This window comes from Podarcis bocagei (assembly GCF_964188305.1).
Source record: "Podarcis bocagei genome assembly, chromosome: 12".
Classification (NCBI taxonomy): Eukaryota; Metazoa; Chordata; class Lepidosauria; order Squamata; family Lacertidae; genus Podarcis; species Podarcis bocagei.
The window spans coordinates 10,813,164-10,885,252 of record NC_138137.1 but is presented as its reverse complement, the minus strand read 5'-3'; the positions used below and the strand labels follow the sequence as shown (position 1 = coordinate 10,885,252).

The window sequence follows — 72,089 nt, the reverse complement described above, 5'->3', positions numbered from 1 at the left end:
AGCTGCATCGCAGTTGGGATGCCTGATGCCACCTACAGAAGTAGTTTGGCAGCTGGTTAAACATTAGAGTAGACAAATAGAGATCTCCTAAGTGACTGGCATTCTCTTACCCGAGCCATCTAAGCAAATAGAAATAGTATGTAGATTACCAAACAGAAGGTCATCACAATGATTAGCAAAAATCCATTTGGCCAACATACAGATTTTAATATTAGAGAAAAAGGGGGGGGGGAGAGGGAACCAAATCCATATGATGTTGTTCACCTGATATCCTTTGCTGTCCACACTGCCAACACTCATCTTGGAATTCGTAGCTCTTATTTGAACGGATCTGTTACATGGTTTTTTTTAAAAAAACATGTTGTATCAGGAACGGCAAACAAATTGTTCTCTTTATCAGATTAAATTCTGTTTCTTTGATCTGTCTAAGCTTGAGCATTGACCATCTTTCTTCTGCTTTTAGTACTTACATGTGGATTTGTCACGCCCCTCCAATGATGCCCTCTTTGGTTACTTCTGTTCATCCCACACATATTGACATATTAACGTACTTTTTCTAAATAGGTGGAAATAGTCAATAGTAAAATTGTGATGATGACGACGGAATAGGACACCCCTATTTTCATCAGAGAAATGTTGGAGGGTTTTCTTCATTTATTCTTAATAGCTTGATATCCCTTTTTGGTCCTAGATAATTTTCATGTCTATATGAAACAATGGCAACATTTATTTTATTGTGATGGACAATTCCATGTGCTTTCGCAAATGAGTATTGATGATTTCTAGGCAACAGAAATACCGTATTGGCCTGAATATAAACCTCCCTCCCCCCAAAAAAAATTCCGACCGTGAAAAGGTAAAGTGTGGCCTAAATCCGTGACCTTACAAAAATTGGCTTTTGTAATATCGCTGCTGAAATGGTGAAACAGCTGAAACAGCTGAAATGGTAAAATGGAACGGGTGTGAGTGCCTGCGGAATTTTAAGGGAGCGGCTTATTTTTGGGTATTGTCTCTCTCCCCCCCCCCCGAATTTTAAAGGTGCGGCTTATATTTGGGCTAATACGGTACATACACCCCAACATTTCTCTGATTAAAATAGGGACTCCTATTCCAAAACATTAATAATAATAATTTTATTATTTATACCCCATCCATCTGACTGGGTTTCCTCAGCCACTCTGGGCGGCTTCCAACATATATAAAACATAATAAAACATTAAAAATTAAAAAAATTCCTTATACAGGGCTGCCTTCAAATGTCTTCTAAAGGTTGCATAGTTACTTATCTCCTTGGCTTGGGGTGTGTGCGTGCATCGCATAACTCCATACCCGCCAACATTTCTCAGATAAAAATAGGGACATCCTAAGGAAAATTGGGACATTCCGGGATCAAATAAGAAACCAGGATGGCTTCTGTAAATTCGGGACTCTCCCTGGAAAATAGGGACACTTGGAAGGTCTGCAAATAATGAATTAAATGCTGCCTATACTCCCCCCCCTTCATCCATTCTGTCTTGCTGCACAAAGGGAATTTTATTTCATTTAACACCAACCTGTCCATCCATCCATCTGTCTCCCCTCTCTCCAATTTTAAAATACCATTTGCTTCTTACCTTTCCAGTAGCAGTGCTCTTCTATAGTTACTGATGGTTTTGGCCTGGTTTTATTCATCTTCATCTAGCACCCGCACAATCTTTTAGTATTCCTTCCCCATTTCTCTTCTCTTCGTCTTTATTACATTTCAGGCCTTTAGGTAGGGATCACAGTGAGTTTTTGTCCATTGCGCAGTGCTTTGTACATGTTAAATGCTCTGGAAATAATAAATGAAGATGATGAAATAATATAAGAAAAGCACTAGTGTTTTATTTCATTTTTTTGCAACCTCGAAACTGCCCTCCCTAAGAAAGAAAAGGCAAAGTTACTTCCAACTTGACAGAACTGCATTGCACTTGATAAACTTCAATTATCCCCAAAGAAACATTAAACCATTGACATTATCCACTGATAGCAGATGTTCAGGACCATATACTCAGCAGATACACTTGTGCTGAATTTTTAAAAAGAAAAGGCAGGAAAAAAAATCTTGACTCTTAGACGTCACTGCTTTTAGCACTACATTCTAGCACCCAAGCATCTGCAGAAAACTATTCGCCGACAAGTGTTTCAGACAATATATCCTAATTGGTGAACATTCCCATTTACTTATTGCACTGTTTGACAGAATATCTGGCCCAGAGATAACATCGGAAGTGCTACTTCAACTACAAGTCCAGCTTGCATTCTGCAAGGATAAAGTTTATCTCTTCATTTAAAAAATATGTACACATTGCCTGTGACATTTGCAAACGAAATTACTTTTGAGTGTGGGAGATACTTTCTTTTCAATAAAGATTAGGGCAAAACTTGTCCTTTATAGCTGTGAAGTATTATTTCATTTTTTGTTTTATTTTAAAGCTGGGAAATCACTTGTTGTCATGTGGTAGACCACAATTCTAACATACCTTGGCAGGACGCGGAGGACCTATGGAGCATAATGGTTCTGGAAGTTGAAGGTAGCGGAGTTGTTAGGTAGCGGAGACAGAATTCTGTGGGTGAAAAACCCCATCTTAAAAAAAGCAGAACCCACCCTGCAAGGATAAAACCAGTATCATCTTTTGGGAAAAGACTGAGGAAGGTTCATCAAGCCTTGATCGTACCTGGAGCTTTTGTTCCATGCACGCAGCTTTCTCCCCCCACCCCTGATGTGGCGTTTGCCCGTTCTTTTGAAAATGTCTGTACAGGGGGAGAGAAAGAGTTAATAGGTAGGCTCCGCCTCTGGCTTTTCTGTTGGTCTACCTGTTTTTAAAAGGGCTAAGCTCTAGGGTTGGTTGGTTAGTTAGTTAGTTAGTTAGTTAGTTAGTTGGTTGGTTGGGAGAAGGCAGTTGGGAAAACAGTTGGCAGACAGTTGGAAACAGAGAGACAGTTAGTGCAGTTGGTTCTTGTATGAGGGGAGGTAGAAGAGTTAGAGACAGGATAAAATAAGACTAAGAGGGTAAAGGGTAACAGTGTTTCAAATGCATTTAAAGTTTATTTGTGTTTGCAATATACTACAATCTCCATTGTTAACTTAAGAACCTGGCTAAGACTAAGTGATTTGCCGGGGAGAACCTGGTTGGTGGCAGCGGATTAGTGGTGTATGGGTCAATAGTCCATGAGACGACCGGGGGCTCCGTACGGATGCCATACCCCCCTCAAATGAGAGAGGGAGAAAGAGACTTGGAACCAGTTGCCATGCAGAGAAGACCTGAGCAGGAGTTTCCCTTTCTTATCATCTGTTAGTTTTTCCCTTTGAAAAGCACTTTGCACAATGTTCTGCATTAACCAATCAGCATGAAGGATCACATCTCTGTAACCAACTGCATGGAAATGGTACGTTAGAGAGTAAAAAGTTAGTTTGATGGCCTCCTTCAAATGTGTGGCAAGAAGGACCCTAGAATCATAGAATAGAATCATAGAATCATAGAGTTGGAAGAGACCACAAGAGCCATCGAGTCCAACCCCCTGCCAAGCAGGAAACTTTATCTGTAAGATGACTGACTTAAAATAAATTACAGATAGGTAGCCGTGTTGGTCTGCCATAGTCAAAATAAAAAAATTCCTTCCAGTAGCACCTTAAAGACCAACTAAGTTAGTTCTTGGTATTCTTGATACACTGTGTATCTGAAGAAGTGTGCATGCACACGAAAGCTCATACCAAGAACTAACTTAGTTGGTCTTTAAGGTGCTACTGGAAGGAATTTTTTTATTTTTAAAATAAATTATGATTTCTAGTTATATACATTTCAATAGTTTTACAATCATCCTAACATTTAAAAACTTGACTTCCTCCCTCCTCTCTCTGCAGTTCCTTAAATTTATTTTTTACATTTCCGGCATATTCTGACTTAACTTATTATTTTATTCACTTACTATATATATGTTTTTATGAAACTGCAGGTTACTACAGTAATCCTGCCAATGTCCTTATCTGTTTACAGTTTGTAAATATTCAACAAACCATTTCCATTCTTTTATAAAAAGTTTGTTATCTTGATTTCTTATTTGTCTGGTAAGTTTCACCATTTCTGCATATTCCATATTTTTTTTAATCCATTCTTCTTTTGTCGGGATTTCTTTCCATTTTGGGGCAATAACATTCTTGCCGCTGTAGTCACATACATGAATAAATTTGAAGATGTCTGACTGACGGAGACTCTGAGCCTCAGCTGCTTCTTTGTACCAAAATAAACAGTTTAAAGTTCTTTCATAAGAAGCGGCGACTGTTCTTGGTGCAAGCCAGAGAACACCTCTTCACCTATTACAACAGTATATTTCTCTATGCTTGCTTTAACGAGGCCAGCCTATACATATCTACTCAGAAGTAAGCCCCACTGAAATTCAACGGGACTTGCTCCCATGTAAATGTGTTGGGATTGCAGCCCCAGTTAGGGCTTATCTGCTTTCCCCCAGGAATAAGCAGTGCAAATGTCAACTGGGCTTTCTCAGGATCGATGTTTGCTCCGATTTAGCACTGAAGAGTGGGTTTTCTGGGAGAAAGCGGTGGGCCAAAGCGAAACCACTCAGCCCCATGCTTTCTATATAGTTACGATATAGAAGCAATGAGGCCGCGAGCTGGTAGCTTGAAAGCTTGAAAGCAAAACATAATGGGAATGTTGGGACTGTTCCGTGGGAAACAGAGGGACAGTCTATTCACAGTGCGAAGCACCGGAATTAGCTCAGAGTGTAATATGAGCTGTACAGGAAGTACAGGAGGAGTTTGTCTCTCGGCTGTTGGAGTTTGAAGAGAGCAGTCGTGTTTGAAGAGAGCAGTCGTGTTTTCTGTAACGCTGCAAAGACATGATAAAGGCATGTAAATACGTTTCTGTCTATCTCTTTCCCCTGCCCGGGGGGCAGGAAAGAGGGGGTGTGTTCTTCTCACGCTGAGGAGGATCGCCTATCGCGACCTCAGCCTGTATCCTGCCGGGGAATGCAGACAGGGAGGTCAACCGGAGATCAAGCCAGGTGCCTGGAGAGTGGCCAGTTTCTCCTGATAAAGGCTTGATTCCCAACAGCCGCAGGACAAAGGGAAGTGTAAACAAGCCCTTAATATTTCAGTTGGACAAGAACAGATAACAATGAATCTGCATTTCATTCATTCATTCACTGAATTTATATACCGCCCTATACTTGGAGGTCTCAGGGCAGTTCACAGAAAATATCACAATATCTAAAATCAAAATAAGAACAATGGGGAGAGCATTCCACAGATGGGGAGCCACTGCAGAGAAGGCCCTGTTCTCGTGTTGCCACCCTCTGGACCTCTCAAGGAGGAGGCACATGAAGAAGGGCCTCAGAAGATGATCTCGGGGTTCGGATGGGTTCATATGGAAAGAGGTGGTCCTTGAGGTATTGCGGTCCTGAGCCATTATCAGGACAACATTAAATGTTACCTATGCCCCCATCACACACACTGGCTGAGAGATGGGAGTTGTTTTCCGATAGTGCCATTCCATAGTGCCATTTTCCATAGTGGGGAGTGTGTGTTAACAACCACATGGGTGGGGCACATAAAATGAGCTTTTCCCACCTGATTTGCACACTGCCAGAAAGTAGAGACATTTAATTGCATCCTGCCAACATGGCCTCTTTCTCTTTCTCTGATGGAAAGAGAATCAAAGCTCTGATAATAGCAGGTCTGTTTCTTTCTTCCCTTCCTGCTTTAGCTCTTTCCCTAAGGACAGGAGTTTGATTCAGTTGACATTGTAATTCCTCTAACAGTTTTGAGTTTTCCTCCCTTCTGTGTCCTGAAAGCGGGACGCTCTGCTTCACAACAGCCAATAGTTTCACTCTGCCAGAGAGAGGAAAACCAAGATTATTATTATTATTATTTTTGTTGGAAGTCCTACAAAGTTCTTAAGAAAAATTCACAGAAAGGATGTTGTTTAGAGATCAGTGATGTGGAGATGGAATTTAAATATTAAGAGGCAAGAATTTGCCTTCTGGTGAAAGATGATATTTGCATAATAGCAAGAAGGGCTCCTTTGTTGGAAACAAAATTGCTGACTGGAATCTGCAATTCAGGTGCGTCGATGATCTTCAACCTCGTTTGGCAATGGGAAATATGCTAATTTGGGTGGCTGGTTGTCCATCATAGACTGAATACTCAATAGGAACAAAATTGAGAGAATGTACAAACAGTACAGCAAAAGTAGACACTGAGCAAAAATTCCTCTTCATACAGGTTCAATAACAATTGCTTTTAATGGAGCTCAACCAGTTTACACCATCTGAAGAGCTGACCCAGAACATGAGTAAACAAGCTTAGTCTGTCTGAATTTTTCAAAACTGCTTACCTCACAGAAAAATCCTACTGAGGTAAGGATGTGAAAATCCATTATAAAAATGCAGTGTTTTGCCCTATTTCTACCTTGGTAATAATTGTAAATTTAATGCTATCTGCTAATATGTTTTTGCCTTAGGATACTCTGTGGCACAGTCAGGCAAACCATTTGAGTTCGCAAAAGAAGAATGAATATGTTTTACACAAACGTTGTCCGGCTTGGTTCTGAAACTCACTGGGCAGCAACGGGTAAATCACTCTCTTCCAGCCAAACCTACCTCAGAGGGGTGTTTGGGGGCTAAAATACCAGTTCTTTTGAGGAAGGCCATAGAAGTTCATGAATCCTCAGGAGATAACGTGCTGCTTGGTAGTGACCTCAAGGCTTGGCCGCTACAAATAGGTCCTGTTTTTGTTCAGAAGTCACTTGTTTCTGAGAAATGAAACAATATCTGAATAATAATAATAATAATAATAATAATAATAATAATAATAATAAAATTTATTTATATCCCGCCCTCCCCAGCCGAAGCCGGGCTCAGGGCGGCTAACAACAATAAAACAGTATAAAAGTATAGCATAAACAACACTCTAAAATCATTCATCATAAAATTAATTAATTCAGGCCACTGGCAACCATTGGGCCAGAGTTCCGCGAAGATTGCCGAGGGAGGGAGTCAGGCTGTGCCCTGGCCAAAGGCCTGGTGGAACAGCTTTGTCTTGCAGGCCCTGCGGAAAGATGTCAAGTCCCGCAGGGCCCTGGTCTCTTGTGACAGAGCGTTCCACCAGATCGGAGCCACAGCCAAAAAAGCCCTGGCTCTAGTTGAGGCCAGCCTAACTTCTCTGTGGCCTGGGACCTTCAAGATGTTTTTATTTGAAGACCGTAAGTTTCTCTGTGGGACATACCAGGAGAGGCGGTCCCGTAGGTACGAGGGTCCTAGGCTGTATAGGGCTTTAAAGGTTAAAACCAGCACCTTAAACCTGATCCTGTACTCCACCGGGAGCCAGTGCAGCTGGTATAGCACCGGGTGAATGTGATCTCGCAGCGAGGACCCCGTAAGGAGTCTCGCTGCAGCATTCTGCACCCGCTGGAAGCTGTTGTGGGAAGAGCAGCAATGGACTGTTGGTATGAAGTTAAGCATTTCAATATCCCCCTTCCTATGTACATAAAAATGATCATGCCAGGGGAAAGAAATCTAGCCTATTATTTTCCCTAACATTGTAATTTTGTACAAGGGTATAGGGCTTGTATAGGGAGTCGATATTCATAAATGAAATCCCCGCTCCTACAGCTTGAAGATGTACAGTGCATTGACAGCTAAGAATGGAGGGCGAGACCTGTAGTATTAGACCAAAGGCCTATTTAATTCATTATCCTGTTTACACGAGCCATGGAAAACCAGAAGCAGGAGATGGGATGGTGGCATTCAGAAGCAAGCTGCCTTTGATCCTGTAGGTCACAAGGCAGCCAGAAAGGTCACCCCTGCTAGCCTGGGCTCCTGGCAACAGCATTGCTGCCAGGGGGGTGAGGGGGCAAGGCAGTGGGGATCTTGGTTAAACCCTACTGGGTTTGGACTGCATCCTTAGTTTAATAAATGATAGTTCATGGTATCATAACATTGTAGAGTTAGAAGGGAGCCCAAGCACCACCAAGTTCAACTGCCTGCAATGCAGGAATCTCAACTGAAGCATCCATAGAATCATAGAATCATAGAATCATAGAGTTGGAAGAGACCACAAGGGCCATCGAGTCCAACCCCCTGCCAAGCAGGAAACACCATCAGAGCACTCCTGACATATGGTTGTCAAGCCTCTGCTTAAAGACCTCCAAAGAAGGAGACTCCACCACACTCCTTGGCAGCAAATTCCACTGTCAAACAGCTCTTACTGTCAGGAAGTTCTTCCTAATGTTTAGGTGGAATCTTCTTTCTTGTAGTTTGGATCCATTGCTCCATGTCCGCTCCTCTGGAGCAGCAGAAAACAACCTTTCTCCCTCCTCTATGTGACATCCTTTTATATATTTGAACATGGCTATCATATCACCCCTTAGCCATGACAGAGGATCATCCAGCCTCGGCTTACAAACCTCCAAGGAAGGAGTGTGGGATGTAAACACAGGAGCAGTCAATGACAACATTCCTAGAGTGTACGGGTTAGAACATGTGGAGGGATGTCTGTCCAGCAAGCAGGTAAACTTCCTGGGGACGGACTTCCTCCGCATGTGACCAGAGGTGGGTGTGGCCTCACCCGTGCAGGTAATGACAAAAGCACAGGGCAGGCAGCCATCTCTCTCTCTCTGCCATTTTCCTTCGATGAGGAAGCATCTAAAGATCCCCTCTTGGCTCTCAGCCAAGAGAGGAGATAAGGTCTATCTTGCAACAAGATAGATTCTAAATATATGTAACCTTTTTAAGCCTGTCTACCTTCTGGGATCATGTTGTGAACAGAACGTGAGTAAACTCTTTTATACTTTTATAAAGACTGTGTTGTGTCTTGTATTTTAAGAGGGAACAAAGGGGAAATTACCAGGGTAATTATTATAGAGGCTCTAGCGAACCTGTGCACACGTTACCGTTGCGAACTTAAAGGGGAATGTCTATAAACTCTGCTGATATTTTGGGAACTTGTTAGCACAAGTTGGATAAGGATATAATTAGTCAATATATCCTCTCCTGCACCCCAGAACATTCCCACAAGGAGTCCACCACCTCCAAAGGGAAACCGTTCCACTGTCAGACAGAAAGTGCTTCCTGAGGTTTAGTCAGAATCTCCTTTCTTGCAACTTGAATCCATAAGGTTTGGGTCCTACTCTCTGGAGCAGGAGAAAACAAGCTTGCTCCATCTTCCATGTGGCAGCCCTTTAGATATTTGAAGATGCCTGTCATATCTCCTCTCAGTTTCCTCTTTTCCAGCCAAAACATAACCAGCTCCTTCAAGTGCTCCTCATAAGGCTTGGTTTCCAGACCCTTTGTCATCTTGGTTGCTGCACGAATTCTGTTCGCTCAGAAATGGAGGTCTCAAGTAGCATTTAATATCAATGAACAGATGGATAAGTTTGGGGATATATTTATTTTTTGCTTTAATATTGAATTCAGTATGTTTTCTGAGATCCAAAGAAATGGGACAAAGACAAACTAACTTTAATGCAAACCGGACCCTGTTTTTTTTTTTAATACAGTGGTACCTCAGGTTACAGACGCTTCAGGTTACATACACTTCAGGTTACAGACTCTGCTAACCCAGAAATAGTACCTCGGGTTAAGAACTTTGCTTCAGGATGAGAACAGAAATTGTGCAGCGGCGGCGTGGCAGCAGCAGGAGGCCCCATTAGCTAAAGTGGTGCTTCAGGTTAAGAACAGTTTCAGGTTAAGAACAGACCTCCAGAACGAATTAAGTACATAACCAGAGGGACTACTGTACTGTCAAAAGGATGTTTGCCTCCCTAAGATAAAGTACAATTATTGAGGGATTTTAAAAGGTCTTGAATTTGCATGTTTCTTTCTTTCCTGCTTCTACAACCCTATGTCAAAATTAGGGATTTATGAGGAGATGGTAGCAATAATGTTTCTGGCTTTGTGCTCACCCCTCCCACAAACAACTTGGAAACAATCTCTGCTGTGGGCAGGAGGAAAAGGTGATGACATTGACCATGTATCTGAAATAGATTTTCCTCTCCTAAAAAACTATTGGGAACAATCAGGAGAAATGTGGTGGTGATGATTATAAAACCTCTGCAATGCCAACAGCAACAAATAATAGCCTCCCAAACCATCAACCCTCGTGAGCCACTGATTCTTGGTTCCACCAGCTGCAGTTGCACAGTGTCACTTGTTAAGTGTGGAAAAAAAGAAAACCAGAAGAAACTCAGTTGACTGCTGTTTCATCGGCGTAAGTTCGTCACAGTCGGGATCACACTCCAAATGTGATATTTGCGCACACACGATTTACCACTGCCTGTTTGTTAAAGTTTATTCTGGGCTTCAGATCTGTTTGTAAGTGATTTCCTGTGACCTTCCTTCAGTTGTTCATGGATCGTCCCTGGGCTTTACTGATGGTGGCGTAAAAAAAGCAAGTGGGGAAAAAAGCAGTGTGAACAGGAAAGGAAATTTGATTCACAATGCTAATTGTGCCAATATGTGAAGCCCCTTTTTCCTCCTGTCTTGTTCAAAGTCAGAGGGTTCCTTTTTCAGGGAGGAAGTGGTTCAAAGTGCTGGCTTCCTGTTATGTTGTGTTAAAGGGCTTTTAGCAGAGGAACGGTATCGTTTGTGATGGGAAGATGTTCGGCTTTGATCAGGAGCTTTTGTGCTCTCTGAACACCCTTGTTCTGTTCAGTATGCTGCATGCGCGCCTGTGGGTTGCTTGATCTATGTGCAGCGTATTTTGTTCACTGTCGTTCTTGTCACAGTATTATGCAAAGCTTATTAAAATGCAGAAACTTTCCTCCCCTTACAATTATTTCTCCTATGCAATTCTTATGACCTCTGGCTAAGGCACCTACTGTATATCCCTTACAGAGTAATGAGCTCTTGTTTCTGCCGAGAAATGTTGGTTTAGCCTTCCTCTAGTCTATAAATCTACATGGGTTGCGCCAGTGTATCTATGCAGCAATGTTGACTCTCCTGCAGTTTCTTTCGTCCTCAGCTCCTGTTGTGTACATAAATAGAAACCAAACTGAGAGAAGATTAAGAGCAGATGCCCTATCCTGAATAACTGTCATAAGCAGGCTTCAAAATTGATGTATATCTGAATGGAAACCTACTGGTGCACTTAACTTTAACCCCATCCCTCCAAATTAGGAGCTCGGAAATGTATTGAGCCTTCAAGTGCCTATGAAGTGCTTTTGCATTGTTACATTACTCTGTCAATACTGCTCCCACTTCATCTCAGACAGAATAGTGCTGATTGTTAATGAAGATAAAATGGTTGCATTTTCTGACTTGTATAGAGCAGCATTGCTCAGCAGCTAACAGTGCGATGCTAGGCTTACTCACAAGTAAGTCCCGCTGTGTGCATAGGATTATGCTGTGAATGTCTTGGTTTTGGATGAAAGAGGTCTGGACTTACAGACTCTTTGGGTGGTTTTGAATGAACTGTTAACTCTTAGCTTCATTCCTCTCTCCCACATCTATGCAATGAGAATAGCTGGAACCTACTTCACAGGACTGTTGTGAAGAAAAAATAGGAAGGTTGTAAAGCATTTTAACTAGTGTTCTATGAATAAAACTAGTTATTCATAATCATAACCAATAAGTTTCTGGGAATTGGGAGCTAGGGAAAACTGAGAACATCATGTTCAAAACCTATCTTTGCAAAAAGCAAAAGAAAACACCTGGTTGAATCTATAAAGAGCAGAACTGCTAACTGCTGGAGGCCTCTATTTTAGAGCTTTTAGATCAAATTTTATTTTTATCTTTCCACCACACAAATGGTGAATTGCCTTCTGTTCTCTTGTTGCAGAAGCTGAGATGGCATCTGTAGAGAGCCGTTATTCTGGATTAGCATGGCTATAGCTAAAAGCCAATTTTGTCTCCGTGCCTGTAAAAAGGGAGGGCATTGGTACTTTTGAAATTTGTCTGCATAGCAATAAAATGCTTTAATTTTTTTGTCTATCCCACAACAAACCCAGGAGGCAGATCTTTAGCACGTCCTTTTATAGGTTATAGGTTACTCCAGCTTATCAGCTTTGTAAGATCTCCCTGAGGTAGTGCAATGGGTCAGTTCATCTGTCAAGCCCACCCAGGGATGGCTATGGGCAAGATTCCTTCATTGTACATTGTTGGACTAGATGATCCTTGGAGTCCCTTCCAATTATACAATTCTTTGATTCTACAGTATGTGACGCTATCAAGGTCTCTGTTGAATCATCCTATACAGTGGTGCCTCGCAAGACAAAAAGAATCCGTTCTGTGATTCTCTTCGTCTAGCGGTTTTTTCGTCTTGTGAAGCAAGCCCATTGACGGATTAGCGGATTAGCGCTATTAGCGCTATTAGCGGCTATTGATCGGATCAGCTGATAAGCGGCTTAGTGTCTTAGAAAAAGGGGGGGGGGAGGGAAAAAAACCAGCAGGAACTCGCAAGACATTGTCGTCTTACGAAGCAAGCCCATAGGAAATTCGTTTTGCGAAGCACCTCCAAAATGGAAAACTCTTTCGTCTAGCGAGTTTTCCGTCTTGCGAGGCATTCGTCTTGCGGGGCACCACTGTACACTTATGGGGGTGGACTTACTCGTCTCCAGTGGCACTGACAACTGTCATTTATACAACCAGAGTTCTCCAGCATGGGATCATTATGGGGTATCTTGTGCTTGGGCATTCTGGGAGTAAAAATAGCAGCTGTCAATACCTGGGTCACTGCTAATTTCTTCTGCAGCAAACATATTGCTTGTACTGGTCAATTTCTTCTACAGCAAGCAAATTAAACATTCCCTTAGATTTGCTTTGTTCTGATCTCTTGGGTCCGGTAGCTTCTCCGTAATTATTATTGGATTGACCCACTCTGTACATTCTTCTGTTTTAACTACCACTTTCCCTCCTTCATACAATTAACTTCCTTTTGACCTTTATCTTTTCTTGGCACCGGAGCCCTCAAAGCCACATGAATTGCAGGTTGCAATTCATTTGTATGGATTATTCTCTGCTAAGCATCCTAGTCTGTTTGTAGTCTGTCTCAGTATATCTGTTCTGTCCTAGATCTGCTTGAGGCTCCTGCAGAAGCTGCATTGAAGCAGCAGCAATTCCCGGGAGAGCAGGGTCATGTCTAGTAGAACGGATTCACATCTGATATGGCAGAGTCAAGAAAGGCTAGGCGGAATCCCAGCAAGTAGGTATGCTCTATCAGGACCCTGGACAGATCACTGACTAGAATTCACTCAAGGAGAGCTGTTGTTTCAGTAGATGTCTTCTGTAGGCTGGTTGTTCTGGACCAGCTGAGAAGCTGTCTATACAGTGATACCTCGGGTTACATACGCTTCAGGTTACAGACTCCACTAACCCAAAAATAGTACCTCGGGTTAAGAACTTTGCTTCAGGATGAGAACAGAAATCGCGCGACGGCAGCGGGAGGCCCCATTAGCTAAAGTGGTGCTTCAGGTTAAGAACAGTTTCAGGTTAAGAAAGGACCTCCAGAACGAATTACCGCATTTTTCGCTCTATAACACGCTCCCAACCATAACACGCACGTAGTTTTTAGAGGAGGAAAACAAGAAAAAAACAATGCTCAAATCTATCCTGCCTGAAAACAAGCTGCTCTGTCCCAGCGGATCAGCTGAGACGCGGGGGATTTGCGAAGTTTCCCCCTCTCCCTCATCCCCAGCCTTTTTTTTTACTTCCTGGTTTTCACTGCGTGGCTCAGAGCTAGAGGTTGGTTTTATTTTGCTGCTGGTTGCTTAAATTTTATCTTTCCTGCTGTCCCTCTGCAGCCTCATTGCTCTGTTTAGAGAGCGCACAGACCTTTGCTAGCGTCTGTCCCTCCTCCGTGTCTGATTTGCTGCCATGGCTCTCCTTCCCTCCCTCCTCCCCAGCTCCAGGTCGCTTTAAAGCAAGCAAAGCGAGAGCCTCATAGAGCGTGTAAACGGCTCCCGCTTTGCTTGACTGACGGCAGCCATGGCTCCGATCCGTGCATTCGCTCTGTAACACGCACAAGCATTTTCCCCTACTTTCTAGGAGCAAAAAAGTGCGTGTTTTGGAGCGAAAATTATGGTAAGTACATAAGCAGAGGTACCACTCTATTACTTAAAATTTGGCAGCTTCTGGCTCCTCTGGTGTGGGGGCAGTGAGGACCATATTGCGGGGAGCTCTCCAAATCTGAACAGTTGGGTAAAGCCACATCTTCTGGACTGCAAAATTATAGAGTGAGGAACATTGGCTCTCTGGATGGTGCCTTCTCCCTCTGGAATGGGTTGGGGATTGAGGCCAGAGAATATGACACTAACATCTATCTTCTGGACCTGCTTTTATTAAATTTATTCCTTATAAGTTTTAATGAGATTAGTCATGGCCCTTAGACCCAGTGTAACTTGTGTATCAAACTCTGCCACCTTGAATTTCTGCCAGAGCTGCCTCATTTTCACACTTGCAGTTCTGATCACCTTTACCAAACACTTGCTGTATTTTCTCAGAGTATGATAGTATTGCAGTGTTTTTGATTTTTGAAGTGGCTCCATTTGCAATGCTTTGCAAGGTTTTTCTTTTCTTTTTAAAGACATTGCATTAGCTTGTGCTCCTATGTGTCAATTTTCATATTTACTGTTTATGAGAAGAACCATACACCACTCATCATCAAGAGCTGAAGAATTGAGTGAATTTCCATCTGTTTCTGCCACTATCAACTTGCCTTTGATTTAAGATTTAGTTCATCTTTACACATTTTGTCAAAATGTTTACATTTGCCACATCTCCCCCTAATTCTTTCTCATAAGCTATAGCTGATGCCATTTCTCCATACCTTATAGCAGGGTGGGATAGATGAACTGTCAATTTTGGTTTCTCTCAGTTTCTAATTTCCCCCAATTTTCACTTTGCCACATCTCTGCATCAGTTTGAAATTTATTTATTATTAAAGAAGTCCTTGTGGAAATTCTTCAGCATTCTAGTTTACATATCTCCCAACATGTGACTTTGTCTAATGTAACATTTTTGCAAGCAACTTCCCCTAATACAATCTATTTTTGTATGTTATTTTCACCAATCAATGCATTTTTGTGCACTTTTTTCTGTACACAATTTTTACATCACAAAATTCAGAGAAACTCACATTTCAAGGGATAGCTACATTTTGGTTGATGTGTTGTTACCATTGGGCAAAAGTCAGGTAATGAATCTCCAAAATAAAGAAATAATGGCCATTTTACATGTATAACAGAGACTGGATGGTAGGAAATGGATAGGCCTTGTGACATCCTAAACTCTGTTTCTCTTGCTGCGTGAGAAAAGTAGTGATGATTTGCAAGTTACCTGTAGACCAGTGGCGTTATAATGTGCTCATTATTTAAATCCAGCAAATAATCAGAGAAGGTCTGTCCCAATCATCACCTGATCTCAGACTTGTGTGTTGAAACATCTTGAGCAAAATGTCAAGATTTCAGCTCTGTCCTGTTGCCTGCATGCGAGGTGCCGCTGAGTTTGCCATCTGCCTGCATGCGCGCTCTGGTAATTATATCAGAGTCTTGCAAATGCTAGAACAAGAGGAATGTCAAATGTGCTTTTCTTCCCTTTTGAAAGTAATTTCCATTTTCTCAGTTCATTTGGAACTGCATGTCATTATCAGCTGAAAGTGTGAGAGGAATGCACTCATGTACGTGTGTGTGTGTGTGTGTGTGTGTGTGTGTGTGCATATACTCACACATTCAGATAAGGAGGGAGGGAGATCTAAAGTCTCAGATTGCCCAAACAGCTGGATGTCTAAAATTAGTACATGAAATCTAGCCCCACACCATCCTGTCAATTCTTTGACCTCCCTATGCCTTTGTTTCCTTGGCCCACAACCCCAGTTGTCTGTCTTAATTTCCCTGCCTTTCTCCTCCCCTCAAACCTCAATGCCACATACTCTCTTGTCTTTGTGTGCAATTTCTCTCTACCCTCTCTCTTTTGGAAGTACAACAGCAGATTCCATTCAACGTGTGACTTAAGGTTTAAGTCCACTATTAGTATGTCAACTGAACAAGAGGGTGGTAGCGGATGTATTGCTTAGCAACCAAGCAATGTCACAATCCTCATTGAGAGAACAGATTCTGTGACTGGCTGAGTAGTCCTGAAGGAGCTTTTCCCTGGCACATTTCACTGAAGGTCTCCCTGTTGTGTACAAGGCTTGAACTAAGAGAGATAAAACAATTCCTCCTTAAATTATACATGGTTTTGTTCAGTTTCGTCAGTAAAGCGTTATCAGGACTTTTCTCCCTGGACCCAACTGTGTTATTTAAGTGACTTTGCTAACACTGTTCCTCCTTTATGAACATAGGAAGCTGCCTTATAATGAGTAAGCCCATAGCACAGTACTGACTACACTGATGGGCAACAGCTATCCAGAGATCCACCTGGAGGTGGCTGGTATTGGACCTAGGAGCTTCTACATCAATATTTAGTAAAGAGGGAGATACCTCAGCTTCACCAAGGCCTGGGAAGTGGATCACAGCTTGCCTGCCTATTTGGCTAATGGCAGGTGGGCTGCGGTGCTGGCCCCAACCCCTGGGGCAGATCGAACTGAGCCGGGGGGGGGGGTGTTGAGTAATTTTCTCTCTCTCTGAAAAGAGAGCAGTAGGCCAAATAAATTTGGGGTCCTCTGTTCTACATGCAAAGTGAGGTGCTCCACCACTTCCTGTTGCCCCAACTGTTTCTCTCATGTAGTACCTTGAGCAGTCTGGAGCGGGTGGTGCTGTGGTCTAAAGTACTGAGCCTCTTAGGCTTGCTGATCAGAAGGTCAGTGGTTCAAATCCCTGTGATGAGGTGAGCTCTAATTGCTCTGTCACAGCTCCTGCCCACCTAGCAGTTCGAAAGCACATCAAAGTGCAAGTTGATAAATACCGTCTTTTTTGCTCTGTAAGACTCACTTTTTCCCTCCTAAAAAGTAAGGGGAAATGTGTGTGCGTCTTATGGAGCAAGTGCAGGCTGCACAGCTATCCCAGACGCCAGAACAGCAAGAGGGATTGCTGCTTTCACTGCGCAGCGATCCCTCTTGCTGTTCTGGCTTCTGAGATTCAGAATATTTTTTTTTCTTGTTTTCCTCCTCCAAAAACTAGGTGCGTCTTGTGCGTCTTATAGAGTGAAAAATATGGTAGGTACCGCTGCAGCGGGAAGGTAAACGGCATTTTTGTGCACTCTTGCTTCTGTCACGGTATCTATCCTGTTGCACCAGAAGCAGTTTAGTCATGCTGGCCACATGACCCAGAAAGCTGTCTGAGGACAAATGCTGGTTCCCTCAGCCTGAAAGTGAGATGAGCGCCGCAACCCCATAGTCTACTTAACCGTCCAGGGGTCCTTTACCTTTACCTTTTTACCTTTACCTTGAGCAGAACAGAAGGCAAGAGGCAGAAGGTAAGGGGAGGTGCCGAATTTTGGCCTTGCACAGGGCCAAATTCGAAAAACCAAAGTCTTCCCTGAACGTCTGGAGGCTACTTTGGCTACCCCATCCTAGGCTCTTTGCAATCCTCACCCCATCATATCAAGTCTCATCTTTCAGTACAGAATCTACAGCAATTGTCATTATCATATGATTGACCATTCTTACGAACAGTCCAAATGTTAATGATTATTCTTCGCCATCACAGCAGTTCTATCCCTTAGCAGAAAGGAGTTTGCTGACGACAATTGTATATGTTTTAAGCCATAACAAGACAGGTATCATCCAGTCCCTTTCAGGTCACTAGAAATTTTGCCGCCAACTCTACATTTTATGTTTGGGAAATTGCTGTGGGGAAGACAGTTATACAGCAGATTCTGGCTTAATTCACTTTAAACATGTGTGCTCAGCGTTCGGAGAAGAAATAGTTCCAAAACAATATAAATGAAAAACTAAAGATGATAAAGGATGGCTGGGTTTTATTCTATTATTAAATACTGCAAGGCGGGGAGGAATTTAAAAGCTTACGGAGCAATCTAAACCTGAAATCCACAGTGCTGCACAAGATTTGGAAGCAACTGAGATATCCCTATACTTGGCTTCACTTGTGGATGGGCCTCTACTCTGTGCCCTGCAAAAAATGTGGGTGTGCAGAAGATAATGCCTGCAAAAAAACCTGGAACGGCACGAAAAGCACACATTTGAAAAAGAGTGCACACAAAAATGTGTATGTGAGTGAAAATAACATACAAAAACAATGTAAATATAAAATGTACATATTTTAGGCAAAAGCTCATACATAAATGTGTATATTAGCAGAAAGTTGCTTGTACATACATATGAATTACCTCTTGGACTTTTTATAAGTATTTACAAACCAATGCAGAAATGGGGCAATTTGAACTTAGGTAAAGGTAATGGGACCCCTGACCGTTAGGTCCAGTCGTGACCGACTCTGGGGTTGCGGTGCTCATCTTGCTTTATTGGTCGAGGGAGCTGGCATTTGTCTGCAGACAGCTTCCGGGTCATGTGGCCAGCATGACCAAGCCACTTCTGGCAAACCAGAGCAGTGCACGGAAACGTCGTTCACCTTCCTGCTGGAGCGGTACCTATTTATCTACTTGCACTTTGACGTGCTTTCAAACTGCTAGGTTGGCAGGAGCAGGGACCGAGCAATGGGAGCTCACCCCGTCGTGGGGATTCGAACTGCCGACCTTCTGATCGGCAAGTCCTAGGCTCTGTGGTTTAACCCACAGCGCCACCCATGTCCCTAATTTGAATTTAAGAGTGGGAAAATGAGATCCCGAGAGAAGCCAGCATCTACAGATTTACCATTTACCAGAGTTGTTGTGAAGATAAAATAGGGGGATGGTGATGCATACCAACTTGAACTTCCTGCCTCAACCAGAGAGGAGGAAGAGTTGCACAAGGGTCAGTGGAAGCTGAAAGATGGTCGAAGCCTTGGCACTGCTGGGCACCGAGGTGGTATATTATTTTCACTCACATACATATTTTTGTGTGCACTCTTTTTCAAATGTGTGCTTTTTGTGCACAGCTTTGGTTAGAGAACTGCACCACAAAATTTTGAGAAGTGCAAATTTCCAAAGCTACTTGTTTTCCTATTTGCATATTAGTTTGGGAAATGAGGACAAGTTAGGTTCACATTATCCAAACGGGTTTCTCCTCCACTCCTATAATCCACCCATTTCACCACATTCCACATGTAACTCACAGGCTAAATGAACTCTTCCTGAAGTTACCACACGTAGGTGAGCTCAAAATTTGAGTTAATTGCTACAAGAAACCTAATTTTGCTTTGCTGATAAACTGAAAGAATCAAATGGTCTGCCTAGAAAACTCACCAAAAGACTATGAAGGTGACATTCATCAAAGTATTTACTGTTATCAGCTCAGCTCCATTTAGAGATGGATAGACAGAAAAGATTACCCAACAAAAAATACTTATTGGTAAATACAGCCAATATAATTATAGCCTCTTGCAAGATGATGGCTTTCATCTGCTAAATGGAACATATTTAATTGCATATTAGATCAACCCACTAGGCATTCGTGAGTGGTAGTAAAAGGTTATACTAGTATTTTCCCCTCATTTGGTTTAATAGCTTTAAAATGTTTTTCTTCCTGCTTGAAAGAGAACTCTAAACTGCTGCATACCTGGAGTGAGGTGTTAAACCATCAAGGCTAAAACTCTACACTAAATTCAAATGTACTGAGAAGCCAGAAAACCCAAGTTTTGTAATCTTTCTCCAGCTCTTTTTCTCCTCCTTTAGTTACTTATTTTAAAATAGTTGCCTTTTCCTTCTTTATCTGTCAAGGCCTTGGTTTCCTCCATTAGGGACCAGTCTTTAGTGATGTTCTTTGAGTGACGTTCTCAGTTCTAAGATGGGGCACGCACCAAGCCGTGGGATGAATCATTTCTCTGATAGATGCTGAGAGCTTGCCAAGTTTATTGCTTAGCAACCTCCACAACATTTCATTTTGTAATGGAAGATTTTATGGAAGGAAAGAGCATAGCCGACGGAATAAGGAGAAGTTGGGTGGGAAAGAGGAGACTGAGAGGAGCTATGATGGCCATCTCCAAATATCTAAGGGGCTGTCACATGGAAGATGAAGCAAGCTTGTTTCTCCTGCTCTGGAGGACAGGACCCGAACCAATGGCTTCAAGTTACAAGAAAGGAGATTCCAGCTAAACAACAGGAAAAACTTTCTGACAGCAAGAGCTTCTGAACAGTGGAACGGTCTCCCTTGGGAGACTCTCCTTCCTTGGAGGTTTTTCAGCAGAGGTTGGGTGGCCATCTGCCTGGAATGCTTTATTTGAAATTCCTATGTTGCAGGGGTTTGGACTAGATGACCCTAGGGACCCTTTCCATACAACTGTATGATTCCATGATTCTAAATATCCAAAGATTCCCTAGGATACAGAGAACCAATGTGCTTAGGATGAATTCTGCTTGGCTACAGCGCCACCCCTCCACAAACCCTTGAACTGCAGGGAGGATGTTTGCCACATGGATATATGTGAAATAAAGTCCTTTCGACATGATGGAAACTGGCCCCAAGTCATACACACTTACTGGCAACCCAGCAAAAAGGCTGAAAGGTTGCGGATAGATGTGAGTGGCTGAACTAAACTTTGCAGAGTGGGTGCACATTGCCACCCTGATCACCTTGTTATCAACTGGGTAAGAAGGTGATAAAAAAAAAGAACCCCGAGAACTGTAATTAAGGGCACTGGAAATTATAGCATTGGGAGGGGGGGGAATTACCGTTCCCATATTTGTTTTTTGGGGTGTGTGTGTGTATGCAGCCTAAACATAGACAGGAAGACTTGGGAGACTCCTCCCCTTCACTTTTAATGTGTTCTGTGAACCCCCGTAGACACAAGGTGTGCCGGGGGAGGGAGTCCCTATGAACTGCACTTCCCCTCAGTTTCCCTGTCCTAAGTTTTCAGGATTCCCAGTCATGATGAGACTTCTACATGTGTTCGGCTGGATGTGGTTAGAAGCTCCCTTCAACTCTTCCTGCTCAATGTTGGAAGTTTGGAAGCTGGAGCAGACATGATTGAAGTCTGCATGTAGGCACCCATTCCATTGTTGCTTGACGCCTATTGGCCAGCATTAAGTGGAGTTAGAGTCAATGGCGGGCCAAACCACCCCCTGATTGGTTGTAAGAAGGCAGGCAGGTGGGGGCTGGCTGAAGGCCGCTTGTCCTTAGCTGATAAGACAGTGATCCATCACCAAAATGGACTGGCCTCCACTGACCCAACATATTTTACATGCGGTATTTTAATAGAATGCATGAAGGTGGCTTAACTCTTCAAACAGATCAAATCTGTTTGAGAGATTTAGGACTTCTGAAGTTCACCATAGTTAGAAAGGAGATTGTCCCGTAAAACACATGGGACTTTTATTAGAGGGACGAACAGGCCATGGCTCTCTCTGAGCTCCTGAATGGATGAGTTGCCCTGGAAATGGAGGTGTAGGTCAACTTGCTTGTGGACCACATACTGTCTATGTATTTCAAGACGGCTTCAATTAGCTTTGGGGCAGGATGCCATTTTCGATTACAGCAGTTTGTGTCTTCTCTCTGTGTGAACAGATAAACAGCAAAAGTTCAGAAGTCAGTGCTTTGAGACTAAATTGCAAAACAGTCCCTCCCTGTTGCATCAGCAAACAAAAACCCACCTGTGCATTTTGGGAGCTTTTGCAACAAACTTAATTATTATATTTTGTAAGAATACCAGCAGTGCTATCAACCGAGGTCGAACAGTGATTGTATAAAAGATGTATACAAAGGAGTTTGTTTCTTGGCTTGCATGGTTAGTGCATGTAGAATCGAGCGAGTGTCAGCTGCGACCCAGGAGGGGACTGTCCCTCTGCCTTCCCAAATGGCATTCTTGGTGGGTGCTAGAAAACATATAGAGCTGGAACAATGTGGCGCTGCCAAGTGATTTATGGGAAACAGTAGGTGGGACAGGACTTGAGGACATACAGCCTGTTCGAAGGGCAACTTGAATCTTGAGAAGGTATTCAGCCCTGCTGAGTCCCTTTGCGTTACAGTTACAAAGAATAAAAGGAGAATGTTACACATTGATCCTAAGAAAGGACTGGCAGTATTAAACGCATGAAAAAAATGATTTAAAAACCGCACATCGCCCAAGGTGGACTAGTACCCTTGTTTTATGCACTCTCACAGCATCTTAGTGAATGAGTGCAATTTTATTTCTTTTCTTTTCTTTTGCATTGTACATTGTGTTTTATGTACTTCAGAAATTTGAGGATGTTTTATTCCTGTTTGGGTCAGTTACCTATTTTGAGAAATTGTCACCTACACAGAAGAATAGGTTGAAAATTATGCCAGTTTCCTGTTTACAGTCTTGTTTTAATAAAGCAAAATATCCAACCAAAATAAACATTTTATGCACGTGGCACCTGAATACACATAGGTGCTACTGTCCCAATAGTTTGCCTTATCCCTTGCCATAAATTCCCCCTTTCTCATTATTAGGTTTCATTTTTAAAATATTTTTTTGACTGATAGTCCAATTCATTTACCATCCTGCAAGGAAGAAGATTGCAGACACCTATCAGCCGTTCTAAACAGGCCAAACTAGTTACCATTGCCTCTGCCAATCATACTATAAATCACAGTCTATAGATGCATACATTATCAGTTATGCCTGAAAACTGATGATGGAGATGTACAAAGAGATTAATACCACTCACTGGTAAATGTCAAGTAATTTCAGAGTGATTGTGTATGTGCCAATTTTATTAAAGTTTCCATATGCAAAGGCAGCCTGTGTATATGCTGCACTAACAGAATCAGAATAGGTGTCAGTCAAGTCTTACATCAAGGAAAGCTGAATTCTGCAACCTTGTGCGCATTATGTAAATGAAGCACATTATTATATAAGCATATTTTGCATGATTTATTCTGCTTTTTTTGTTTTGCTCACCATAGAAAAAGGCAGAGATAAGCAGTGTCCAATGGAAAGCTTGCTCAACACCCACTTTGCTTCTGACCACTGTTTACATACTTTTCTAGCTCTTACAGCAGAAAAAAATCATCTTAAACCTCTTTTTAAAAAAAGAAAAGAAAGCTGTATTTCTTAAGGACTGCTTTGCTCAGCTTGCTCACAATCAGTCAGCCCTGCAGAACAAGCTGGATGGATGGGCAGAAGGTGAGTCCTATGTTATGTTCTATGGCAACCTCGAAACATTGTACGAGTCGGATTGGCGCATGACAAATGCAAATGTTCTGCGCCAGCTCTGAATGTCAAACGAAATTGCTTCAGGACTCATCTAAGCTTCCTTCTTAAGGTATTTCGGTACATAAATCCTCTGCTTTCGTTTGATTAGTTCCAAAGGCTGCAAAGATGCATCCTGACACCGAGAAAGCATGACTTTGCCGTTCGTTTCGCTCGCGCATTCCCCGGGTCCCAATTTAGTTTACTTCCACATCTTGTGAATGAAAGCCAGTCATGGAACTGAGGGGAGAAGGCAAAGAAAAGTGTTCTCATTCTCACTCAATCATAAATAAATAATTGCCTCCCCATAAATTCCCCCGAGATGTTGGTATCGTCCCTCGCTATATTGCGCAAACTGAATGTGATATCAAGTGCAAATAAGTCTTGTTAGCAGTGCATAATTAAGCATCCATTGTACGGGTTAAACCTTTTTTGTTCTGTTCCCCCTATTGGATTATTAAAGGAAAGAAAGAAAAATACTTCTTCCCTAGTAGACTCTTAATGAGCAATTCAGCATGCGGATTATTCATTGTGGCAATTCTGACACAAATGGCACAAGGTCTGAACTGTGACCTTTGGCATTTGGGTGTAGCTGGGAAGCGGCAAAATGGAGCTGCCCAGTGGTAGCTCTCCCTGTCAATCAGACCACCCTAAGCCAATCAAAGCCATGTGTTCTAACCATGGGTGTTCACAAGCCAATCAGAACAGTGCATTCTTCCTGCGGTGTCGTATGGCAGAGAGATTATAGTAAGAGCCTTGTCTGCATATATTTGCATGAGTGTAAGTGTGCCTTTCTATGCTTACTAGAATCCTTGATCTCTTCTTGCCTTTCCCCCCTGTTGTCCCACTCCTTTTTTTGGATCCTTCCAGCATCTTCACTCCCCTGTTTCTTAAACATTAATGCTAATAAGCAACCTCAAAACTCTTTCCGTGTTGCCCCATGTTTAAAAAGGTAAAGGGACCCCCGACCATTAGGTCCAGTCGTGACCGACTCTGGGGTTGCGGCGCTCATCTCACTTTATTGGCCGAGGGAGCCAGCATTTGTCCGCAGACAGTTTCCGGGTCATGTGGCCAGCATGAGTAAGTCGCTTCTGGCGAAGCAGAGCAGTGCACGGAAATGACGTTTTCCTTCCCGCCAGAGTGGTACCTATTTATCTACTTGCACTTTGACATGCTTTTGAACTGCTAGGTTGGCAGGAGCAGGGACCGAGCAACAGGAGCTCACCCCGTCATGGGAATTTGAACCGCTGACCTTCTGATCGGCAAGTCCTAGGCTCTGTGGTTTAACCCACAGTGCCACCCGCGTCCCGTTGCCCCATGTTTACATGTGTATTATATTTGCAGTGTTTGCATGCAAAAGCGTATTTTCTCAGAAGAATAGTAACCTCCCCTCTCTTTTCTTTTTGCAAGAGATGGCTTGCATTGCCAGAACGAGATTGGGCAATACTGCATTGGGTTCAAGTTCTTCCCTTGGACTCGACATCAAGAGACCCTGTACTCAGGGAGGGTGTTTGGCTGAAAAATGTATTTCTAAAAACCAACCTTAACTCTAGGGGCAGGGAACCGTGGTCTTCCTGATATTGGTGGAGCCCACCTCTCATCATCCCATTTTCAGGGATGATGGGAGTTGTAGTCTAGCAACATGTAGAAGACCACAGGTTCTCCATCTCAGCTTTGGAGCTATAAACCTACCTGTTGTTGTTGTTTTTTTATATAATTTTTATTGAAACTTCTGTTTTACAATTTAAAGTACTCGTTTTTACATCCTTAAGATATCTATGACTTCCCTTCTTCTCTTTCCATGGTTCATTTCACATATCACAAATCCCTGCATATTTTACAAAAACTATACCATTCAGTATTCCATTACAGTGGTACCTTGAGTTACATACGCTTCAGGTTACAGACTCCGCTAACCCAGAAATAGTACCTCGGGTTAAGAACTTTGCTTCAGGATGAGAATAGAAATCGTGCTCCGGCGGCGTGGCAGCAGCGGGAGGCCCCATTAGCTAAAGTGGTGCTTCAGGTTAAGAACAGTTTCAGGTTAAGAACGGGCCTCCAGAACGAATTAAGCACTTAACCCAAGGTACCACTGTATTGTATCCATCAAAACTTATTTACACTGTTGAATTTATCTTAATGCTGCCAGTGTTTTCAGCCGTACACAATTATTTCCCATATATTCAATAAACGTTTTCCAATCTTCTCCAAACGTATGTTCATCTTGTTCTCTTATATGTTAAGTCTGCAAGCTGCACATATTCCATCAAGTTAAGTTGCCATTCTTGCCATTAAGTTGCCTCGCTCATTTTCCATTTTTGGGCTAACTAAACCCAGGCTGCTGTACATAAACAACCTTTTTTGACACCTGGGAATTTCAGTCTGAATTATCCCCAACAGAAAGGACTCTGGGTCTTTGGAAAAGTACTTTTAAACATTTTTTTTCTAATTCATTATAGATCATTTCCCAAATACTCTTTTACCCCTTTACAAGTCCACCACATATGAAAGAATGTTCCCTCTACCTCTTTGCATCTCCAGCTCTTATCTTAAACTTACCTGTTCAACCTGCCCAGCCATGCCCAAAATTCCCTCCTAACTCAGGGTGGATTTTTCCAGATCACCCTTACCATGCTGGGCGGAGATGATAGTCAATCAAGACATGGAGGACACAACGTTGGTGTCAGGTGTTGATATGGGTGCTCGAGAGCAAACAGGCAAGACTCCAACCTGTCTTTTTTAGGCTTTATTATCTGTACAAACTATTTACAGTGCAGAGCGTCGCAAGTCCATGTCTGCTTAGTCGCTAGCAGAATCTGGGAGTGGGCGGTCCTTATACCTTCCCCAGCATAACAACCGTGTGACCCCCAATTTTCTCCTCCCCTCTCTGTGCCTAAGACTACTGCGCAGAACGGGCACTGGCACAGGGGGACTCACCTCCCCTCTGCTTTGCTCAGGCTTGGTGTTGAGGTTCCCCCTAGAATCTTCTGATCTTTGCACCCCCTCCCTACTGGAGGTGGGGCTTCCCCCCTCGGCAGAGGAAGAACTACTTTGCAAGATCTTCGGAGGCTCCCTGTAACACAACTGCCCTTCCACCTCTCGCCTCTGAGCTGATGGCAGTTCCCTGACAGTTGGATATCCCCGATTTGCACGTATTGTTATTGTAGGCCACCTTGGATTATTCAGGTAGAAAGGGTATAAATATTTAGAACAAACAGGTGAATACTTCTGAACTTAAAAAAAATAAAATTAAAAAAATTGTCCAGTAGCACCTTATAGACCAACTAAGTTTGTTCTCACACAAAAGCTTATACCAGAACAAACTGGGCAATTATTATTATTATTTATTTTTATTTTGACTGCGTCAGACCAACACGGCTACCTACCTGAATCTAGACTTCTGAACTTGGGAGCAATCATCACACGTACAATATTTATTACATTTTAAACCTGCCCTTCCCCCAAGGGACTCAGGGCAATGTACACGATTCCCTCTCCACATTTTATCCTCACAAAAGCCCTGTGAGGTTTCCAGGGCTGGATTTAGGTTTGATGAGGCCCTAAGCTACTGAAGGTAATGGGGCCCTTTATATGCCCAGCTGTCCTTTGTCAACAACAAATTGTTGCTGTTTTCTTTGTGTTGAATATATGCTATATGGTAATTTATGGACCTAATAGGTATCTAAAGCCATTTGCACATAACAAAATAAGTATTTTATCAAAGTAATTGTTGAACTTATCTTATATTTTGGAAATGTACATCCACTTTTCCCCCTTTAATTTTTTTGGAGGCCTCCAAGAAAGTGGGGCCCTAAGCTGTAGCTTGTTTAGCTTATACGTAAACTTGGCACTGGAGGTTGCTTAGATGGGCTTAAGGTCACCCAGAAAAAACTGTGGCAGAGAGAAGACCAATGTTCTAACTACTGCTTCCCAGCACACTCAATGTAATACAGAGGAATCAAGGAAGGTGCATGTGAATATGAACCACCCCTTGGAAAACACGTTGCACTATAGTTCTTACACTACAATTATAGGAATCTTCAGGGATGGACATACCTTGCGAGAATGTCGACATTAAAAAAACAAAAAACAGTCATGCAAGATCAGGCTAGGAAGCCTGCTGTGATGGAGTCTGCTGCATCTTGTGCATTGAGTAATACAAGAGGGGCAACAGGACGAGAGCCACAACTTGTCGCTAGAGAGTTCCGGTTCATAGCTGTCAACTTACAGGTTTGAAAATAAGGTACCAGCAGCCTTGGAAATAAGGGATCAGCAGTCAAAATAAGGGATTTTCAGAGCACAGGTATGTTCGACTTCTGAGCCCTTCCGAGTCAAAGGCAGAAAGCCCAGCAAGCAGCCAAACGAAGCCTCAAGCGGTGGTTCCCACAGCGCAGCAACCCGGCAAAGGGGATGCAGCAAGGAAAACCACCGTCACCTCTCCGCTGGGAAGCGCTGAGCAAAGGCGAGTCCCCAGGCAACGCAGCCGATTTGATCGGCACAAGGCATGCAAGCTCCACCCCCCAGTCATTCTTAGACTCCTTATTGGGTGAGCAACGCAGCCAAGCAACGCAGCTGGAGCCTCCCTTCTCCCTGGCTGGCAGGGAGGGAGGGAGGGAGGGAGAGGAGCTGCTTCCTTTGAAACCCGGGAAATTTAAGGGACATCATCAATAAGGGACAGCAGCGGGACACGGCACTGGGATAAGGGACTTTCCCGCCAAATAAGGGACGGTTGACAGCTATGTTCCGGTTACAGACCGGAAGGGTTTAGCACAGCCTGCTTGAGCAATGGTGGTGGGTTGGGGAAAGGAACCAGGCAAATCTGCTCAGGCATATGCTCCTGCTTCCCCCCCTTCAATTCCCTTGCCTCTTACCTGTGCTCATGAGCATATGCAGAAGCCACCACCTAAAGAAAAACAGAAAGAAAGAAGCACTATCTAATCCTCCCACTGTGTTTTGTGTACGTGTTATAATTAAGGTAACAGATTATACCTCCAATTTTAGAAAAATGTTCTGTTTAAATTTGCATGCGCGCACACGCCTCTACAGTATCTGACATCTGCTCAAGCATGCAAATAATTGTTTTGACACTGACGGTCGTAGAGAATGTTGTTATTTATTTTTTAATTTCGAAACATGCCAGTGTGATAATTAGAGTTTAATTCTCATTTGCCAGTGACATACCTTTCGGAGGGAGCACTTTCCAAGCTGCCGTCTCTAGCCCACATCGAGCATCCATAGCTCCCAAAATATTTTGCTCACACGTCCCATGATTCAGTAGCCTGCTTTCTGCTTGTATATGATTCAGACTCAAGCTTTCCTTTTTATGTGTGTGTGCAACATGCATGCACACTCACATACGATAGGAATAGGGACCTATAACAATAGAGGTCCATCAAATCACGGTAGATGCTTGCTGTTCCTCTGTTAAGTAATTGGTTTAATTTGCATATTTCAATACTTTTAACTTATTTTTTTAAAGGAAGCATTATTTATTTTCATTGTAAAGCAGACAATGCTCTTTAAGAACTGTAAATTTAAATGAGTCAATGTTAATGAATGTGCCAGGAGTCTATTCTCCCAAATAACTGGTGTTTGCCACCCATGTTTTTAAACATACCAACTTGTTAATACTGGAAGAACCTCAATAACTGCAATAACAGAATGTGGCTGGGATAACCAGAGTTTGGTCCTGCAACCAGGAATAAAGCTATGAGATGAGGTTAAGCAAATGGAATAAACTAAGGCCACAGCTTTCTGAAATTACTGATCTGTAGCTAAGCCTCTGTGAGATTTTGTCTACACCAGTTGTTTCTTAAACTAGCACATGGCTTGTCTGGATTTAGTTGGAATAATTACTGGCCACTAGTCTGAAATTTACTATTCATGGGCAAGGTAATCAAAATGGTTCTGCAGCTTCAGGAACCTCTTGAAAGGATTTTCTAGATCCTTGCCAATCTGGTTTCAAGGTGTTTTGAAAACTGCTTTGTTTATTTTGGTGAATTATATTTGCCAGGAGATGGAGAAAGGTTTATAACCCTATTGATTCTCTCGGGCTGTAAGCTTAGGCTGTAAACTGGACTAGATTAACCTTGTGGTCCCTTCCAACTCTACAATTTTGTGATTCTAAGCCACTTTTGGGGACGCGGGTGGCGCTGTGGGTTAAACCACAGAGCCTAGGACTTGCTGATCAGAAGGTTGGCAGTTCGAATCCCCGCGACGGGGTGAGCTCCCGTTGCTCAGTCCCTGCTCCTGCCATCCTAGCATTCGAAAGCACATCAAAGTGCAAGTAGATATAGGTACCACTCCAGCGGGAAGGTAAACGGCGTTTCCGTGCACTGCTCTGGTTCACCAGAAGCAGCTTAGTCATGCTGGCCACATGACCCGGAAGCTCTACGCTGGCTCCCTTGGCTAATAAAGCGAGATGAGCGCCGCAACCCCAGAGTCAGTCATGACTGGACCTAATGGTCAGGGGTCCCTTTACCTTTACTTTAAACTGCTTTTGATGTCATCGGCCATGGTGCCCTTCTGTGCTGCCTGGAGGCACTGATTTGTGATGCTCCCAGACAGGACCCAGAAGATGGCATTGGGGAACCGCTGCTCCACCACATGGTCTTTGTCCTGTTGGTTTTCCACAAGGTTCCATCTTGCCTCCTATGAACTTTAACATGGAAAACCTTGGGAGAAGCTATCTATAGACAGATAGGGCAAGCTGTCTTCAGTATGTTGATGGTAACCAAGCTGTTTTCCCTTTTCATCTGAACCTGGTTAGGCATCTCAGGGGAATGGATGAGAATGGTTAAACGGAAGCTCTATCCAGACAAGACAAAGGTTACCCTCCAAACACTGGCATCACTGCTGCTTCCCTGGGTGGGCCTGGGGCAAGGTGGGGCAGTGGTGAAATCAGGGCCATACGGTTGTACTACTGCCATTGCAGTGTACCCATACGGTCTTGACCTTGCTTTCATACAGCCCCATCCACACCCAGCTAAGCAGCATCAATACTGCTTACCTCTTCTCACCAGAGGTGTCCTGGCTCTTGAAGACCCAGGTGGCATCTGTGGCCAGGAGAACCTTATATGCTAGCTGCAGCTGCTTCTGATGTCGGACGATCCATCCATTATCCCACCTGCCTTGGTACCTTCTAGTTTGAGCTACTATAACACTGCCTTTAAAGAAATTAAAAATCTGGAAATTAGCAACGATGTTCAATTGCTGCTGGAGGTGTAGGGCAGCTAGGGCTACTTGTGCAAATATACAGCAGGATTGTTCTACTACTAAAAATTACACCTTATCAAGAATCATAGTTCCACTGTCCTCTGTCGACTGTGCTGCTGCTACTAGAATCCTATCCTTGAATGATTGTCTCATTCCATAGAGAGTTGGTTCCACCCCACCTCACAAGCCATTTCTGCAAAAGAGGCAAGACATCCTTTGTAGAATCTTTGTCTTTTAGGAAGTCATTTAGGATATTGTTCCAGCGAGCATTTGAGAAAAGGTGAATGTGCAAGAACGATTTACATCATTTCCCCCCTCCCTTTATTGCACTGCATTGATTAAACTTTTAATTGTCGTTGGGCCCTCTAAGGCTTTTCAAAGCATGTAGCAGGATATTACAATCAGTCAATCAAAGCAACTGTGCCTGATATTGCAGTGCCCATCTGCATGTGGAATAAGCCTTTAAACCTCTGGCGCTTCAAGAGCTTCACTAACGATTGATGAAGACATGACTAAGCATTACTCTTAGTAATGAATTCAGGTGGTGAACGCTGACAAGTTTGTAGCCAAAATGAAGCCACCGACAAACAAGAATACTCATGGGAATGCTAAAGTTTGCAGATATATATTCCCGAGAAATAAAATCTAAGGAGACCAAAATGTAACAAAAATTCTAAAGTATAGCTTAGAAACACAAGTAATTTCAGGGTCCAGGCACTTGTTCTCACAATGGATGACCTATGCGAAGCCCACACACAGGAAAGGAGTGCAAAAACTCTCTCTCTATTTGTGATTCCATACAACTGGCATTTAGAGGCTTACTGCCTCCAACTCTGGAGGTAGGCATAGAGCCTCTAATAGCCTAATCCACCATGAATAGAACAATCATTGCAGCAGTCTCTACTCACTAGGCTAAGGAAGGAGTTGATTCACTGAGGCATCAGCAGTAAAAGGGTTGCCTGTTAAGCAAATGGTACTCTTGGATTTTTATTTTAAAGCTGTGTGTTTCTGCCTTGCTGTTGGGCAGCAGGGGAGGGAAGACTGAATCATATTTCCCCCTTGCTGGGAAAATGCAGATCCCCAATTCACCCAATTAACATCATGAGGTTGACATTTTTGATGAGCTACAAGCCAAAGTTTCTTGCTCCTGGATGGTTCAGATTCCATTAACGTACCGTATTTTTCGTCCCATAGGACGCTCCGTCCCATAGGATGCACCTAGTTTTTTGGGGGGGAAATAAAGAAAAAAAATTTCCCCTTTATTTCCCCCCCAAAAGCAGGTCGGGGAAACAGAACCAGGTCGAGGAACAGCGGGATGGCGGCGCTGCGCCTCCCTGCTGTCCCCTGAGCTTGTGGGGCTGGCCGATGTCTGCTCAGCGCGAGGGGCGCTCTGCTTCAGGGCGCCCCTTGCGCTGGGCAGCAGGCTGCTATCTGCAGCGTGGGGAGCCTTGCGGGGAACTCCTGCAGGGCTCCAACACGCTGCAGATGTCTGCCGGGCGCGGGGGGCGCTCTGCTTCAGGGCGCCCCTCGCGCTGGGCGGCAGGCTGCTATCCGCAGCCTAGACATCCCTGCGGGACCTCCCGCAGGGTTGCCTAGGCTGCGGATGTCTTCCTGAAGCCTGGAGAGCGAGAGGGGTCGGTACGCACCGACCCCTCTCGCTCTCCAAGCTTCAGCAAAAGCCTGCATTTGCCCCATAGGACGCACCCAGATTTCCCCTTCATTTTTGGAGGGGGAAAAGTGCGTCCTATAGGGTGAAAAATACGGTATATGTGAGTTTTTAAAATATCATCAGCAAATTGGGCTCCCGCACTGCTCGCTCCTAACTTTAACTGCTCAACCCTAGATCAGGGATGGGGAAACTTTGCCCTCCAGGTTCTGACAAACTGATCGGTGATTATTGGAGTTGTAGTTCAACAGCACTGTGAGGGCCACAGGTCCATCAGCCCTTTTCTAGATCATTTAATGGAACTCAAGGCAGCATGCGTAGGTTTCCCAGGTGGTCTTCCATCAACATATTTAACCAGCAAACTTGCTTAGCTTCAGCAAGGGGGCTGCTTCATATGTCTTCGGACAATGCCATCGGATCCAGCAATTAAGCCTGTGATTGAGGGCAGTTGACCCATGAAACACGGTCCAAGTGGGAGGAAAAGAGAATGGAGGGGGAGAAAGAGAATTCACTTGCTTGAGCCCCTAACACCTCACAGAATCCTGAAGCTAAACATTATAGTCAGTGGCAGAGTATACATCTCCTTCTCATGCTACACACCCACCCAATAAAACAATCAAATTCAGATTTTAATCTGGAACCTTTAAGCATTACATAGCACTGGACTGAGGGTACAAGGAGAAGGGGACGACAGAGGACGAGGTGGTTGGACAGTGTTCTCAAAGCTACCAACATGAGTTTGACCAAAGTGTGGGAGGCAGTTGAAGACAAGAGTGCCTGGAGTGCTCTGGTCCATGGGGTCACAAAGAGTTGGACATGGCTACACGACTAAACAACAACAGCATTGGAGGAAGAGGAGGGGAGGTGCCGGGGCCCCAGAGAGTGCTGCCAGACCCCTGTTAAGGAGCTGGGGATCCCCTGCAACATTTCGTTGCTGCCCCTCCAGCACCGCTTGTCACTTCCGGCTGCTGGCTCCAGTTTGTCCACCAACAAGCCTTAGATTGAAAATTTCAGCTTCCATTTCCCGGTGACATTTCGTGCACTACAGGTTTAACATACTCCTTCTGGTGAAGTCAGAAATATTAGTCGATTGAATAACAGCCCCCCAGCTCTCTCGTGTTCCAAGTGTGCCACAATTACGGAAATTCAGGCACTAAGTTTATATGGGTCCGCTGGGAACATTTTTAGAATGCTTAACAGCCCTTAAAATTTCTCATTTCCAACCTGTCACAGGGAAGCTGAGTGTCTGCACTTTGTGCTGCACTGCAAAGCATGAACGGAACAGGGATATTGGTACAAGACTCCATTAAGGCTTTTTTCTTCCCCTTTCCTCTAATAATAATAAGAAAGACACTGGGCGTTGCATCCATGCCTCTGTGTTTTTCTCCTCCCGATTACTGCGAGAACATGGAAACCCTATGCAGGGGTTAAAAAGGCTTCTGATCTAATTAGAGGAGCTTTAAAAAATCCATGTAGGGAGATTACGAGGAAAGTTCGCCGAAGGAACCGCAACATCAGAGACTCTCAGAAGTAGAAACAACCGAGGTATGGAATGTGCTAATAATATTTTGTCTCTTGGCTCCAGATACACCCATTTTAGACAGTAATTACAACAGTCTCCGTATGGAGCCCTCAAGACTCTGTGCTCAGAGAAGCCTTGTAAGAATGACACAGCTACGTTGGGCAGGCGACCAACGACGCTTACAGCCTGCAGCTCTCCAGCTTCACCGTCAGTTTTCAGACTCGGTGTTGCGTGTCTGGTTCCTTGTGGGTTGAAATGTGGCTCTGCTGAAGCAACGGGAGGTCTAAGTCCTCAAAGGTGGGCCAAGGCATTTTGCTGCTTGAGGCAGAGTCTCAAAAGGTGCCTCACCCCCTGAGTCAAGGCGAATCAAGTTACTTTAGCACCATAAAACCCCGCAAGCACTTCTCCTTAGATAACTAGCCGTTTGTTGCCCTTTCTACGACAATCAAAATCTTTGCATTCCGGGAATAAGCTCTGTCAAGCATCATGGTGCTGGCTGCATAGGTTCAATAATAAAGCACATTGGCCTTGGACAAAAGATCACCTGCCAGCTGAAATTCAATTGCTAGCTTTTCGTTCGAAATGCAAACCATCTAGCAAAGATGAGAGCCAGTGTGGTGTAGTGGTTAAGAGTGGTAGTCTCGTAATCTGGGGAACCGGGTTCGTGTCTCCACTCCTCCACATGCAGCTGCTGGGTGACCTTGGGCCAGCCACACTTCTCTGAAGTCTCTCAGCCCCACTCACCTCACAGAGTGTTTGTTGTGGGGGAGGAAGGGAAAGGAGAATGTTAGCCACTTTGAGACTCCTTAAAGCGAGTGAAAGGCGGGATATCAAATCCAAACAACTCCTCCTCCTCCTCCTCTTCTTCTTCTTCTTCTTCTTCTTCTTCTTCTTCTTCTTCTTCTTCTTCTTCTTCTTCTTCTTCTTCAAAGATGTGCTACCATTTAGATTGCTAGTTTGAAGTAGGACTGTATCAAAGAAAAGACATGGGCAGCTTGATGGTTTTCCTCATTTTCTGCCTTCCTCTGGTCAAATCTGTCACAAACTTCAAAGCCTCATCATCACTTCGTTCATTTGCCATAACGTGAAGGATGCAGATGATGCCATTGCTTGTGTTCTTTACTGAAAAGAAATCCTGGAGCTGTGCTCCCCTGCGTTCACCCTCCACTGTTAACGCTGGTAGATAGCCATGCTGTCGCTTGCCTTTAAAAGGTTGCATTTGCCAAATAAAATGAGCTGAGAAACAAATGGACATTAGCAAAGTGATTTCTCGGGACCTTGGATGCTTCTTCTAATTTGCTTCATTCTAAATGGTAAGATTTTTGGCCACTGCTGGCGTTGGAGGTGCCAAACCTATAGTATATATGGGAACTCTCGCATGCAGTAAAAGCCGTCGTCGTTCCTCAGAGAAATGCAGCTACCGAGTGATTCAGAATCACTGTTTACTATACTCCTAGACAGCAACAGAGCAAGCTGACCGGGCTCCTGGGGCGGTGTGTGTGCCCTGCTCCCAGGGGCGGGGCCAGTCACCCGTGGGGGCAGGGCCAGCTGCCGTGGGGCAGGGCAAGTCAGGGAAGGACGCTCTGCGGGGCCTCCGAGGAGTCTGCCTGCCTCCCCCCACTCAGCCACCCTACAGCTGAGGGGGAGGCAGCTAGTGGACCGCTTGGGTCAGTGGGAGCCTGCGGGCACCCAAGCCACCATATCACTCCCAGGAGAGACGCGTGGCTTGGGTGTGCTGCAGGCCCCATAGTGAGTGTCGCCCAGCATTTTGTCACCCCCCTCAGTGGTGACACCCGGGGCAACCCACCCCCACTGTACCTCCTTCCTCCGCCTCTGCTCATAGAATCATAGCACTGTAGAGCTGGAAGGAATCCTGAGGGTCATCTAGTCCAACCCCCTGGAATGCAGGAATCCATGATCAGATGGTCAACCAACCTCTGCTTAAAGATCTCCAAGGAAGGAGAGTCCACTACCTTCCAAAGCACTGGAAATAAGAAGGCAAAAGGTTGGGATGTTGGATAAGAATGGGGGCAGTGACACATTTGTATCTGTGGACCACCCTCTATTGACCAAGCCCAAGCTATTATTCCTTTCTACCTTGGGGGCATGTCATACATCCTGTCAATATGACACTTTGTCTGTTAATGCTAGTTTTTCTCTGATGAATGCAGTGTAAAGGTAAAGGTAAAGGACCCCTGGACAGTTAAGTCCAGTCAAAAGCGACTGTAGGGTTGCGGCACTCATTTTGCTTTCAGGCCGAGGGAGCCAGCATTTGTCCACAGACAGTTTTCTGGGTCATATGATCGCTGGTGCACGGAGGACAGTGATGAGTACCAGAGTGCACGGAAACGCCATTTACCTTTCCACCACAGTGGTACCTATTTATCTACTTGCACTGGTGTGCTTTCGAACTGCTAGGTTGGCAGGAGCTGGGACAGAGCAACGGGAGCTCACTCCGTCTTGAGGATTCAAACCGCTGACCTTCCGATTAGCAAACCCAAGAGGCTCAGTGGTTTAGATCCTGTGGTCTTCCAAGATGGAGTTGGCCATGCTGGATGGGCTGATGGGAGTTTGCATCCAACAATATCTGGAGGGTCACAGGTGCGCCATCCCAGCTGTACAATACGTGTGGTTGCAAACACATACTCTGGCTTACTAGCAGAACATGTGAAAAGGATCTACGGGTCTTGGCGAACCACAAGCTTAACATGAGTCAACAGTGTGATGCAGCAGCAAAAGAAGCTAATGCTATTCTAGGCTGCATCAACAGAAGTCTAGTGTCCAGATCAAAGGAAGTACTAGTATCATTCTATTCTGCCTTAGTCAGACCACACCTGGAATACTGTGCCCAATTCTGGGCACCAAAATTTAAGAAGGATGTTGACAAGATGGAACGTGTACAGAGGAGGGCAACCAAGATGACCAAGGGTCTGGAAACTAAGCCTTATGAGGAGTACTTGAAGGAGCTGGTTATGTTTGGCCTGGAAAAGAGCAGACTGAGAGGAGACATGATAGCCATCTTCAAATATCTCAAAGGCTGCCACTGTGATGGCTTGGGACTCGGGCTTGGGCTCGGAACCAGAGGAGTCTCTCTCAGTCCGCACTGGATCCTTTGCCTCAGGTGGCATCTGAACCTAGTCTGGGGCCTGATTCTGAAGAGCCTCAGTCTGCACAGGTTCCCCTGCAACAAGCACCAGCTGGGCCGAGTCAGGGGCCTGAGCCTGCCCTAGCTCCAGATGTGGGGATTACCTCGTTGCCTTCAGCTGGGCCATCACTTACAGCTGCTCCACTACTGGTTGGGTCAGGGGAGGCTGAGGTGGCCCCTGGGTCTAGTAACCCACCAACGTCTCCCTAGCTGCAGAGACTAAGGTCTGAGAGAAGGAGAGACCTGAGTACTCGCAGGAGGAGTGCTCGCTTTTGGGTGAGACAGGGAGGTAAGTCCCCAGGGGATCAGGACCAGCCGTTAAAGATAAAAGGCTGTTGGACCCCGCCCCAGGTTGTGGGGGCCCTGTGCCTGACCTTGCCTGGTTTCCTGCCTCGTGTCCTGCCTTGGCCCTGTCAGACTGACTCCTCGCGGAACCCTTGGATTCAGGACCGGACCTGGACCGCGTTGCTCAGGTTATCCCCAGGCCCAGCACAGCCACATGGAGGAGGGAGCATGCTTGTTTTCCCCTGCTCTGGAGGGTAGGACTCGAACCAATGGCAAGAAAAGAGTTTCCGACTAAGCCTTCAGAAAAACTTTCTGGCAGTAAGAGCTGTTTGACAGTGGAACGAGAGGTGGTGGACTCTCCTTCCTTGGAGGTTTTTAAGCAGAGGTTGGATGGCCATCTGTCATGGGTGCTTTAGCTGAGAGTATTACATTGCATGGGGTTGGACTAGATGACCCTTGGCGTCTCTTCCAACTCCAAGATTCTATGTATGATTCTACATTCACATTTGACACTATGAAAATATTTTAGGTCTTTTAGGAGAATTTCTCAGCAGAATTTGGACCACCACCTTCCTTTCTTTTCTCTGTTTTGAAAGAGAAACTTCTCCTTGGTTAAACTATCTTGAAGAGACATTTGAAGTTGCCAACGGGTGTCATCAACAGTGAATCTAGAGAGTGTGCCTGAACAAAACCCTCTCGATAAGAAGTCGGGAAGAACTGTTTCACAATTTCACTTTAACTTTTATAGATAAATTATTGAAGATTTAAAGAGTCCTCTTGAGATGATAATTAGAGATGACAAGGCACTGCTGAAGGGAAGCCTTGGTTGCTACGAGACAGAGACAGTGAAGTGTCCTAATGTATGTTTTATTTTGGGCCAGGAATGCTCATTAATGAACACTGTTCATTATCTTTCCCCTGCAAAAATATTATGTGAAAGATTTGGCTTCTTGTAATTGATTCTGGAGGTATTCAATTGATTGAAGGTCAGGAAATCTGGATGCTGCGCAGGCTTCACCTCCTCTCAGGTTATCCTCGCAAGGTATCTTGGGATGACTGATCCAGAGACCTGGAGGGCATAGGTTGGAGATTAAGCATGCAAAGGCCACGAGCCACAAGGCTTGTTTTCCTTTTGAAATTACGGAAGTAAATTGGGTCAGGGAGAAGGGGAGAGATGAATAGTTTCACTGGGCTTGCATGAGCATATGTATATCTTTGGATCTTGCCATAAGGAATTCACTTGGCTATGGACTCAGCTCGATTGGTAAATAAAAAACGTTTTATATGCCTGGTATATGCAATATAAGACCGCGACACCAGATGGCACTGTGGAGTCCCGTCTTTCCCTACCGGATTTCCCTGTATGAGTTTAAACTCTTGGATAATGGCATTGTCCTGAGTGAATCTTCACCCTCCCCTCTCTCACTTCCTCATTTGTCTCCTCTATGGGTGCTGCTATTGTCAGGATCTCGTCCAACTCTCGAGTAGGACCCTGGCAGAGACACATGCCTGACTGGCATGTTTTCTCCCTCCTGGTTGATCGTCGGGAGCTTCAAAAGCTTTCTTCAGCCTGAACATCACAGCGACCGATGCCAACAGACTTGGGGATCTGCAGACTTTTCGCAGCTTTGTGTGACAGACCTCAACAACTCAGCATTTTGGCTAATCTACTTTATGTACATATAAACACACACGGAGCACTGCAACATAGCTCCCTCTCTCTCTAGCATCAGACAGCAAAGAGAAAGAACAAAGGACAACAGCCCCACTTCATGGAACACAGTAACACAAACATCCTGTCTCTGTCACTTCCCACTTTGTGGAGTCAAAACATACACCGCCATGTGAAAGACAATAATCCCATGACTGCAATCACGGAGCAGGAATTCTTACAGCTATGTGTCCTCTGTCTTTGAGCTCTTTGCTCTCCTATTTTTAAAGCTTGCTGGGTTCTGGGAGATGGAGGGTGTGGAATGCTTTCTAATGACATGTCAGCCTGGTGTTGTTCTGGATCTCCCATGATTTCCCAGCTTTTCCCCTCATCTGCCTCCGAGCTGCGACCTCCTTCAAACCCGTGTTATAAATCTATTCTGTCTTCCTCTTCCTTATCCCTGGAAGGGTCAGGATCGGAGGTGGTCTCCCTGACAACAATGCATATAAAGCGCTTTTTCTTTGCCAATGTAGCTGAGTCCTTGCACCCGAGTCCTGCCCCCCAGGGCTGGTCTGGCCATGAGTCAGGCTGAGGCTGCTGCCTCAGGTGGCAAAATGGCAAGAGGTGGTGCCGCAATGCCTTTGTGGAGAAGTGGTGGAAGTGGCATTAGCTTCTGGCAAGATCTCACAAGATCTCATGCAAAATCTCGCTAGAACCTACTGTTGTGGTTCGGGGACCCGACCCCCGCAACGTGAAATGAATACGCAAGGACACGTGATATAAGGTTAATGGGCAAGAATAGGCCACAACTTTATTGATTACAGCAGTGAAAAGGTATTGGCTTAGGCATTGGATGTCTAAAACAAAGGGGGTTTATTCACCAGTAGGTGGAGCCTGTTGATGCTAATCCAACTATAGGCTCTCCCCTGATGTCACCGGGGGTCGTGCCATGGCCTCCCGCCAAGCAGGCATCAGACAGAATACACGACCGCCAGATTCCTTTAACGGAATACCCAAAAATTCAAGGCATAGGCGATGGCCACACCTAGCCCTTCGACACACCACAAAACATTATTCCAATGCCTAACCGCCACCTGAGCCGAAAGGCTCGCCGCCAATACCCTCACGGCTGCAACCAAGCCCAAATGCTATTGATGACACTATCTAACCAAAAGTCGTTCCCCAGATCTGATAGATGCACACCGTCGTTCCGGTATAAGGCTTGGTCGCCAGTACGGATACGGTCATGATAAATGACTCGGCCATACATGAAGCGCACCCAACGGGCCCGATTTATGAATTTCCTGGTTTTTTCAATGGCCATACAGCTCTGCGCACCGCGCCAAAAAGTTCTCTTCAGGAAGGAGGACCAGAACATGGTCGTTCTGGGACATAAGGCAGCAAATGCATCCAAGTCTCTTTTTATGTTCCATAACAAGTCCACACTCCTTCTGTTAGCAAGGTCGTTCTCCCCTAATTGAATGACAAGGATATCGGGAGGGCCGAACGTGGATACTTTCTAACACAACAATGGCATAAGCTCTTCCCAACGCATGCCTCTTCTCGAAAACCAGGAAACTCGAACTCCAGGTGGTAAACCAAGGTTAGGCGCGAGGCCGCAGCTGACCGCCCGAACGCGGGCCCAATAGACTATACTGTGGCCACAAATCCACACGCTTCTCCTGAGCACAGCTGAGGATGAAAGGACAGAGAAAAGCCTGTAAGTAGGGTGATAAAGCAGGGCACATTCTAGCAAATATAACTTTTATAAGTGTTGGTGTCAGGGGTTCAGGAGCAGAGGCACAGGAAAGGGAGGAAACAGAGAGCGAGGGGGAGGAATCCGAAGGAAATAGGAGCAATGACAGCGGCCCGAGATCTCTGAGTCTTTCCAGTGAATCGGAAGATTCACAGAAAGGGGCGCCAGTGGTCAGAGCAAGGGGGGCGCCTAGGGGGACACCCCAGGAAGAAGGGACCAGAGGGGACTCAGAGAGCAGCAGTTGGAAATCGGGACCAGCTTCCCCACCAGAGCGCAGTAGGGGGGAGGGGTCCCAGGTATCGGGATCTGGCGGCTCGCCGCAAGCGGGAGGGCATGAGTCAGGATTGGCCACACCTCCATCGGGGAGCGAGGAAACGGTCAAGAGGAAGGTTGAAGGCTGGGCGCGCGCGCCAAGTTCAAATGCACAGGAAGGCAGCACAGTAAGCAGCCCGGATAGGGAGCCAGGTCCTAAAGCCCGCCGCAAGGAGGGAGAAGAGTCCGGGGGGTCAGCGTCAGAAGAGTCCAGGAAGGAAGAGACCACGGGGGGTAGAGGGACCCAGAGGAGGAAGGAAAGACGGAAGAGGTGGAGTAAGGCTAGAGTATTAAGTTGGTGTACAGGAGGCGGAGACTCAGACGGAGCTTCGCCGGTCTAGCTTCTAAGACGTAGAGCTGCGCGCTGCGGCTTGGAAATGGAAACTGTAACTCAATAAAGACTTTTGTACAGTACTGCCGGCTAGCGTGGTCCTCTGTGAGCTGGGACCTGGAAGCAGCTCTGACAGTAAGCTCCGTCCCCCTTTTGCACCAAAAGCCTTGCAGCGTGAGTGGGCGCAGCGAGGGGTGAAGATTGGTGCTTCGCAAGCTCACGAAAGTCGGACGAGATGAATACTGAACAGCAGATAGCAGCCCTGCAAAATGCAGTGACACAACTAAACGCCGAGATACTCGCATCCAGGAAGAGGGAGGAGGAAGCGGCTGCCGCCTACAAGAATCTCCAAGTCAGGTTGGAAGTGCTTACAAAGCAGGGGCAACCGGGACCCAAATCGGAGGGAATTGGGCTGGGGAGAAGAGGAGGCAGCCTTGTATCTCATTTCGATGGGAATTTACAGCAGTACCCCAACTTCCGAGCAGATGTGCAGTTTGCGCTGCAACTGCTGGACAAAGACTTTAGAGATGAGCAAGAGAAGGTGGGGTTTATTTTATCCCATTTGCATGGAGACGCTAAAGCGTGGCTGCGCAATCTGTGGAGAGATCAGGATCCGGCGCTCCGAAGTGCGGATGCCTTCATTAAAGCGATGGATTCATGTTTTTTATCAAATATAGACGTTGATATCGCCAGAAAAGAGATACATGGGCTGAAACAAGGGAGGGCCAGTGTGAGGCAGTATCATTCCCGCTTTTTTGCACTGGTCAGTGCCCTGGAATGGGACAAAGATTCAGCTCCAGTCAGAGACCTTTTCTGGGAAGGGTTGAACAGTGCGGTAAAAGACGAAATTGCGAGGGGGGAGAGACCCCAGAGCACTCAGGAGATCGTTCAGAGGGCGCTGACGATTGGGGTGCGTCTAGAAGAACGTCCATGGAGCAGAGACGAAGGGCTTGGAGGACGCGAGTTGGCGAGAGCGCCTTCCTTCTTTCCCAGGGATGCTGCGCGTGCGCACTCCACGCCTCCGCCAGGAGGAGGAGGGGAACCTATGGAGGTTGGAGGTGCCAGGGCTCAGTCAGCAACCAGAGCCCTAGCACCGGGAGCAGTCAAAGCCTCCTAGAGGGAACAGGAAGTGCTACCTCTGTGACAGTCCTCAGCACATGGCGAAAGAGTGTCCCCAGAGGCTCCACAAGCACACTGCAGCCTCCGCGACGGTAACAGAAGCAACTCAGCAGAGAGAACCACAGCAGGGAAACGACGGAGTCTGGCTGGAAACAGAGGCACTGGGGCCCAGCCAGACGAGTCAGTGAAGCAGTCCCCAGGGATTTTGCAGCCCACAGACCCCCTCCCGCCCAAACCAGTAGTGCAGCTCACCGCATCGCTCCAGCTACCCAATGGACTTACAATGGAAGTGCCAATTACCATTGACTCTGGTAGCAACGCGGACTTTATAGGACAGGATTTCATCGAGCAGCACAATATAATGCTACTGCCAGCCACGCTGCCCCTGAAGGTTGTCACGGTGGATGGCAGGGAATTGCTAGGGGGGCAGGTGGTGAAGCAAACGCCACCCATGGTGATGCAAATTGGAAATCACAGGGAAGTCATCAGCTTTAATGTCACCCAACTGTCGGACACGCCTGTAGTATTGGGCATGAGTTGGCTGGACAGGCACAGTCCAACGTTGGCTTGGTACCAGCGGCAACTAACTTTCGGCTCCTCTTACTGTGCAGAACACTGCATCCTGCCCAGACCGGAGGGGGAAGAAGAGGACACACAGCTGCAATTAGGCACGCTGCAAGCAGTGCCCCACAAGTACGCAGAATTTTTGGAGGTTTTCTGCGAGAAGGAGGCGGACAAGCTACCTCCCCACAGACCATATGACTGCAAGATTGACCTCCTGCCAGGGGCGACGCTGCCGACAGGGAAACTGTATTCCATGTCTGAAGATGAGCTACAGGAACTCAGGGAGTTCATAGATCATAATTTGGAGCGCGGGTTCATCCGGGAGTCCAAGGCAGTGGGGGGCAGTCCCGTATTCTTTGTGAAGAAGAAGGACACGCCCCAAAAAAGACTTGTGGTGGACTATAGAATTTTGAACTCGAAAACCAAGCCCACGGCTTTCCCCATGCCCAAGATCGACGACCTCCTCGCGACGGTGCGCAAAGGGCGCGTGTTCACCAAGTTGGATCTGCGAGGGGCGTACAACCTTATTCGCATACGGGAGGGCGACGAGTGGAAGACGGCCATGTTCACGCCCCTGGGCACCTACGAATACAGAGTTATGCCACTTGGATTACAAAATGGCTCCCACTGTTTTCAAGCTTTCATGCATCACGTGTTAGCGGGGCTCCTCTACAAGAAGTGTGTCTGCTTCCTGGACGACATCCTGATATTTTCAGAATTGGAGGAGGTTCACGACAGAGACGTCAAGGAAGTTCTGCAAAGGCTACAGGAGCATAGACTGTACGCCAAGCTGGAGAAGTGCCAATTCGACATGACGGAGGTGGATTTCCTGGGCTACAAATTGTCGGACAAGGGGCTCGCCATGGACAGCGCCAAGGTTCGCGCAGTGTTGGACTGGAAGAGCCCGCGCAACCGGAAGGAGGTCCAGCGGTTTGTCGGCTTTGCTAACTTCTATCGCAAGTTCATCAAGGGGTTCGCGATGCAGACGGCGGCCATTACCGACACGCTCAGCTCCAAGAAGAAGAAGTTCATCTGGACGGAGCAGGCGGAGCAGTCCTTTCAGAAACTCAAGCGTCTCTTCTCGTCCGAAGAGCAGCTACTGCATGTAAATCCCGGCAAACCGATGAGGGTTGAAACAGACGCCTCAGACAGGGCCGTGGGAGCAGTCCTGTTGCAGCAAGACCCGCATGGGGATTGGAGGCCGTGCGCCTTCTACTCCAGGAAGCTCAGCAAGTCGGAGCAGAACTACACCATCTGGGACAGGGAGTTGCTTGCCATTCATGCAGCATTCAAAGCGTGGAGGCACTTCCTGATCGGAGCCAAACACACAGTGCAGGTCCGCACGGACCATAAGAATCTGGAGTACTGGCGCACGGCGAGGTTCCTGAACCAGAGGCACATACGTTGGGCGGAGTTCTTTGCGGACTTCGACTTCAGGATAGAGTACGTCCCAGGTGACAACAACGTCATGGCGGATGCACTGTCCAGGAAGCCGCAATACCTCGAGGAGGCGACGCCAGCGGTGGTCAAGCACATTTTCGCACCAGAAGCGTGGGCGTGCGCTTCGGCAACTGTAGACCTGGATGCTGTACGTCGCGCGCTGCAGGAAGACTCCTTCGCACGAGCGAAGATGGAGGAGGTGCACAGGGGCACGGCGAAGGGCGACGAGTTCCAGATACGCGAAGGGTTGCTCATCCGCAAAGGGGCCATCTACGTGCCGGGAGACGAACTCCGCGCTAAGGTACTGCAGCAGTTGCACGACGCACCCACCGCCGGACACTTTGGCACAGAGAAGACGATAGAATTAGTCGCCAGAGACTTCTGGTGGCCCAAGATGCGGGGGGAAGTCGCGGATTACGTCGCGAGGTGCGACACCTGCCAGAGGGCTAAGCCAGTGCATAAACCGCCGGCGGGACTGCTGGAACCGCTGCAAACTCCGCTCGAACCGTGGGAGAGGGTGGCCCTGGACTTTGTCACAGATCTGCCCAGCTCGAGGGGCAAGACAGCAGTGCTAGTGGTGGTGGACTTGTTAACCAAAATGGCACATTTCATTCCGTGTGCGAAGGTGGCCACGGCGGAACAGACCGCCAAACTGTTCATAGATCACGTGTTCAAGGTTCACGGTCTGCCATGGTCTATACTGTCCGACCGGGGGCGACAGTTCATCTCGAACTTCTGGCAGAAGCTGATGGGCATCCTGAACGTCAAGATCAACCTAGCGTCGGCGAGACACCCGCAGACCAACGGACAAGCGGAGCGGGTCAATGCCATCATGCAGCAGTACCTGAGATGTTACGCAAATCAGCAGCCTGCAACGTGGGTGGACTACCTGCCACTCGCCGAGTTCGCCTACAACAACACGAAGCACGTGTCCACGGGGGTGACGCCGTTCTTCGCCAACAATGGGAGGCATCCCAGAACCTTCCCGGGATTAGAGAGAGTGGGGGAGGGGGAGCCACAGGCAGCGGACGCCTTCGCGTCAGAGTTGCAGGAGGTCCACGAACAGCTTCGAAGGCAGTTAGAGCTAGCTAAGCACGCATACAAACTGCAGGCTGACAGACACAGGAGGGTTGGGGAAGAAATACAGGTGGGAGACTGGGTTTGGTTGGCAGCCCAGGCAGTGCCGGCCAGATCGTTAGCGAAAAAGAAGCTCGGACATAAGCAGCTAGGGCCCTACCAAGTCGAGGCACAGGTCAATCCGGTGGCTTTCCGGCTGACACTTCCAGAGGGATCCAGGATGCATCCGGTATTCCATAGATCAGTGCTCACTCCCTACAAGGCACCTCACAGATTTCAGGAGCCAGGGACGGCACCGAGCCCGCTCAGGGAAAGGACCACGCAGGGGGGGTCACCAGAGGGGGAGCCCGTCAACGAGGTCACAGAGATTTTAGACTCAAGATGGGGGGAAGAGGGAGTAGAATACCTTCTCGCCAGAGAGGGCACCCCAGCCAGTGCCAACAGCTGGGTGCCGGGCTACGCTTTGGAGGAACCTCTGCTCAAAGACGAGTTTCATGCCCTCTTCCCACACAGCCCCATGCCAGCCGAGTTTTTCGACGACTGGCTTTTCACACCCACGCTTTCAGCCAGCACGTTCCAGGGGTTCGACTTGGACGAGGAACCGACACTGGACACACGTTCCCCGGAGGGGTCACCATCGGGATCTGCCTCAGAACCCTCGTATTGGTGGGATGATCGACCAGAGGAGCAGTGGCGCAGGAAGTGGCTGGAGGGGCCCGGGCGAGCAACGTACCCAGAAGAGACCAAGGGAGAGGCGGACATGGACGTGTTCGGGGAGGACCTTGGGTTCGAGCACGGCGGCACAGAGATGGAAGCAGAGGAGATCGACGTCGGAGAGTGCAAGGAGGAAGAGCCGGACTTATCCAGTTGGATGTACGCCACGGGAAACGAACTGTATCCGGCACTCACCCCCATAACAACGGAGCACCCAGCACCCACACCTGAAGGAGGGGAGGGGGGGAAGGGGGGGCTTTGAGGGGGGATGGATGTCAGGGGTTCAGGAGCAGAGGCACAGGAAAGGGAGGAAACAGAGAGCGAGGGGGAGGAATCCGAAGGAAATAGGAGCGATGACAGCGGCCCGAGATCTCTGAGTCTTTCCAGTGAATCGGAAGATTCACAGAAAGGGGTGCCAGTGGTCAGAGCAAGGGGGGCGCCTAGGGGGACACCCCAGGAAGAAGGGACCAGAGGGGACTCAGAGAGCAGCAGTTGGAAATAGGGACCAGCTTCCCCACCAGAGCGCAGTAGGGGGGAGGGGTCCCAGGTATCGGGATCTGGCGGCTCGCCGCAAGCGGGAGGGCATGAGTCAGGATTGGCCACACCTCCATCGGGGAGCGAGGAAACAGTCAAGAGGAAGGTTGAAGGCTGGGCGCGCGCGCCAAGTTCAAATGCACAGGAAGGCGGCACAGTTAGCAGCCCGGATAGGGAGCCAGGTCCTAAAGCCCGCCGCAAGGAGGGAGAAGAGTCCGGGGGGTCAGCGTCAGAAGAGTCCAGGAAGGAAGAGACCACGGGGGGTAGAGGGACCCAGAGGAGGAAGGAAAGACGGAAGAGGTGGAGTAAGGCTAGAGTATTAAGTTGGTGTACAGGAGGCGGAGACTCAGACGGAGCTTCGCCGGTCTAGCTTCTAAGACGTAGAGCTGCGCGCTGCGGCTTGGAAATGGAAACTGTAACTCAATAAAGACTTTTGTACAGTACTGCCGGCTAGCGTGGTCCTCTGTGAGCTGGGACCTGGAAGCGGCTCTGACAGTTGGATTTCCACCGGCCCATTTCTTTAATCTTATCCGCAGGCAGACCCAAGTGGGCAGCTGTTGTTGCGGCGCCAATTATGAATGAGTGCGCAGCATACTCCCGGGAAGATAAACCACACGCCTCAATAGCTTTGCAGTCAAAGCTGGCAAAAATCTATCATTTGCCCGATAACAAATGTTGGAAGTGTAAAGAGACTGAAGGTACCTTTTATCACCTTTGGTGGACATGCCCGAAGATTAAGGCCTTCTGGGAAATGATCTATAATGAAATGAAAAAGGTACTTAAATGTACTTTTTCTAAAAAACCAGAGGCCCTCCTCTTGGGCATTGTCGGCCAATTGGTGACAAAGAAAGATAGAGCTTTTTTCATGTATGCCACAACAGCAGCAAGAATACTCATCGCAAAGTATTGGAAGACACAAGACCTACCCACTTTGGAAGAATGGCAGATGAAAGTGATGGACTACATGACATTGGCCGAGATGACAGGCAGAATCCGTGACCAACGAAAAGAGACGGTAGAAGAAGAATGGAGAAAATTTAAAAGCTATCTTAAGGACTACTATAAACTTAATGAATGTTAAAATGTCGTAGTTTCCAGAAACAAAGGGGTACAGGGACATAAGGTCAGAGTCTAAGAGAGGACTAAGATGATAGAGATTGGAAAGTAATAATTGGGAGTTGCTAGTTGAACTATGGACATTGGGATGCAGAGAGGGGGGGTATGGGGAAGTCCTAGAAAGGAGGTTTATGAAAATATGTTTGAAACTATACGTGTATGTTCGTCATTTTTAATGTTTGTCTGTTTTTCTCAAAAATGTTGTAAAACCAATAAAAATTTTATAAAAAAAAAAAAAAAAACAATAGCTTTGCAGAGTACCCTGGTGAATTGGTGTCTCAACAAGGGTGACCCATCTTCGTGAACCAGAAGCGGACCAGGGCCAGGTGGTCTGAGGTAGAGGTACCGCCTAGTGTCCTTTACCGGGCATGGGCCCTGCTGCGCCAACGCTGTAAGTTTAACTAGAACCCCCCTACCGGCCTGATCAGTTTTGGACTGACGTATCCGGACCGTCAAAGTAGATTCAGACAACTGCACGTCCTCCCTAAGGAGGCCGCGCGTTGAACCTCCTGCGCTAACTTCAACCACAACTTCGCCAACTCTCAGCGTGCCAAAAAAGGCGATAGCGTACGCCGCGGAAAAGAGGCGGGCCTCAAACTTGGTCCAGCAAATTGACCTGAGCTTTGTGCGTATCTGAGATAGCAACCCATAAGAAATTGGCTTCCGGCCCTCGGCCCTGGGGGGTTGTGACCTGCCCCAACCTTCAATAGCTCTGCGGATCAGGAAGTCGCAACACGGGCCGGAGGAAAATGTGGCTTTAGAAAAGAAGCTGATGGCCGCTACATGTGTCTTTAAGATTTTGGGAGCACATCCCAAATCGTCAAGATGGGAAAGGTACTGCAGAACATCGTCAGTGGTGGGTGGCACGTTATGTGACAGCCCAGATAACCCAGACCTGAAACCCAGGAAATCGCACCAGGCCTTCTTGTAAGACCTGAGAGTGGAGGGTGTGACAGACGCTAATACTCCCTGTATCACTTTGCGTCTCCAATGTTCCACAGGTGCTCCGGAAAGGGTTCGGGCAACGGTTGTACACCAGGTGCTAGCGACCGGAAGCGAGATATCTGAAAGCGAGACAAGGCATCGGCTATATCATTACAGGTCCCAGGAATAAATTTGGCTGAAAATATTATGTTGTACTCAAGGCACCGGAGAACGAACGACCGGAGAAGGGAGGAGACCCTCGCAGACCGAGATGACTGCCTGGCTAGTATGTTCACCACTGCCAGGTTGTCGGTCCTGAAGCATACGCGGCGATTTCGAAACTCCTCCGTCCAGATGTGAACGGCCACCACTATTGGAAAAAACTCAAGAAAGGTGTCCTGCCCTCCAGGGCTGGTCTGGCCATGAGTCAGGCTGAGGCTGCTGCCTCAGGTGGCAAAATGGCAAGAGGTGGTGCCGCAATGCCTTTGTGGAGAAGTGGTGGAAGTGGCATTAGCTTCTGGCAAGATCTCACAAGATCTCATGCAAAATCTCGCTAGAACCTACTGTTGCTGCTGCTACTGCTGTGTGACCCTGCTAAGGGAGGCTATGGAGGGACAGTTATGAGGGTTTTTAAGGGATACAACAGCTATTATTATTATTATTATTATTATTATTATTATTATTATTATTATTATTATTTTATAGATTTTAAACTAGATCTTAAACAATAATTTCTTGGAAAACTGAAATGGGCACATACAAATAACAATGGGCTATCTATATTATTAGGTGACTTCTTTTAGATCATCATCTATTGAGCCATCTCAGAATATTGAGCACCACTGAAAAACTGTTTGTATCACTGGAGTCTATTGAAAAGTAATTTAAAACTTTCTAAGATTTATCACTTATTAATAATCTAATACACAATGAAAAATATAAGGAAAAACGGCTTAGGACTAGAACTGTCAAAGAGCTTTCATTCAGGCCCAACTTTTCTATTAGCACAAATTTAATTTAATTCATTTTTAAAGTTGCTATGCTCATATGTCCTGAAAAGAAAACCAGGGAATCATATTCAAATTATAATGTTAGATCTTGTTGGCTATGTCAGAAATGCTTTAAAAAAAAAAGTTTTAAAAAGTGGCTTCTCCTCCCTCAGATTTAGGCATCACTCAGATTTAGGCCTGTCTTCACTGCCTTCAAAGCTAGAATCTGGCTTTTTGAAAAGATGGGCTCTTCAGGATGCTGCCTTCCTTGTCAAGGCTAAATTGCATGCTTGCGCATTGGAATCAAGCGATGCAGACAGCCCTGGGAACAGTTTGCAACGTGACATCTGAGCCCAGGATGCATTCTGTTTATCTTGCATCTAACATAACAGCCGAATCAGTCCGCTTGCATGGCTTCGTGGACAAGCCAATCCTTATTTTGATTTGTGCTATCCTGGTTGTTCCCCAGGGAAACAAAAGGTTTGTTTGTCATCAGAGTAATTTCCCTGGCAGGCAATTATGCTGTCTGGTATAGTCAGAAAATTGTGTTAATTACTAACTGTAGCAGGAGGGTTTGATGTGTGTGTAAGTGGATCTTTTGTGCTGCGAAATAGCGCTGCTTTGTAATAGCGCAGGAAGTGAACAGCCTCCTCTTCTCTTTTGGGCCCGATTTAAATTTGATGCCATGTCTCTAAGAAAAACTTACCAGGGCAACAGCTTCACTTTTAAACCAGGCCCCCAACTGCATTGTCGTCCAGCTAAATCCTTCCTGCTAAATCAAAAAGGGAGAGAGAGATGGCTCTTTCCATCAACCAGTAACTTTGGTTTCCCTCTCTCCTTGAAGTTGCTCCAATTCAGGTGATTACAAGAACCCTGTAATTAAAGCCTAGTGACTGCTTGCTTTTTCCTCTTCCCTCCTAACACCCTTTCCTTTTGTGCTGTGCCTTTTAGATTGTAAGTCTTTAGTTTCCCTCTCTCCTTTGGTTTCCCTCTCTCCTTGAACTTGTTCCAGTTCAGGTGATTACAAGAACTCTGTAATTAAAGCCTAGTGACTGCTTGCTTTTTCCTCTTCCCTCCTAACACCCTTTCCTTTTGTGCTGTGCCTTTTAGATTGTAAGTCTGAGGGCAGGGTATGCCTGATCTTTGTGAGCTGCTCTGGTAGCTTTTTTTTTTTTTTTTGGCTAAGGAGGGAGGGTAAAAACAAAGAGTGTGCAATGTTAGCATGCAATCGTGTTGCTTGCCAGGCCACAGATCCCTGCCCCAACAATGCCCCATGAGCTGCGGAAACAAACTGTTTCAGAAGAGAGGCTGGGCATATTTGTCATATTCCCAGCGCCCCTTTTAAATCAGGCCTCAGTAGATATTCATGAGAAGCGGCATCACGATAATGATATTTAGTGCTGAATTGCCTGTGAGAATTTTTTATCGCCTTCCTTGTCGTTGTAAATTTTGTTTTCCTTATTTAAGAAGGAAGAGAAATAGCACGGCTTGCTACTATTCCAATAAGGGAGTCCAGGCCTAGCTCCGAAGAAGAATGGACAATAACATAAACCAATAAGTATCCATTCATGAGATTTAAACCATTCTAGGCAGGGTTGTGGACCTTTTGACGGAAAGAGCTTTGTGCTAACCCTTCTCCCCTCCACAGATTGAGAATGGCAAGTGTGTGGTATGGAAAATTTGTGACCCAATTGCCTTTGCTTTGAAAAGAACACATATTTTGTCTTTTGTTAGAATTGGATTATGTGGCTGCCTATGTTTGGAACAGATGCCTTTTGCTTTCTTACCAGTTACTTTCAGAATTGGACTCACAAGAGACACTGTGCCTTGAAAAGTCCCCATTCAAGTGGGCATTTGATTCTGAAAGGATCCTAGGAAAGCAGAGCAATTCTAAACACAGTCTCAATAATGAAAGTTTAGAATATTTATATGAATTCAATTAATTACTTTGATGCTTAATGCCAGATACCCTTTTGCCCTTCCCTTATAAGTGTGGAAATGGCTACCTCAGTCAGCATACAGTCAGGGTGAAAAGAGACCCATATCTCTTGGCAGCTTTCAATACCATCAACCGAGGGGGAGGCACCATTTTCAATGGTTCTGGTCCTATTTGGGTGGACATTTCCTTTTTTTTTCTCGGATGAAAAAATTATTTATTGAAATTCATTAATGTCATTACAGATTTAACTTCACACATACACACATATATATATTCTTAAATTAGTTTAACTTAGAATGTTAATTTGACCTTCTAATTCCACTTAGATATCAGCTAAGCTAAAATCATACAATGGTACATAAAATAAAATAAAACAACAACAACAAACTGAAGTAAAATAAGTATAGACTTCCCATCATTTCCCGATATAGTTGACATTTGTGATTTTGAATGTACTTATAATGATTACCTTACATTTGATATAATTGGATGGACATTTCCAGAGGGTGATACTCAGGGAGCATTCTTCAGTCTCATGAAGCCTTCAATGTGAGGTTCCTCAGGGTTCGATTTTATCCCTCACGCTGTTCAACATCTACATGAAACCACTGAGTGGGGTTGTCTGGAGTTTGGGAGTATGTTGTCAGCGATATGCTGATGACACACAACTCTACTTCTCCTTTACATCTGCAGGTGAGGCAGTGGAAGGAAGTCCTAGACCAGTGTCTGGCCTCAGTAATGGTCTGGATGAGAGCCAACAAACTATCGATCAATCCACATTAGACTGAGGCACTGTAAGTGGGTGGTTCCCTAGACCGGATGGGTAGGAGGTCGCCTTGATGGTGTTACACCCCTTCTGAAGGGAACCTTATTGTATGCTGGTGAAACATGGACCACTTATAAACGCCATCTCTAACTCCTTGAAAAATTCCATGAGCGGTGTCTCTGAAATTGTTTTACATATCACTTGGGAAGACAGGCCAGTGTACTGGAAGAAGCAAAAATCACCAGTGTTGAAGCAATGATTCTTCAACATCAACTTCATTGGACTGCTCACATTGTTCGGATGCCTGGTTATCGTCTTCCGAAACAACTACTCTATTCTTAACTTAAAAATGGAAAGTGTAATGCTGGTGGTCAACAAAAGAGGTTTAAAGACTCTCTCAAGGAAAATCTTTTTTAAAATGTAGTATAAAGGTAAAGATAAAGGACCCCTGACAGTTAAGTCCAGTCGCGAACAACTCTGGGGTTGCGGCGCTCATCTTGCTTTACTGGCCGAGGGAGCCGACGTTTGTCTGCAGACAGTTTTTCCAGATCATGTGGCCACAATGACTAAGCCACTTCTGGCAAAACCAGAGCAGCGAACAGAAACGCTGTTTACCTTCCCGCCGGAGTGGTACCTATTTATCTACTTGCACTATGATGTGCTTTTGAGCTGCTAGGTTGGCAGGAGCTGGGACCGAGCAAGGGAACACTGGCAATTGGGAATCACTGGCCTGTGAGTGCTCCAATGGGAGTACAGCCTTTACTAAAGGTGTTGTGAACTCAGGACGAAATGGGGAAATATGCTAAGAGGAAGGCCCGCTTGGCAAACCCTCACCGTGATCAATTCCCACCCAGAAACCTATGTTCCCACTGTGGAAGGACGTGTGGATTCAGAATTGGCCTCCACAGTCACTTATGGACTCACTGTTAAGATCACGTTCATGGAAGACAATATTTCTTGGCTACGAGTGATCTCCAAAGAAGAAGATTTCTTCTGAAGGGGTACGTCTGGATCCATTACTGTTGTTTGAGGCTCAGGTGGCCTTGGTAGAATGGAGTGTCTTCTATCAGCTTCAGCTATTGGCTCAGCTGTGCCCTTCTATGGACAGGGATATCCTAACTTCTGTTGTCTGTGCTGTGGTAACTGCTAGGTCACATTACTCCAACACATTGTACATAGAGCTGCTTCTGAAGATGGTTCGGAAACTTCAGCTAGTGCAGAATTCTGCAGCCAGATTGCTCACTGGGGCAAAATGGTTTGAAAATATTACACATTGGCAGTCAAGTCAATTCGTTTCTGGGAACGATTCAAAGTGCTGGTTTTGACCTATAAAACCTTAAATGGCTCAGATCCTCTATACCTCAAGGGGCACGTCTCCTATATGAACCTACCTGGACCTTGTGATTATTATCTGAGGCCCTTATTCATGTTACTCCTCCACGATGGGAGATTGTGGGGGCATAGTGAGGTGTTTTTTTTTATCCCCCAAAGCGGTTAAATAAATATCTCGACTCTAGAATGAGGTTCATTCTCGGGAAAGCAATAAACAACATTTAGCTGATCAGGAAAGGGAAAAACAGAAACCAGAGGACCTGATGGCAGTTTACTAAAAACTGTTTGACATTTTGTGAAATGATGTAAAATAGCCACTCAACCCTCATTTACTTCACCTGAGAATATGAATGAAAAGTATAATCGTTCTCAGGAGAATATAGTTTTTCGACAGACGTCAATTAACCATTGTTCATTACAGACGTTAGATAACCTTATTTTCTGTCTGGGTCAGAATAAAGTACCGGCATGAGGTTCATTTCAGGAATAATCTCCACTCATCCGCCAGGTCAAGTGGAGCTTGCGCATTTATAAAAAGAATAATCTTTTCGTTGGCTTAGCAGGTAATAAGAAAAATAATAGCTTGTGATAATTTCTGGCATTCCCAACAAGAAAAGTTTTCAGAATACGTGGCCAGACAAAATGACTTACTGCAGAGATCCTGACAACTTGTTTATGTGCCACACATACATAACATATGGAGCATATTTATGAAAAGTTATAACCATTGGTTTAGCCTCTAATGGGAGGGCTAGTTTTAATACTGCTTAATGTAATAAAAATGTCAAAGCGGTTTACATAAACAGAATAAAGCTACACAATATTCTATAACATTTCCTAGAAGCTAAATAGAAATGAGATGGAAACAAAATGCAGCTGAGTATCGCAAATAAAACTGAGCAGGGTCCAAAAACAAAACAAAGTTTTAAAGATCTATTTAAAGGTCATTACTGTCTCTGCCTCACAAATTACCTGAGGAAGGGCATTTCAGAGGGTACGTGCTGTCACCAAGAAGGGGCTGTTTCACATTGTCACCAAGTGACAGCACACTGGTTTTGGAATGACCAGTAGGGTCTCCTTGAAAGATCATAAAAGGTGGGTTGGTCTGCACCAGGGGAGCTGGTCTGCTAGGTATTCTGGCACCAAGCTGTTTGGGACTTTAAATGACAACAACGAAACCTTGAACATGCCTAACAGGTAGTCCGTGCAGATCTTTCGACTAGAGTGTAATACTTTCAAATCTGGGGGTTCCACTAAGCAGCCTAGCAGCTACACATTCTATTAGCTGCAATTTCTGAATCAACTGCAATATTATTATTATTCTTCCTCTTCTTCTTCCTCTTCTTCCTCTTCTTCTTTGCTTGCTGCTGCTGCTGCTGCGATCACTCATAGCTGAGTAAGATTATCTTTCATAAACACGATATTAACAGTGAGTCCGTAAGTGACTGTGGAGGCCAATTCTGGATTCACACGTCCTTCCACAGTGGGGACATAGGTTTCTGGGAGGGAGTTGATCATGGTGAGGGTTTGCCAAGCGTGCCATCCTCTTAGCACGTTTCTCCCTTTCATCCTGAGTTTGAGCATTTCAAATTTCATGACACCTTTGGTAAAGGCTGTTCTCCAATTGGAGCACTCACAGGCCAGTGTTTCCCAGTTGTCAGTGTTTATACTACATTTTTAAAGATTTTCCTTGAGAGAGTATTTAAACCTCTTTTGTTGACCCACCAGCATTACGCTTTCCATTTTTAAGTTCAGAATAGAGTAGTTGCTTTGGAAGACGATAATCAGGCATCTGCACAACATGGCCAGTCCAATGAAGTTGATGTTGAAGAATCATTGCTTAGACACTGGTGATCTTTGCCTCTTCCAGTACACTGGCATTAGTTTTGTGGGAATGTTCTGGGGTGCAGGAGAGGATATATTGACTAATTATATCCTTGTCCAACTTGTGCTAAGAAGTTCCCAAAATATCAGCAGAGTTTATATACATTCCCCATTAAGTTCGCAACGGTAACGTGTGCACAGGTTCGCTAGAACCTCTATAATAATTACTCTGGTAATTTCCCCTTTGTTCCCTCTTAAAATACAAGAGACAACACAGTCTTTATAAAAGTATAAAAGAGTTTACTCACGATCTGTTCACAATATGATCCCAGACGGCAGACAGGCTTAAAAAGGTAAAATACACGTAGAATCTATCTTATAGGAAGATAGCCCTCTCCTCTCTTGGCTGAGAGCCAAGAGGGCATCCTGCTTCTTCGAAAGGTGATGGCAGAGAGAGAGAGATGGCTGCCTGCCCTGTGCTTGTCATTACCTGCACAGGTGAAGCCACACCCACCTCTGGTCACATGTGGAGGAAGTCCGTCCCCAGGAAGTTTACCTCCTTGCTGGACAGACATCCCTCCCCATGTTCTAACATGTACACTCTAGGAATGTTGTCATTGACTGCTCCTGTGTTTACATCCCACATACCCCTTCTCAGGCAATACAACATATACAAAACATAAACAACTTTATTCAACTACCCAGAGTCCCAGCTTGACACGTAGATTCTGGAAACTCTCTCTTGGTAGGGGTTTCGTCAGGATGTCAGCAGTCATCTCTTGGGTGCTGCAGTAGGATAGCTCCACAAGTCCATCCTGGATCATCTGGCGTATGTAGTGGTATTTAACCCCAATGTGTTTTGTTCTGGCCAGGAACTTCTCACTCTGCGTCAGCTTCAGGCAACTTTGATTGTCCTCTAGCAAGCTGACAGGCCCTTTTCTCACCAACCCAAAGTCCTTTATGAGTTGATCAAGCCAGGCGATCTCTCTGCAGGCTTCTGTTGCTGCAACGTATTCTGATTCTGTGGAAGATAATGCTACACAGCTCTGTTTATAACTGCCCCATGCAACAGGTCCATCCCCAAACATAAAAACATGACCACTTGTTGATTTATAATCAGCATTATCCACAGCCCAATCCGCATCAGTATACCCAACCAACTTAGGGTCTCTGACGGCTGGTAACCTTAATTTACAATTCATGGTGCCCTTCAAATATCGCACCACCCTCTTTACACCTGCCCAATCATGCTCAGTGGGAGAATTCACTTTTCTGCTAAGAATCCCCACAGCATTAGCTAAGTCAGGTCTACATGTGGTAACTAAATACAAAAGTTTACCAATCGCCGACCTGTAGTCATTGTTGTCTGGCAACTGCTTCGAATCCTGCTGATTCTTCAGGAAGTCAGTAGCCATCGGTGTAGCAACTGGATGTGCGTCTTGCATCTGCATGTGCTCAATTAGCTCGTGGATCTTCTGTCTTTGGCTGAGAAGAAATGAGCCGTCCTCTTCTCTTTCCACCTGGATCCCGAGGTAGTACTGGACATCTCCTAGCTCCTTGACCTCCACCTCTTTGCTAAGGTGTTTTACTATCTGTGTATAGTCTTTCTCACTTGCTGTGGCAATAATCAGGTCATCAACAAATGCTAGGATATATGAGAATTGTCCATTATTTGACTTACTGTACAAGCACTTGTCAGCATCGCCTTGCTTGTACCCAAGTTGCGTCAGCATTTTATGCAACTTCTGGTTCCAGGCTCTGGCAGCCTGTTTAAGTCCATAAAGTCCTTTCTGCAGTTTGCACACTAGATGTGCCTCATGTGGTTTTACAAAACCCTTGGGCTGCTTCATGTAAATTTCTTCTGAAATCTGCCCATGTAGAAAAGCGGTAGCAATGTCTATGTGTTTCACTCTCATTTTCTTGGAGGCTGCAATGCTTAAAAGCATTCTTACGCTGCTGTACCTCACAGTTGGTGCAAAAACTTCATCATAGTCTTCACCAAAACGCTGTGAAAATCCTTGTGCTACAAGTCTAGCTTTGTAGCGCTGCACTTCTCCTTCTGACCCCTTCTTAACCTTGAAAACCCATTTACTGCCAATGGCCTTCTTACCGGGAGGCAGCTCAGTGAGTGTCCAGGTCTTGTTCTGATGCAGTGCATCCATCTCCTCCTGCGCGGCCTTCCTCCAGAGACTGGCTTCTGCAGCTGGCATCTCCTGTATCTCTTCCCAAGTGGAAGGTTCCTGTGGAAACGCCGACCCTGCAAGGTAGGACAACCATACTGGTGGGACACCTCTGTTGGTTCTGGATGAGCGTCTGACCTCTGGTTCTGCGACCACATCAGCTTCCTCATCCTCCTCCAACGCAGGCATGTCCCCATCTGAGTCCTCATCTTCGTCTCTGGTGCCGCCAGGGTTCTGGTCCTCTGCGTCTTCTGGTGCGTCGCCTGTAGGGGGCGCTGTAACACTCGAAGGCAGATAATCACTTTGTGGGGTCTCAAAAGGGAAATATACAAACTCTTGAGTCCTTTCTGACTCATCTGAAGAATCCACAACAGTGTTCTTAGTGTCTACTTTTCCATATTCATCAAAATAAACCGCATGGTATGCATTTGTCTTACCAGTTTGTAAGTCCATAATTCTGTATCCTTTGCCTCCAGAAGCATATCCCACAAGGATACCTGCTTTTGCCCTGGAGTCAAGCTTGTGTCTGTGTTCCTTGGGCACGTGGAAGTAACACGGACTTCCAAACACACGTATGTGCGACAGATTGGGAGCTTTCCCATGCCAAAGTTCAAATGGTGTGCGCTCTGCTCCTTTAGTTGGCAGTCTATTCTGCAAATAGACTGACGTGTACACTCCTTCGGCCCACAGCTTTTGTGGCAAACGTGCATCCTTTAGCATGCACCTTGTCATGTCCATAATGGACCTAAACTTTCTCTCAGCTATGGCATTCTGCTGTGGTGTGTAAGGAATTGTGGTTACGTGTGCAATTCCTTCCTTGGCCAGGAGAGCCTGCATTTCATTTGAGCAGTACTCACCTCCATTGTCGCTCATTAACACAGCTGGAGCTCTCTGGAATTTATTCTTGACCATGGCAATGTATTCCTGGAGCTTGTCCACTGTCTCACTTTTCTCTTTGAGGAAATATACAACACAAAATCTTGAAAAGTCATCCAGAAATATTAAAATATATCTATTCTTTCCCAGTGAGGGAACATTCATGGGTCCACATATGTCGGTGTGCACTATGTCAAGCACTTTGTTGCTTCTTTGTTCTGCACAACGTGGAAATGAAGGTTTTACAGCCTTCTCAGTAATACAGCTTATGCACTTTGCTGGAGCTTTGTTGCTCTGCTTTACCTGCAAACCTCTTACAAAATTTCTTTTCTGTAGATCCAGAATGACGTTGGTGTCCCTGTGTCCTAGCCTTCTGTGCCATAGGTCCAGATCTGCTTCATCCTTCTGGCTGGAATGTGCCACTTTTGCAGAATGGTTCTCTGAAAGATCAAGCTCATATACACCATTTATTAGCTTTGCTTGAGCAAACACTTTGCCATTTCTAGTCACTTTACATTCTCCATTTCCAAATGTGACCTGGAAACCTTTCTTGTCCAAAGTGGACACGCTGATTAAATTGCAGCTCAGCTCTGGAACATACAAAACTCTAGAGATTGTGTTCTCAATGCATTCATTGTTTATATTGCATTTCAGGCTCATGGAACCTGCACCTTTTGCTTTAACAATGTTGCCATCTGCAATCTCAATTTCAGATCCTTCTTCATCATTTATTTCATTAATCTCATTAAAATAGTCCTTTTTATATGAAAAATGCGAACTGGCACCTGAATCTAAAATCCATTTATTACGTTTACTTTCACGATTCTGGACAGCTAAATTCTTTTCTTGCAGTAACCATGTGCATTCACATTTCCCCTTCTTTTCCCCTTTTGGCTGAAAGGGGTGGGGTTTCTTTGCTTTAGGAGCTCTGCAGTTATTTGCAATGTGTCCTTCTTTGTTACAATTGAAGCAAATCACTTTCTTAGGCATCTCTTTGGACTTTGTACATTGCCTAGATGCATAACTGCTGTCCTTGCTTCTAGCATTTCTCACTGGAGATTCAGCTCTATCTCTGCATTCTTCTTTTAAATAACCAATCAAGTCTTTAAAAGTCAGACCTTGTCTATGAGCCATCAAACTTACAAATGCGCTAAAGCGTGGTCCAAGTGATGATAACAAAAATGCTATCTTTGTATCCTCATCAAAAGCTTTGGGAGTCAGATCAATTCTTTGAATAATCTCAGTAAACTTGTTGATGTGCTCTGTGAATTCCTCTTTTGAATTCATCCTCAATCTGGTTAATTTACACACCAAGTTTCTGAAGCTGTTTATGCTAGATTCTCCATACACGCGCTCAATATCTCTTAAGATTTGAGATGCATCATCTGTACTATTTATTAATGATAGCTGCTCATCACAAAGTCCACTCAAAATTATGTGTCTAGCTTCGCTGTTCATGCGTTTCCAAGCACTTATCTTGGCTAAATCTTCCTCAGACGATCCTGTAGGCTGAGGCTTTAAAGCTTCCAAAATATGCTTATAATCTAAACATGCTATCAAGCGCTGCTTCCAGTGTATGAAATTGTACTCATTCAGCACAGGCATTCCTAGCTTTGCATCACTATCAAAAGCTGCTCCAGCCATCTTAAAATCCAAAATTTGAAAATTCTTCAAAATTTCGAAATTTCTCAAAATTTTAAAATCAAAAATCTCAAAAATCTCAAAATACAAAACAATTCTTCACTGCCTTGGGTCACTGTGAACTCTGAGGGAAGGGGGGGGGGTTGCTTAATCCCCACTGCACAATGGAACAAAGGACCATGTGCTTACCAGGAAGTTAACTCAGAAAAATACTACTCAACTCAAAATCACAATCCAATGCAATCCTTCAAAAATACGCAGAAATATGCAATACTGGGCCCACTAACCCTTTGTGGGAATGTTCTGGGGTGCAGGAGAGGATATATTGACTAATTATATCCTTGTCCAACTTGTGCTAAGAAGTTCCCAAAATATCAGCAGAGTTTATATACATCCCCCTTTAAGTTCGCAACGGTAACGTGTGCACAGGTTCGCTAGAACCTCTATAATAATTACTCTGGTAATTTCCCCTTTGTTCCCTCTTAAAATACAAGAGACAACACAGTCTTTATAAAAGTATAAAAGAGTTTACTCACGATCTGTTCACAATATGATCCCAGACGGCAGACAGGCTTAAAAAGGTAAAATACACGTAGAATCTATCTTATAGGAAGATAGCCCTCTCCTCTCTTGGCTGAGAGCCAAGAGGGCATCCTGCTTCTTCGAAAGGTGATGGCAGAGAGAGAGAGTTGGCTGCCTGCCCTGTGCTTGTCATTACCTGCACAGGTGAAGCCACACCCACCTCTGGTCACATGTGGAGGAAGTCCGTCCCCAGGAAGTTTACCTCCTTGCTGGACAGACATCCCTCCCCATGTTCTAACATGTACACTCTAGGAATGTTGTCATTGACTGCTCCTGTGTTTACATCCCACAAGTTTGCCTGTCTTCCCAAGTGATGTATAAAAATTTTCGGAGACACTGTTGATGGAATCTTTCGAGGAGTTGGTGATGGCATTTATAAGTGGTCCATGTTTCACAAGCATACAGTCAGGTTGGTAGTACAACAGTAAGGTTGGTAGTGCAGTTTCTGAGTCATCTGCAATATACAGCATATTGCCATACTCTAATGATGAGCTTAGCAATGTACAGACAGCCATGGGAAGGCTGTCCCTGTTCAGGAACAGTCATATTTGGTGTACCAAATAAAATTATTAATAGGTGCTCTGAGCCACTGAGGTCTCCTGGCTCTTTAGTGACAAATCTCTGGGTGTTCCCAAATGATGTTGTACCTATTCCTTCAGAGAGAGTACAAATCCACACCGGGTGTCAGCCGTGAGGGTGGGTGACATCGCCATGCCACCCCCAACCCCACCTCACACTCGCCACACGGGTGGTGGACCACTAGGAACTATGCTGCCATGGGCGGCTAGCAGCGCCCCTCCTGACACTCTCTGTGTGGGTGATAGGCGGCTAGGGATGTTTGCCATGTGGGCATCTAGCCCCGCCCCCGCGCCTCTCCAGGTACCGGGGCAGGTAGCTCCACTCCCTGCAAATCCACTCATTGCTGGCACACAACCCCATTCCTGGACCTGAGAACCATCCATCTGTAGGGGCTCTGTCTTGTTAGGATTCATTCATTGCAATACATCTGGCCAATGCTATTTACATGGAACTATTGAGAGATCAAGGGATGTGAGTGGAGCTGTGGGTTAAACCACAGAGCCTAGGGCTTGCCAATCAGAAGGTTGGCGGTTCGAATCCCCGTGACGGGGTGAGCTCCCGTTGCTCGGTCCCTGCTCCTGCCAACCTAGCAGTTCGAAAGCATGTCAAAGTGCAAGTAGATAAATAGGTACCGCTCCAGCGGGAAGGTAAACAGCATTTCCGTGCACTGCTCTGGTTCGCCATAAGCGGCTTAGTCATGCTGGCCACATGACCCGGAAGCTGTACGCCAGCTCCCTCGACCAATAAAGCGAGATGAGCACCGCAACCCCAGAGTTGGTCACGACTGGATCTAATGGTCAGGGGTCCCTTTATCCTTTACCTTTACCTTTACTGAGAGACCAAATCCGGGCACTGGTATAGGATCCAGATGTTAAAAAGAAATGCAGCTGGATGTCAGCAGAATCAGAAGTATGTGCAATATTGCATATATTAGGCTAAAAATGCATTTACATGCCTGTATACAAACATGCATCACATTAGGGAAAATTCCTTGCAAATATGTGTAAGGCGAAATCTACATTGAAATGCTGGATTTTCATGAGTTGTTTTTTTTTTAAAATCAAAATTGACAAATTGCTGCAGAAATGTAGAGAACTGAATTTAAGATTGGAAAAATGAGAAACTTTGAAAACCCAAACTGACAGATTCACCCATCTCTAGTTTGCGATGTGGTTCTCGAACAAAAAAAGTGTACAAAAGTGTGTATATTCAGGAGAGCCTGCCAAAAGTGCATATCTTAGGAGAAAGAAGCACCATATTAGGAGGAATGGCTTGCAAAAATGTGTAGGCAAAATTGCATGCAGAAAGTTGTACTAAGATAAATGTACACTAAAATGCTGACAAATTGATGTGAGGAGGGTCCCCCCAAAAAAATGCAAATTGACATATAGTGAACTGAATTAAGATTATATATATATATATATATATATATATATGCAGGTTTTGGTGTTTTCGGGTATCTTCCCGTGTAAGAGTTGGGGTGTCTAGGCGACGTTTCGACGAGGTCTCACTCGTCATCTTCAGGCTGGTGCTTTCGGCTTCTTGTTACTAGAACAGAGCAGGATCTCAGTGTTTGAGTTCCTATAAATACTGTTGAGGGGGTGTGGTGTATAGCCTCCAACGTTCTGGGCAGAGAGGAAGTTCCCAGGTTATTGTGCCTGGGAACTTCCTCTCTGCCCAGAACGTTGGAGGCTATACACCACACCCCCTCAACAGTATTTATAGGAACTCAAACACTGAGATCCTGCTCTGTTCTAGTAACAAGAAGCCGAAAGCACCAGCCTGAAGATGACGAGTGAGACCTCGTCGAAACGTCGCCTAGACACCCCAACTCTTACACGGGAAGATACCCGAAAACACCAAAACCTGCATTCCTGTACCCGTGAAAATCTACGAAAGCATATATATATATATATATATATATGTAGGTTTTGGTGTCTTCGGGTGTCTTCCCGTGTAAGAGTTGGGGTGTCTAGGCGACGTTTCGACGAGGTCTCACTCGTCATCTTCAGGCTGGTGCTTTCGGCTTCTTGTTACTGGAACAGAGCAGGATCTCAGTGTATCACTGAAAACACCAAAACCTGCATTCCTGTACCCGTGAAAATCTACGAAAGCATATATATATATATATATATATATATATATATATATATATATATATAAAATATGTTCACTGCCTGTAGTCTTTGTAGGTCTTAACCTCTAAAAGTATTATTTCCCCAAATTTCTACAGTGGTGCCCCGCAAGACGAATGCCTCGCAAGACGGAAAACTCGCTAGACGAAAGAGTTTTCCGTTTTGGAGGTGCTTCGCAAAACGAATTTCCTATGGGCTTGCTTCGCAAGACGACAATGTTTTGCGAGTTCCTGCTGGTTTTTTCCCCTTCCCTTTTCTAAGCCGGTAAGCCACTTATCAGCTGATCCTATCAGCAGATAAGCCGCTAAAAGCCGCTAAAAGCCGCTAATAGCGCTAATCCGCTAATCCTTCAATAGGCTTGCTTCGCAAGACGAAAAAACCGCTAGACGAAGAGAATCACAGAACGGATTATTTTCGTCTTGCGAGGCACCACTGTATTTTTTTCCAAGCAGTTGCCCTACCTACAGTATTATTCAAAAGTTAATAGAACTTTATTTCCTTTTAAAATGGAAGCTGAATTTTGTGCACAGTGGCTAGCCTGTACTTCTGCAGAATCATGGCATGCAGGCAGGTGCCACTTGCTTTCCAAAATCTGAAATACCCATTTGTTGCCCATGCAACATGGTTGCCCCTTTGCTCCATCCCCATGCATGCCACATCATTAATGTCTCGGCTTAGCTAATCCTCACCCTTCAAGCTTTCAATTTGGCTGGTGCTCTCCTTGGAAATCCTTGTCAAGTCACTTACATTGGGAACAAAGGAGGCACCGTTGACAATAGAGGGAATTATTTCTTTAGCCAATTTTTACTGCTATACAGGGGGTTGATTATTGGGATTCTTATTTGCTGTCAGTAAAACTTTTCAGGGGCCTCTATTTTCCGCTAAACACGATTCTCGCTGCGTTGCATCTTCCCCCTTGCTTCCATTTGGAGTTATTGGATGGAGAGGCGAATAGGAACCATTCCAACCATAGTGTTGCACCAAAACATCCTGGTACCTGGTCCAGTCAGGGGGGCAGAGTCTAGAGCAGGTCTGGGGAATGGGTAGTACCAGGAGGGGCAGAGCTCAGTGGTTTTAGGTGGGCACAGTAAAATAATAACAATAATGGTTGCATTGTGGAAACTGGATCTGCCAATTTTTGGGTTTTTTTTTTGTCATCTGGAAACCCTGTGCCATTCTAAGGCGGGGTTGTTCTCTGACACATGAGTCCGATGCCGGAAAAGGCATCAAAGCTAGTCTAGGAAATGCAACATCAATCACGGGAGGGATGCCTCTAAACAGCCCCATTAGCAAAATTTCTCACACTGTGCTTGACGAGCTGGCAGTCTTTTAGAAGACTTCAGATGTATAAAATTTTATTGTATTCACCTGCATAGCCACCCTATAATTAGCCTGACTCCTTGCAGTACTCAAGTTCCCAGCAGTTGTCAGCTCCTGTGGCAGAGCAGATAAAAGAAAAGCAAATTTCATGGCACCGAGCGCATGAAAGTGCCCATTTTGCCCTTGTTTACAGGGGCTAGAGAATTCAGTCCTTTACTGAGAGCTCTGAAGTAATGACACTCTGTGAAGCTGAAGCTGTCTGCAAGGATGAGTTAGTAAGAAACATAAGGCAGTAAGAAACATTGGCTTGACAGCACAGTGCTATGCATATGTCTACTCGAAAGTGAATCCCATAGAGCTCAATAGGCCTTATTCCCAGGTGAGTGTGTATAGGATTGCAGTCTGCATTTTTTTGTCAGCTTTCCCCACCTGCTCCACAATGTTTTCCTGATTTTTTTATTTTATTTGCATTTTTAAAGTTTACATACCGGCCATTCCGTTTTCTTGTTAAAGGTAAGAATCAAGAACTCTACCGTGGTGAGGATAATGAAATTAAATTAGTGCATTAAATTAAATTAGCCTCTGTGTTCCAAAGTATAACACATAATCTAAGTTACTGGACTTTGTAAGTTCATACAGATCTTTGGGTGAGCTCTCTCACACTGAAGTCAATTAAAAACATAAGAAGAAACAAAGGACCACCTAATCCAACATCGTGTTCTCACCGTAGCCAACTAGATGTCTACAGAAAGTTCATAAGTAGGAGCTGAGCACTGCAGCACTCCCACCTGAAATCCCCAGCAGCTAGTATGAAGCTGGTGGCCACCAATGCCTCTTGGAGCACTGAGTTCTGAAGTTTAGCTATGTGCTTGTTAAGTGTAATTGATTGCTAAGTATAACTGAGTTCTTGCTGAGTTAATGATTGTTGTTCTCTGGTAGCTGTTGCAGTGTGAGGCTAAGACAGTCCATCTGTGTCCAAAGGTTCAAATGGTTTGGCAGTCTATACTGGCAGTAGCTCTCCAAGGTTTCAGGCTCTGCCAGTTAGGGATTGAAGGATCTGTCAACATAACTTCTCTTAGTTTCTCAGTTTCCCATTTCCCCAGCCTTAAATTCAGTTCTCCACATTTTGCAGCCATTTGCTATTTTCTTTTTTTTTTCTTTAAAAAAAACCCTCATAAAAATTCACCAGCATTTTAGTGCAAATGTCTCCTAATACAGTGGTACATTGGTTTACGAACTTAATCCGTTCCGGAAGTCCGTTCTTAAACAAAGCGTTCTTAAACCAAGGCATGCTTTCCCATAGCAGCTGGGGACTCAATTTACACTTGACAGGAAGCGAAACATGTTCTGCTTCCAAGGCAAAGTTCACAAACCGAAACACCCACTTCCGGGTTTCCAGTGTTCTTAATCCAAGTTGTTCATAAACTAAGTTGTTCTTAAACCAAGGTACCACTATAAACACATTTTTATATGCAGTTTTGACAAAGGTGCAATTTTTTTGCAAGCAATTTCCTTAATATAATACATTGCTGTATATTATTTTCACTAAGATCTTTATTTTTATGCGCATTTGCCTCTAATCTATACATTTTTGTAAAGATGGGTTAGAGAACAGCATTGCAAAAAGTGTGCATTTCAAAGGATAGCTGTGTTTGCATATTGTTTCAGAAAGTGCCAGTTTCATGGGTTCTGCCTTACATGCACACTGAATCAAATTTCTCCTCCATCCCTCCTCCCAGTCCTACCAGGAGATGCCATGCCAGGGATTGGAACTGGAACCTTTGTCTGTTTCCTGTTTTTTGCCTTCACTCTAACCTTGCTTCATTTACCCACTCCTCCAGCTCCTACACCTTCTATCATCCTATTCACCAAGAATTTGTGAGGTTGTTACTCATGGATGACTTCCCTTAACACTAAAAAAAAAAAAAAAAAGGTCAGGGAATTCTCAGCCACATTTAGTTACTGGTGGTGATGGGGAGTCGTAGGAACCTTCAGGCTTAAGCCATAGGAGTGTTAGAATTCCTGCTCCATGATTGCAGTCATGGGATTGCTGTTTATCACATGACAGTATATGTTTTGGCTCCACAGAGTGGGAAGTGATGGAGACAGGATGTTTGCATTACTGTGTTCCATGAAGTGGGACTATTGTCCTTTGATCTTTTCCCCTTTGCTGTCTGATGCTAGAGAGAGAGGGAGCCATGTTGCAGTGCTCTCTGTGTGTTTATATGTAAATAAAGTAGATTAGCCAAAATGCTGAGTTGCTGAGATCTGTCATGCAAACTGCGAATACTCTGCTGATCCCTAAGTGTGCCGATGCCTGTTGGCATTGGTCACTGTGATGTGTGGGCAGACGAAAGCTTTTGAAGCTCCCGAATGATCGTCCAGGAGGGAGGGAACATGCCAGTTGGGCATGTGTCTCTGCCAGGGTCCTACTCGAGTGTAGGACGAGCTCATGACAAGGAGATCCTTTGCAAATTTCTTTTACATTTAATACATTTATGGATCCAGTTTGCTCACCTATTGTTAAATGTCTTGCCTTTTTATTTCCAGGTGTGGGTGCACATGGAGATTAATAATCATCATGGCTAGCTAATAACAGCAACAGCAGTACAGTAATTGTATGAAGATAAAATCAGAGGCTTTTATTCAATTCCCTGTTACTGGCTCAGATAATTTTAAACTGAGTTTCCACTTCTGCATTTAGTGCTATGTTGTTATAGAATAAATTGTCAGACCTTCTGCAGATTATTGTATACTGGTGTGCTGTTTAGTGGAGCAGGGCAGTGCATCTGTTCTATTATGGCCTGATATTAAAAGAATGAGAGTTCCTCTGTTTTGGTTGGTGTTTATGCAGGAACATTTTGCACTAGTTTCATCTGAGATGGTTCTGTGAGGAAATTTCCAGTGCCGTTTCTACTGGCGGTATCTGAAGTTGCAAAGTAGACTGCTAAAACTTAAAAAAAGAAGGTTTTGGGCGCAATCTTATCCCTGAGATAGGCCCAGGGAGCTATGAGGGTGGAATAAGATGTCAACCACCATAACCCCCGAGAATGATGGTGAAGGACTAGTGATGGAACAGCTGAAAACAGAGTACCAGATGGCTTAGGAGAGCATCACAGGAAAGGAGCACACCAGTGTCAACCCCTAACCTTCCGTGTTGTGTGGACGTGCCTCGTGAGCAGCTGGAATCTACACTAGTAAGTAATTTCCCTCCCATTGACTCATGGAAACAGGGCAAAACGTGGATCACTCTGCATGCTTCCTCCCCATTAGGTTATCCCAAGGCTCAGCCCTACCAAGTGAAATGCCCAGCATTATTTTTTAAAAGTTTCTCTCAGAAACCCCATCCACACTCTTTCCTGCCCCACCCATCTACCCATAATGCATTTCAATATGCAGAGTCTTGGATACTTTTCTGTCAGTCTCTGGCCAATAAGCTTTCTGCGCCACTCAGTCAACAGCTGAAAGTATTGCTGTGGCAAGGAGGTCCCACACATCTGCCTCCAGGCAGCAAAACAACAACAACAAAAACAAACAAACAACCCCCCCCCAAAACAAAACATTTTTATCGTGCCAGAGCCACTGGCTATTTACACTGGTTGTGCCGTTTTCAGTCCCCTGTGTTCTCATTTTCTCAGTTCAGCTCATGTATTAACTGGTCTTCCTTTAGGATAGACCCAGGAGCTGTTCTGAGCATGCTCAGAGCTGTTTCCTTCAAGACCACACCTCCAAACAGCTCAAAGTGAGCTCTTTGTGGGCACGCACAAGAAGTGAGTGGTTGTTAGTTTGAGCAGCTTGGGTTGTAGTTTTTTATTTAAAGAAATAGTATTTGTTAACACACACAGAGAGAGTGTACAACTGTCGACAGCATGATTCACTTTCTACAACAAACATTCCTTTTTTTAACTTTTAAAACTATTTGCATTTATTCTTTCTCAATGGGCTGGGAAATACTAGAGGGGGGTTGGGAAGAGAAATGGTTGACTGTGGAAAGCTTGTGTGTTGCAGCATGTAACAGCTTGTGTTGCTACCTGGTTTGTGGCCTGCCTGAGAAAGATAGTGCCCCTACATTTTTACTCATATTTCAGGTTCTTCAAATGCTAGAAACATACTGGGGTTTGTTTTGTTTTTTAATAAAAAATGAAAGCTAAGAATTAGGGGATTGTGAGTGGAGAACTGTCTGCTTTTGACATCCATGGGACCCAGCAGAATGTGGGCAGACCTCAGAGTTGGGCCATTTCCACCTCAATCCTAGAGCATGTCTAGTGTATACATGTCTACTCCAGCTGAGTTCAGTGGGGCCTCCTCTCAAGTGAGTGGGTGATCTGCAATATCTAACAGATCATACCTTTTAGCCCAGGATAGGACAGAACATAGATTGGGATCTGCTAGTAGATCTCTTAGTAATTTGTAGTCCTTGAGCCTAGAAAAAAGTGTCCCAAGCTTTTGGCATAGGAAAGACTAACAATTAAACAATTTAAAATATCAATACTAAACCAGCACAATTTTTCCCCTCAGTTCTATTTATCAATATGCATGCGCAAGAGTACTTACTGCAACAACCTAGCTTGTGGAAGTCATTTCATGAAGGGGGGAAAAATAGTATCAGCAAATTAATTGAAAAAAGTTTTGCAAAATGAGAGAGCTCATGATTGTACAACAGGACACAACAATGAACCTTTAACCAAGTTAGGAAGATGAAGAAATCCCACAGCAATTTAACAAGCCACTGGCCATTATTCCATTTCGTTCCTCCACTTTTCCATTGAACTTTAATCAGAGAGATTGTTACATTCTTTGGGATGCTTAGCTGAGTTGCAGAATCAGCACAAAACCCAGGACCTCACTGAGGAGATCACACACTGTTTTTGAAAGCATCTCAAGGAATGTATAGCTTGCATACTACAAAAGCAGTTCTAATTAGCCCCAAGAGGCAGTTACATAAGTAACATTGAGAACCTTGCCCAGTCACATTTACTTCCTCCTTGTGATTTTTGTGTGAGATGCCAGTGTAATGAATCCTCTTTGACAACTGGAGCTAAGAGGCCTTCTAGCTAACAGCACTCCTGAGTAAACAGCCAGTGATCTGTATTTGCAATTCTGCAAAGATCAGTTGGATTCCATTCTTAAGTGTTAACATTTCCCCAGATGTGGCTCCTCTGTTGAAGGTGGAAGTTATTGCATCCACTTGGGAAATATTAAATGGGGGGAAAAACAACACCTTGAGACTTTAGAAATAGCCATGTGATACTGTGCCTAATTGATATTTCCTTTTATTTTTAGTGAACCTGTGTGAGGTTTTCAAGCATTCCCCAAAAATCTACCTTATACATTAGCACTGGTTGATATCTGGAGGAAGGCATCCTATGAGGAAGAGTTGAAAGAGTTGGATAAAAGCAGAAAAAGAGAGGACCACAACATGCTTCAATAGAAGAAAAGATATCTACACCAGCTGCCACAGCACTTTCTCACAGAGAGGAGGTTTTTGCACCTGTCCTCTGTTCAAGATGGAAAGGGAGAGTGGATGTCTAATCCTGGCATCCAGTGGAATAGGGGCCTGTTCAATGTAGGAGTGGCTGATCCTGCTGGGGTCTGTGTGAGAGTGTTCATTCTTTCCAGAAACAAACTGAAAGTTCTTGAATGTTCCAGAAGGTTCTAGTGCAAACATGAGCAGCGTAGGAAGAGCAAACAGCATTTTTATTTTCTTGAGTTTTTGTGAGGATGTTTACGGAGCTCTTTTTTCAGATGCCATGCGAGGTACTGGTGAGCAACCCCTCGACCCAAGTTATCTGTCTCTCTCTATCACAGCATCAGTGTATATGTTGTGCTAGAAGACAATATTTGGGGTCTTTAAATACAAGAAGAAGTAAAAGTTCTTCAAATGATCTGAAATTCCAGCTTGCCTGCTAAAACTGTCGTTTTTATTATTATTTTGCACCATCTGGATGTAGTGGGGTTTTTCTGTGAGACAGATAACTACATCCATCTATGCAACTGAGGATGTCAACTCCTCGGGATATTTCGGGAGAGCAAATAAAAATAGCAAACATGCCCTTGCTTGATAATCCTTCCCCTCACCCCTGCCCCACACTTAGTAACCACTTTCAGAGTGAATCCAGAACTGCAAGGGGATAAAACAGCTCTTCATTGCCATAAGCTTGAGCGGTACCGGTCTAGTACTTGTGGTTGTGAAATGCATTTCATGCCTCATCTGTTACCTAAATGAGATGTGAAAGCAGTTCACACCTCGTTTACATTTGTGCTATTTTATAGAACAGCAAAGACACAGTTTGGTGAAAGCAATGAAATGAGGTCACCCACCCAGTTCTCTCCTCGGATTGAATCCATGCAGCCTGATCCTCTCAATTCATCAGGTAGGAAATGAATCTCGGATGCTGTGTGGAGAAAAGCCCCCACTTCGTTCTTTCCTGCAGATGGCTTGCTTTTCCCTAGGAAAGTTTGCTGCATAGTCCAGTCGAAAGTTTGGCTTTTCTTGTGCTATAGTGCAAGAATGTCCCTTCCTATGGCAATGCAAAGTACAGTGGTACATCGGGTTAAGTACTTAAATACGTTCCGGAGGTCTGTTCTTAACCTGAAACTATTCTTAACCTGAAGCACCACTTTAGCTAACGGGGCCTTCTGCTGCTGCCGCACCACCGCTGCGCAATTTCTGTTCCCACCCTGAAGCAAGGTTCTTAACCCAAGGTACTATTTCTGGGTTAGCGGAGTCTGTAACCTGAAGCGTCTGTAACCCGAGGTACCACTGTATTGGTGAGGTATCGCAAAACAACTAATAAAGTGGAATGATGGGCGGATGGTCTGGTATAAATCCACTGCTAATATGCTATTGTTGTATTAATTATCTTCAGCAGAATACACCTGCAAAAACCCTCCACCAGTCTGGAGGGGTCCTTATGGTAGATTTCTTCTTCTTCATCTAGCCCATTATTGCCCACTTCACCTAGAAGCAGCTCTCTAAGGCCACCACAGTCTAGGCAGCTAGACTGCTGACTGGGAGCAGCTGCCAAGGCCACATAACACTGGCCCTAAAGAATCTATACTGGCTCCTAGTACATTTCCAAGCACAATTCAAAGTGTTGCTGTGGACATTTAAAGCCCTAAATGGCCTTGGCCCTGTATACCTGAAGGAGTGTCTCCACTTTTATCATCCAGCCCAGACACTGAGGTCCAGCTCTGAGGGCCTTCTGGCAGTTCCCTCACTGTGAGAAGTGAAGCTACAAGGAATCAGGCAGAAGGCCTTTTCGGTAGTGGCCCCTGCCCTGTGGAACGCTTTCCAGGTCATGTGGCCAGCTTCTGGCGCAACAGAACACTGGAATGGAAGCTAGAGTGCACAGAAATGCTGTTTACCTTCCCACCA

The 72,089-nt window shown here is 45.2% G+C and overlaps 4 long non-coding RNA genes across 4 annotated transcripts in view; 3 read left to right on the top strand and 1 right to left on the bottom strand.

Moving 5' to 3' along the window:
• LOC308570258 overlaps window positions 1–2,795 on the bottom strand; it is a 4,019-nt gene extending 1,224 nt beyond the window's left edge. Inside the window, exons 1-3 of the long non-coding RNA XR_014001050.1 lie at window positions 2,502–2,795; window positions 1,614–1,810; window positions 265–331 (exon numbers count right to left, since the gene is read on the bottom strand). This is a non-coding gene — a long non-coding RNA (uncharacterized lncRNA). The remainder of the gene's footprint in view (window positions 1–264; window positions 332–1,613; window positions 1,811–2,501) is intronic.
• Window positions 2,796–2,900: 105 nt separating this feature from the next.
• Window positions 2,901–6,806, top strand: LOC308570281. Its single transcript, XR_014001073.1, has 3 exons — window positions 2,901–3,408; window positions 6,260–6,393; window positions 6,498–6,806. It is a non-coding gene; the product is annotated as an uncharacterized lncRNA (long non-coding RNA).
• Window positions 6,807–35,760: 28,954 nt separating this feature from the next.
• Window positions 35,761–41,143, top strand: LOC308570447. Its single transcript, XR_014001193.1, has 2 exons — window positions 35,761–35,810; window positions 40,446–41,143. It is a non-coding gene; the product is annotated as an uncharacterized lncRNA (long non-coding RNA).
• A 26,354-nt stretch (window positions 41,144–67,497) lies between these two features.
• LOC308569817 lies at window positions 67,498–70,762 on the top strand. The gene is made up of 2 exons (XR_014000882.1): window positions 67,498–67,908; window positions 69,995–70,762. It is a non-coding gene; the product is annotated as an uncharacterized lncRNA (long non-coding RNA).
• Window positions 70,763–72,089: the final 1,327 nt, after the last annotated feature.